At 54.0% G+C, this 68,770-nt stretch overlaps 1 protein-coding gene and 2 long non-coding RNA genes across 4 annotated transcripts in view; 1 reads left to right on the top strand and 2 right to left on the bottom strand.

Annotated features, from left to right (window-relative positions):
* TMEM179 (transmembrane protein 179) overlaps positions 1 to 2,239 on the bottom strand; it is a 10,528-nt gene extending 8,289 nt beyond the window's left edge. Inside the window, exon 1 of the mRNA XM_015250073.3 lies at positions 1,935 to 2,239. Within this exon, the coding sequence (XP_015105559.2) occupies positions 1,935 to 2,239 (305 nt within the window). The remainder of the gene's footprint in view (positions 1 to 1,934) is intronic.
* A 45,242-nt stretch (positions 2,240 to 47,481) lies between these two features.
* Positions 47,482 to 56,579, bottom strand: LOC116281047 (uncharacterized). 2 transcript variants are annotated; one of them, XR_012073858.1, is made up of 3 exons: positions 56,221 to 56,560; positions 49,861 to 51,906; positions 47,482 to 48,855 (listed from the first exon to the last, which is right to left on the bottom strand). It is a non-coding gene; the product is annotated as an uncharacterized lncRNA (long non-coding RNA). The 2 variants fall into 2 exon arrangements; XR_012073857.1 differs by having other exon boundaries at positions 47,482 to 51,906; positions 56,221 to 56,579.
* LOC140697026 (uncharacterized) lies at positions 50,917 to 55,385 on the top strand. Its single transcript, XR_012073859.1, has 2 exons — positions 50,917 to 51,042; positions 51,870 to 55,385. It is a non-coding gene; the product is annotated as an uncharacterized lncRNA (long non-coding RNA).
* Positions 56,580 to 68,770: the final 12,191 nt, after the last annotated feature.

Raw genomic sequence — 68,770 nt, forward strand, 5'->3', positions numbered from 1 at the left:
CTTGTCTTGTAGGAACAAACTGGCATGGTGGACATGAGCTGATGGCCAAACCATGGCCCCCACAAGGCCTGTGCCCACCCCCCTCAGCTTCCCAGACTGCAGGGCTGTCATCCCACCCCACCTGCTGGCTGTCCCTCCTCTCCCTCAGACCCTGCCTGGTAATCAGAGATGCTTCTCCAGGCTGGTCTGTGCTGCAGACACTGCCTGGGTAACGCCTGTTCTTGGCAATATGGGTGCCGATGACGGTCCCGCAGGACACCAGCCATCAGGCTCACCCCGGGCAGACCTTCTGCTCCATAGCACCTGAGGCCTCCCTGGGCTGACACGTGGCTTCTGCAGACCCCCAGTCTGGAACCTCAGTGCAGTGGGTTGAATGGCACCCACCAAGTCTTCACCCCCATTCTCACACTAACCTGGGAATGAGAACTTACTTGGAATAGGGTCTTTGCAGGTGTCATTAAGCTACAGATCTCAGGACGAGGTCACCCAGGATTTAGGGTGAGCCCGAAATCTAGTGACTGGTGTCCTTATGAGAAGAAAAGGAAGGACAGAGGAGAGGCCACGTGAAGACAGAGACAGAGATCGGAGTGATAAAGGCCCCAGCCGAGGAGCAAGGGCTGCAGGCAGCCTCTGGAGGTTAGGAAGATGCCTGGAAGGGATTCTCCCTCCAGAGAGAACCAGTCCTGCCCACACCTTGACTTTGGATTTCTGGCCTCAGAACTGCGAGAGAATACATTGCTTTAAGCCGCCAGCTTGCAGCGCTGTGTTACAGGAGACCAAGAAGCCTGTTCGTGTGGGTTGCTGGGGCTTCGCCCCTCCTCGCGGGGTCTGCCCCAGGCCCCCAACCCCGCACAGCCTTGGCTGTGCCTCTCCTCTTCAGTCTGCAGCTCCCTTCCTCTCTCCAGACCCTCTTTCCACTGGGCCAGAGCCAAGCTGAGAGCTCTCAGGAGGCCCTGCCTCCCCACACCCTCGGAGCCCTCCTGCCTCCCTGAGAGGAGGGGAAAGCCACTAAAGACTGCCAATAGCTGATGGATGGGGGTGAGAGTGGGGCTGAGTCTGGGAGAAGGCCTGGACTTCCCATGTGGATGTGAGGGCAGGTGACAGGCAAGAATAGCCTCCCAGGACCTCTGCAGGAGCCTTGGCTGCCACAGGATACAGCGATCCACTGCCCGGGCATGCGTGGGGCCACAGAGGGTCCCACGGGGGTGGAAGCCCATGGAGCACTACTGGCTGAGGACCCCGCCTCAGGGAACCACATCCCACTCTCTCACGAACTAGCGCCAGGCGAGGAAAATGGAGGCCAGGAGGAAGGGAGGCTTGTGAGGAAAGGACAGGACAGGACTTCACACACCTGCTGCTCCCTGTCCCGCATCCCCCACAGGCGTGAGAGCTAGAGGTGGGCCTCGAGGGGCTTCCCTCTGGCTTTCCTCCTCCGTCACCCTTCCCAGGACGATGGGGATGAGGGGAGGATTCCCAGGAAGCGTGGTCAGCCACCTGCCTGCCTGGTCCCTCCCTATCCAGCGCAGGTGGGAGTAGGCCCCGACCCGGGTGGGAGCTGTCCGCGGTGCTGACGGGCGCGGGCCCGGCGGAGTCAGCCAGGTAGGTCCGAGTGGGCTCCGGGGTGACGGGGCAACATTTGCACCGGAGGCGTGTATGGTGATGCGCACTTGGGGAGGGAAGCACTGGCCCTGCACGGAGAACGGGTGATCGTCATTGTCCCTGGGTTCTGCATGTAGACAAAGGGCAGTTTGCGTGAAAGTGGTGAGGGTCCAAAGTTGCTATTTTCAGGCCTCTGAGAACCCGGGAAGGTGGAAGGACTCACACTCCTCCTTGGGGGAGGAGAGTCTGGGGGCGCTGTGGGCACAGAATGGGCGCCGTGCCAGAGGCGAGGGCTGCGTCTGTCGGAGCAGGGCGGCCGCGAGGCCCCCACTTACCCCTCGTGTCCTTTGCAGAGGAAGAAGAGCGTGCGCCAGGCGTGCGCGGCGGCGAGCAGCAGCGAGAGGAGGCTGGCGAGCAGGCTGAAGCGGCAGGCGGCCGGCGGGCCCCACTCCTGCACCGTGAAGCGCTCGCGCTCCTGCACCGTCAGGTTGGCGCTCAGCCACATGCCCTCGGTGAAGAGCAGGCAGCGGCCGCGGAAGTCGTGGCCGTTCTCGGACAGCGGCACCACCACCACGAAGCTGAACAGGAAGGCCAAGAAATAGCAGATGCACTGAGCGAAGAGGAAATTGTTGAGCGCCATGGCCGGGACAAGCGGGCCGAGGATGCAGCCGGAGGAGGCCGCAGGGCCAATCTGGCGACACGGGGCGAGAGGCGCGGCCCGGGAGCAGAGGCCGCGGGTGTCTCCCCGCGCCGCGCGCAGGCCAGGCCGGAGCCGCGCGGGAGGCTGCGCAGTGGCGGCGCCGGCGGGTCCTGCGCACCCCGCCCGGGACGCGTGCGCATCGGCCGAGCGCGGGCGGCCCCTGGGGTCAGCACCACGGACAGCTACCGGCGGGCGGGGAAGGGGGCAAAGGACAGTGGGTGGGGCGGGCCACGCCAGAGACAGGGTGCGCCGTGCAGAAGCGGAATTTCCGGAAACCAAGAGAGGGACGGGGAATATTGCTACATCAGCTCATCCAGCCTCGATTCTGTGCCATTAACGGTACCAGTGTCGGCCTCGCGTACGATGGTTCCCGTGTCCCCGGGTCTCCCAATAGCGCTAAGGAAAGGAGGCTAGGAGAGAGATGTCCAGAGGGACGTCTCCAAGATGCCCATAGTGAGGGGTGGAAGTGAGGTCTGCAGTCCAGGCTGGAACGATTCTTTCTCGGGGTTCCCGGAGGGTGTGAAGTATGAGGGGAAAGGGACAAAGAGGTGAGGAGTGCGAGTGGATGAAAATGGCACAGAGGTCATCCACAGGGAGATGGGGGTGGTGAACTGGGTGCCTGGAGGAGGGAGTGGGTCTGGGAGGTATCTGTGCTTCTCCAGCACAGCGTCCTGAAAAAGGGTCTCTGTTACAATGCCTGACACGACCAGGGCCCTGAGCTGATATTTGTAAGATGAACAGTGGTGCCCCGGGCACCTCATTAAGACAGCCTTTGCTGAGGTGGAATCTACCGATGCATTAATTAATAGAATGAATGCCTTTTCTAGTTCCCTTTAAGGCTAAGCCACGTTTAGTCCAATTCCCAGAATGAGGAAGCCTCCTTCTCAAATAAACTGCCGAGCGGTGTAAAAATTACATCAGCATCTTTGTTGCAAGCACTAAAAAGTCTTTCTGTTTTATTGCCAAAGTAATATATGCTCATTCTTTTAAAGTCAAGTCATACAAATCGCATAAAATAAAAGGACAACTCCTTCCCATTCCCCCTTTCTGCTGAGCATGTGAGCACACACACCCCAACGTACACAAACGCTTCACCCTGTGCATACCATTCTGCAGGCTGGCTCTTTGTCTCAGCAATACATCACAGACATTACTCCCCGCCTGCACACGGAGACCCACTTCATTCTTCTTAGTAACTGCAGAACACTCCATAACAATGACGAGTCCACAATTTGCATAACTACCCCTCTTTGGGTGGCTGATTAATGTCTTCCATTTTTGCTATTTCAAATACTGTTGAGAGCTGCCTGGCACATATGTGCTTGTGCACTTGGACAAGTATTTCTTAGAAGAGGAATTGCTGGGTCATGAGGTATGCACATTTTAAGGGTTGGCAAAAATTGCCAAACTGGCCTCTTGAAATGTACAAATTTATCTTCATAGCCATGTTTCAGACACCCTCTCCAAAGCTGAGAAAATCGATTGTCTTAAAAGTCTATCCATCTTACATGGTACACATTGATGTGTAAACTTGGGTTTCTCTTACCGTTTTTTCCTATGCTAGTTACCATTTGTGATTTGTCGTCTGTGAATTGCACGTTCATTTTGCATTCACTTTAAAGCATACACTGAAGGCCAGTCATAGGTCTGTGACAGCAAGCCTTCTCTTGCAGAATACATGTAGGCTTTTGCCACTGTTGAGTTCCCCAATTCAACCAAAAGGAGCCTGCTCAGGAAGTTCAGTGCCTCTCAATTTGAACAAGAGTGGAAATCTCACCCATCCATTATCCAGTGAACTGACTAATTTGAACACATCTGGGGGTCTTACACTTTCAGGGTTTGACCAAAACAAAAGAGACTATGACAACTGAGAGGCAAGTGACCCAAATTTGGAAAGGTTATTAAATGTCTAGCAATTTTAAAAGCACAAAACTCCAGCATTTTTAGAGATGAGTTCTATTTAACTTTCAAAAGTCATGGAATTCCCTTGTTATTAAAATAATTTCAATCTATAGAAGATATGGAAAACTCCAAAATTCATTTTTTAAAAGTCAGCATTACACTAACGTTAAAACCCTTTTAGAATAATGAAGGAAAGAAACAACAAGAAATTTCGTTTACAAGTATTGACATAAAATTTTCAAAGAAAATACTGACATACTGAATACAGCCCAATGTAATAAGAAAATATGAACAAACAGAATTTATTAGAAATAGAAGAACAGCTTAGCTCTAAGAAATCTGTCAGTAATTTATTACATCAACAGATAAAGGAGAAAAAAACAAAATTTTTGTCAAGAGATACCTAAAAGACATTCAAACATGGAATATGCATTCCTTTTTTTAAGTCTATGTAGAATAAGAAGAAAACTACCTAAATATGATTTTCTAAATTGCTTTCCTTAAAATAACATTAAAAACCTGCACTTGCTCAAATCAGAAGCAAGGTGGGGAGCCTCACTCCCACGACTGCTATTCACAGTCTGTCTGGCAGTTCTGTCTAATGAGACAAGTCAAGAAAACAAAGTAAGCAGCATATCCTGGAAACAAAGAGGCAAAATTACACTTATTGGAGGATGATTACATACCCAGAATACTCAAGAGACTCTATTTAAGAACTACTAGAATTCACAAGAGGATTTTGTAAGATGACTGGACACAAGACAAGTATACAAAATGCAACAGCCGCTCTCTAAACCAGCGTGGTGGGTCCAAGTCCCTGGGAAACAGTCTCTGGGGCGCTGGAACTTACGTGTGGCAGCGCCCGTAGAGGAGCAAGGCTGCAGAAGTGAGCAGGGGCGGCTGGATTGGATGCAGCTCCAAGGGGGGCTCAGCCAGTCTCAAGCTCTGAGGTCGGATGCTCCCAGGGAGATGCCCCAAGCTGAGACACCATCACACCTTGACTCGCTCAGACCCACGTGCTGCATATAGACCCAGAGCTTCCTTAAAGCTCTGCGCATCGGAGAATTTTCCCCTCACCCCGCCTCCAGGGCAGACTTGGAGGTGATTCTCTAATCTGGCCCACAAACCGTCCTCTTATAAGTGTTCCCAGGTGGAAGCCAACAGACCTGCCCAAGCACTCACCTGTGACTTTCACTGTGACTGTTCCTGATTTAGAGGCACCGTTTCCACGCTCGGTGGGCTGCCGCTGGGGGGGCGTGACTTTATTATGTCGTGGATCAGATAGAATCCAGGTCATGCTGGTCAGTCCCGCCTGTGTGGTCAATTGATGCCCCATGGTTAGCCCTCTGTCTCCACCAGGGCCCAGTAGCAAGTCCGGGGCTGCTGCATGAACGGTATTGATGCTTCTGCTGGTGGCCAGCCCTCGCTCCAGAACCTTAGGGTCTATGCCGGGATGATCCTGTTGGGGCTTGTAACGCCACACGGCTTCTTTTCCCACCATAAATACTTCTAACACCATTGACGTAAGACCTGCCTGTTTGCAAGGCCCAAGCCCAAGGGCTGCCTCTTCCCCAACTGAGAATGTCTGCAGGGCCTTTCCTGCTCTGGACCCAATCAGAGCTGGCAGCCTCCCACGTCACTCAGCAAATGAGTCCAAGCAGGACCCCCAGATGTGGAATATGTGATCTTCAGAACCCGAAGAGGCCTCCACGTGATGTCCTCCCTCCCTCTGAGTGGTGGCTCTTTGCCTCATGGAGGATGCCCCCACGTGCTGCAGACCACTAGACCCTTAAAAGGGTGCTGATGTGGAGGGCTCCTGAGTCTTGCCGGCTCAGGCATCTTCATGAGGCCTCCAACATCCTTGCCATTCCTTGTTCCTTCAGGCCAGACACAGTAGACCATGCGGGACTGTGACATCTGTCAGAAGGTCCAGTCCCTTTGCACAAAATCACAGAAGACAGGAGAGAACACAGCCCTGGGGCAGGACGGTACATGAAGACGGCAGACCCTCCCACGGGAATGCAAATGGTCTCGGGGCGGGGGGGATGGAAAGGAACATAGTCCCAGACCGGCGGCCGGGTGCCTTGTGCTGGGGGGTACGTTATCCTGCTCTGGCAGAGACAGCACATCCAAACAGGGGCTCTGGTTACTGGTCCCATCAGTAGTGGGGGGGGCCCTCCCCAGAGGGCAGGCATTCTTTTGGAAGGCAGGGACCCCCGCATCATCAAGCAAGGTGTTAGGGGTTGAACCCAAAAAAGATAGCAGGGGGCCCAACCCCCAGGAGCCCAGAATGTGACCTTATTTGGAGATGGAATCTTTACAGAGGTCATCAGGGTAAAGCGAGGTCATTAGAGTGGGTCCTCATCCACTAGGACTGTGTCTTTGTTAATAGGGGACTTTTGGAGACAGACATGCACACGGAGGGGGGCCACGTGCAGACTGAGGCACAGGCTGCTGATGCGTCTGCGAGTCAAGAACGCCGCGGATTGCCGACACCCCCAGAACTGGGAAGAGGCCCAGGACAGCTTCCTCCCCGCGGTCTGGGAGGGACCAGCCCTGAAGGCACCCTGACCTCCGGCTCCTGCCTCCAGAATCCTGAGAGAACACACTTCTGCTGTTGAGCCGCCTGGTCCGTGAGGCTTTGCTTCCCGGCCCCAGGACGCTGGCTGCAGGGGAAGCCCCTGCTGCGAGCTGGGGGCTGGCCACGTCCGCTGAGTCCTGGGGCCTCCGTCCCCGGGCGGGTGGACCAGTCACACGGCGCCGGCCCCAACGGGGCGTGGCCTCCTCGCAGGGAAACTGGGAAGAGGGCAGCTGGAGAGATGAGTCCTCCCTCCTGGAACTGGCTCCACCAGGCAACCTGGCCGCTGGGGGGCAGACCTGCCAAAGTTGAGAACCCTGTCTCCCCAGAATCAAGTTGTGGGCCTGGTCCCCTGCTGTTCACGCCCCCCCACCCCACCCCCGATCATAGACTCTCACACTCGGCCTTGAACTGGAGGTCAGTCATGCTCAGCCTTCAAGCCCATTTCCAGTCCCAGCCCCAGCCCCTGGTCCCGTGCTGCTCGGTCACTACGCCCCCTCCCCCGTCAAGCTCCCGGATGGGGGGCCAGCCAGTGCACTGCCTTCCCCAAGCACCGCGGTGGCAGCGCGCACGACACGGCAGGGACCATCACCTCTCCACCGGCTCCAGCAACGGGGGCCACAGCCAACTCATCTGTCAGTGGCTGGCCCGGCCCCTAACCCAGCATTAGCGTCTGCTTCCGGGGACCACCCAGGTCAAGTTTCTGGGAAAACTGGGCTTTGAGGTTTTGTGGGCAGGAGGATTTGAGGGACAGGGGAGGGTCTTCTCAGGAACAACCCCTGTGAGGGACCAAGAGCAGCAGGACGGGGCTGGGGAGAAGTTGCTCAGCAACAGGGAGGCCACAGAGAACTAGCCACTTCCACCGTGACTGCCCTCCAGAAGTGCCCAGGCTGGGGCCGGGGCTGGACTTTTGTGCCCCACATTGGCCAGTCGCTGGGTGTGCGCTCCTCCCCAGGGGGCACCGAAACCTTGGAGGAGGCAGCCAGGGGCCACCAGCAGGTGAGGGAGCAACACCTCGGTCCAGTGGGACCCCCATGCAGCCTGTTACAGCACCCCAGAACCCCAGCTGTAGAAGGAGCCCCACTCGCACTGGCTGCAAAATCCCTGAACCGAGAAGGCTCGACTCAGCGGAGAGCACCGTGGCCTGGACGCGGGGACACCCACTCCACTGAAGGACAGAAAACAAGACACAATGAGCAGAGGGCAATGCCACGTTTCTGGGTGAGACAAAGGCCAGTCCTTCCCAGAGGCGTCAGCGGAGGTGTCGGCACTGCACCCACCTCCCACTGTTTCACTGTGAAGTTTTCTTGTAAAGAATGAATATGCATGATCGGCAGAACTTGCTGCAAGTGTTAAGCTTCACCATGAAGCCAAGCTAACCTAGCACACGAATAGCTGGCGTCCAGGACAGAGCCAGCGGAGCGGACTAGAGGGGCCAGAAACCAGCCGAGGTGTGTGCGGGGAGCTGGTGGAGGAAAACGTGGACTGTCCGTTCAAGAGGGAGGAAGGGCTCGCTTCGCAACGGCGTGGGCACACAGACATCGGACAGAAAATTCACTTAACCCTTACCACGTGCCGATACAAAACCAAACTCAATATGCTTTAAAGGACCAGAATGCAAAACAAAACAAAACAAAAATCTAACAGAAAAAGATCTAAGACTCTATCTGCATAACTTTAGGTGAGGGCAACACTTCAAGCAAGACAGGAACAATAAAGGGAGATTAGTTCAACCACATAAAATTTAAACCTGCTGTGGCGACATAAAATATAGCAGTGCTTTGCTTCCCCCTTTCTCCTGAACAAGCGTTACCATATTTAAATCACCGTAAGAACCCATGAGAGGGGCAGGACGGGTGTCGCTGGGAAAGCCACTTTAAAGATGGGGCAGGAAACAAGGGCCTGCTGCACAGCACAGGGAACCACAGTCAGTACCTTGTAATAACCTATAATACAACAGAATCTGAAAGAGAATATGTATTTATATATGTAACTGAACCACTTTGCTGTACACCTGAAGCTAACACAACGCTGTAAATCAACTCTACTTCGATTAAAAAGAAAAGAGACAGACTTGGAAGCTGAAGTGACCTGTCCAGGGCACTCTAGTAGCCAGCAGGTGAGCCTGACTCCACGGCGATGTTCTGCCACCACACTCAGCATGCAGGACAGCCTTCCGCGGCCTCGCCTCCAAGGGCCTGTAGGACGCACCCCACGTCCTTTCTCCCCTTCCCTCCCTCTGCCTTGGGCCCTTTCTCTTGCGGAGGAGCCCCTACTGTCCACTAGCCACTAAGTGGGTGCAATTTACCTCCTAACATTCACCAGGGCCTTGCCACCCAGCCCCAGACTCAGCGGGGGACAGAGAAAGGGGCCCTGAGCACTGATGGAGTAGCAGGACTGGGACGGCCGGGACTGGGAGCAGGCTTCAGTGTGAGGGCGGGGGAAGGGCCGCGCTCACAGCAGAGGCCAAGGCTACCAGGGGGCAGGAAGGTACAGAGAAGGAAATATAGTAGTATTTTAATGTTAGATTAGTATATTAAATATGGAAATATTTTCTTAGTGGGGGCAAGAGTATAGCTCAATGGTAGAGTGCATACCTAGCACGTCTGAGGTCCTGGGTTCAATCCCTATTCCCTCCATTTAAAAAAAATGAATAAACCTAACTATCCCCTCAAAAAAAGAAGAAAAAATAAGTAAAAATTAAAAATAAACTAAAAATTTTTAAATCTGTTATTAGTATACTAAATATATATTAGTGTTGAGTCAAAAAACAAACATCTTTGACTTGCAGTTTTCTTTCCAATTGCAGCCCCTGCAAACAGGCAGTTTCATTTCCCAGGCGTAGAAACAGCTTGGCAAAGTGAAGAGACAGAGGACAGAGAGTTCACATAGTGGGAACGTAAACGTGGGTGGAAAGAGACGCTCTCCAATAGTGATCGATGCAGATCAAAACAAAAGTCAAACAGTGAAGCCATAAAAGGCCAGTCATGCAGGCCGAGGACGTGCCCACACGGCCTGCGGGGCTGGGAGAGCGCTGCTTCTCGGGGGTAAATCTGGGAAGCCGCCTTCCGAGTCGGCCTCTCCCAGCTCTGCCGCTTCTCAGAGGCTGTGGTTCAACAGAAAGGCTTCCTTTTGTAAAGACATATGCGCATGAATGTTTATTACCACACTTCGTGCTGGCCAAACACAGAAACAAGCAGAATGTTTATAAAACCAAGGGGAGGCTGAATACGTTCCTGTGCCTGCTTGTGAGGGAAAATTACGCTCTAGTAAACAGAAGAATTCGGGTCTGCAGGCTTTGGCTTGAAGGATGAACTGTCACAGAGTTAAATTTAAAAAGCAAATTGCAAAGGAATGTGCACAGTGTTATGCATGCTTGTACATAAAAGGTCTGGCTGTTTGCTGGATACTCGTGTGAGATATGTGAGCCTCCTCGGCTGCCTGCCTGTGTCCCCATCCATCGGTCCCACGTCGGCCCACAGGCACCTTATGCTGCCGGGGTTTGAAAGAACACTCCGGAGGGTGAAGGCAGCCGCCTGCATTAGCTCGTCAACAGCAGCAGCTACTTCCAGGTGCCGACAACGGTGACCACTCCCACCTGCGTCCTCGGGACAGCTGATGCATTGCATCTGGACCACAAGAGGGGTGCGATGCAGAGGAAAACCTGAAGCGGGCCCCATCCTGGCCTGCGGGAGACTTTGCTGCTTCCTCTGCAAACTGGGATAATGTCTCCCCACACCTGGCAGGTGTGCCGGGGGCAGGGCTGCTACCCAGAGCTGTTCTCAGGATGACATCCACGTAGGGTCCCTCCATCCCCTCGTGGACCGTTCCCGGACACCTGCTCCGTTACTGGCCCTGAGCCAAGCACTACCGTGCCCCCCCCCTCCGGGGCTCCCAAACCTGGGGATGCAGGACCGACTTCTAAGTAAATCGGGCCATAGACGCCGGGCCATAGACGCCATAGGTGCTAGACGCCAAGCGACAGGCTGGGCTGGGATGAAGGAAGTGGTGATCTGTCTGGGTCTGGAAGGGGCCGGGAGAGAGTCAAGAAATACACAGGGGGTCTAGGCACACCTGAGAGCTTTCCAAAGCCGGAGGCTCATAAACAGAAGACTCTAGAAGGAACACCCCCGACCACCCCACCACCTCCGGCCTGGGGCACTGGCGGGCAGCCAGGTGGGCGAGCGGCGGCTGAGGGGTGGCGGCGTGCAGGATGTGTGAACAGAGAGCCCTGCCTGCAGGGGGCGCCCGCGAGACCTGCAGCCAATGGGGGACAACCCACAGGAGGGGAGGCCGGCGCTGACAGGAGAGGTCAGAGGAGACTCGGAAAGTCTCTCTGTTTCATGCCATTTTCTCGGTTCTTATTGGGGAAGGACGTAACAAAGGATTGTGTAATAAAGAAATCTGCTTTCCTTCTAAAAGACTGCCGAGGACACACTGCTTATCCATCATCTCACTCATTGTGTTCCACCTGAGCACTCATGACACAGTCCTCTCGGAGAGCAGGGAGAGCAACGGGTGTGTCCCTCCGGAAGGACTGTCACAGGAAGGGAGGGCTGCCGGGAGGGCCGATGGACGGAGGGTGGCTGAGTGCATGGGGGTAAGTGAATCAATGAACTGATATGTCAGTAGGGTGGTTTGACGAATAGGTCAAAGGGTGAATGGGTGGGTCAGTGGATGATGGATGGATGGATGGGTGGGTGGATGGATGGATGGGTGGGTGGATGGATGGGTGGATGAATGGATAAGGGGGTGAATGGATGGATAATTGGTTGCATAGTTGAGTGGATAGTTGGATGGATGGGTGGATGGATAGATGGATGCATGGTTGGATGGATGGTTGGTTGGATGGGTGGATGAATGGATAAAGGGGTGGATGGATGGATAATTGGTTGCATAGTTGAGTGGATAGTTGGATGGATGGGTGGATGGTTAGATGGATGGATGGTTGGATAGATGGTTGGATGGATGGTGGGATGGGTGGGTGGGTGGATGAATGTATAATTTGTTGGATGGATGGATAATTGGTTGGATGGGTGGATGGAGGGGGTGGGTGGATGAATGGGAAGGTTGATGGGAGAGTGGCAGGGAGGATAAAGGATGAATAATGCATTGAGAGAGCAGTGGGGGTAAACAGGTTGATGGATGTGTAAATAGGCAGGTAGTCAGGTGGGAAGGTCAGGGTGAAGAATGATGAACCAACCCCTGCAGCAACACTTTGGTCTAGCGAGCTCTCACAGGGTGGCACTATGGTCTCGTTCAGTTTGCTATTTGGGGGTGTGACCTTCAGCACTGCAGTCTCAGAAGCACACACTTATGGGTCCACCAAGAGGGGACCCAGTAACTACACTCTCGCCAGGTTCAGGTGGCTGACGTGTAACCCAGAATGTCAGATACTGATCTGCCCGGGACTACAGCACCAGGCATCCATGTGTGAAGTGTGTTTGCTACCTGTCAGCAGGCCTGCTTGGGACGGCATCCTCAGAAGCCACCTTGGAGAGCATGGTATCACATGGGGAGTGAGGTCATGTGCATGATAATGAGCTCAGGCTAATGGGGCAGGTGTCTGCATCTCCTAACAGCACCTACCTGCCGAAGTGACTGGAAGCACCTGAGGCTCCACAGTGCCGGGGTGGCACGGCCAGCCCTAGTCTTGAGCCTCTCCTTCTGTGACTCTGTTCCTGCCCTTATGGTTAACACATTATTTCTGTGAGGTTATTTTGTTCTTTTTCTACCTTCTGCAGGTGAAAATCTTATCTCTCGATTTTTAATTTTAATAAATGAATATACACTTTCCTCTTGGTAACACTTTGGCCACATCCTGTAGGTTTTGACATGAAATGGTCTCATAGTTATTCACTTACAAGTAGTTTACAGTTTCCATGTTTATTTTCTCTTTAACACCTGCTAAAAAGCTCACACTGTGGTTCCAGCTGCACACATTTTAAGGTACTTTCTTTTTGCTCTTGATTTCTAATTTTATCACATTGCAATTACTGAACTTGGCCCGTACAATATTATTTTTAATTTGTTGAAATTCCCTTTGTCACCTACTACATAGTTTTTTTTAAGTTGTGAGAATTTTAAATGTATTAAAAATATATATATGTTCTATTGGTTGATTATGTATTTCTATGTGTCTATTAGATAAAGCTTAAATTGTGTGACTCAAATCTTACATAGACAATTTAGAGTCTACTAGATTCTTCGATTTCTGGGGCAGAACTCCCGCCGTGATTATGGATCCATAAACTCCCTTTTGCTTTGTGTACTTTTCGTTATATTTCAGTTTATGGCTCTCATGCATTCTTTATGAGCTTTCCTATTTGCCAATTAGAAATATTTCCTTTGCCCCTTTAAAATATTTTTCCCTGAATTTTATTTTGTATGAGTAAATAGTGCTAGGAGTACTTACTTTTTGTTGGCATTTTTGATAATTTTTTCAGCCTTTTTTGCTAATTGTTCTTATTTAATCTGAGAGTCTCCATCTTTTAACACATTTATTCCAACCATTGACATTTATTGTGATTTGTGATAAAATAAAATCTTACTTTATATTTTTTGTATCTGTTTGTTTTTTCCCCTTCCTCGTCTTATTTTAAAGAAAAAGTCTCTCTCCTTCCATTTTTCCCCCACTGACTTTGAAATATTCACATTCTATTTCCAGTCTTCTCTTGGTTGCCTATGGATTTGCACTTACATTCTTCTGACACTGTCAAGAATTGGTCCAGGCCTAGATGCCTTCGGAACCAGACAAGGCCCGTGGCACGATTTTACTTCTCGCCACTCCCCAGCCCTCCCCCATGCTGATCCCACGTGGAACGTTAGTTCCAGATTGCTAGCATTTTATGTAGCCCATGCCAACTTGACCTTCACAATGCGCTAACATTTTTGTCCCTCCATCCTCACCTGTGCAACACGAAGAGTAGCACTTGACCCACGGCAGTGCCATGAGGGTCAGATTAGATAATCCCTGTCCAGCCCTTCGCAGAGCAGCCACGCAACAGCAGTAATAACAACTGTCGCCAGCAGTGCCTGGTCCCCTCGGCTTCTTGCTAGAACGTCTTCCAGCAATTCTTTCAGAGACTGGTGGACTGTGGGAGCTACCTGCCTTTTTTATTCACACACAAATGACAGATTATCCAAAGATTGCACATCAGAACTGGGAAGATTTTGCTGTCTTGGAGCTTTCAACATTGAGAAGACAAGTGTCAGTCTGACCCCTGCTCCTTTTCAATAATCTGGGGGTCCCCCTCCCCCACCCAACTTTGGAAGCCTTTAGGCTTTTCTCTGTATCATCAGTCATCCTCATTGCACTCTGATGTGTCCAGAAGCAAACTTGGGGGTCCTTGCTTGGCATTGGGCGATCTCTTGGTGAGGTCAGTTTACCTCTGGAAAAGCCCCTCCCCTCCCTGCTCGCCCTCCCCTTACTGTCTCTGGAATCCTGGCAGATGGACACGGGGCCTTCCACGCCTCCCCTCCACGTCTCTGTGTGTCCCTGTGCTTCCTGACCCTGCTCCCTGGGCGCCCCCTCCCAGCTCACTGCCCCTCCCACCGCACATCCTTTCTCCACTCAGCCCATCTACAGACACATCTTTGGTTTGTTCCTAATGATTTTTTAAATCCCAGACCTCACACTGTTTCTCTGAAACACCCAACTGTCTGTCTTGTTCCTCAGGATCCAAATCATACCTGCTTTAGGTCCTCCCTGCTGACTCCATCAGTTCTCTTCCCTGTGTCCTTGTGGACGTTCTCATCTCTCAGAAACAGTGAGGTAGCCTGGCGGCGAGCTCACCTGCACAGTGGGGCCTCCCCACAAGGCACCTGCTGTATTGTTCGCCACAACCCTTAGGGGTGACAAGGACCCCTCGTGACCAAACTTCAGTCTCCTCTGAGCTCTCTATGCAAATAAGCCTTGTCCTTGGCCTGCTGAGTCCAGTTTACTAGAACCCCCACCCCTGACACCTCCTCACGTCCCCCTTGGTAATTTTCCATCTGCTCCCTCCCCAACTGGATGGCTACAAACGCTCACCTGTCCCTGTGTGTTCAGTGTTGAGCCCAATCTCTCTCTCCGACTGCAAGTCTTGAATAAAGCCTTCCTTGTCATTTTTTAGAAGTATCCAGTGCAATGTATTTTCTTTTACAAAGAGAAGGCTAAAGCTTCGGCTGAGACTCAACTTCAATCTTCAGTGGGAGTGGGGAGGGCAAGCCACGCCTGGTTGGAGCTATTTGGTACAGACAAGGCATGGGTCATCCATACTCCTCCCGGGGTCACAGGACACCAGGACATGCCCTGTCTCATTCAACCAAGATTCCATAGCCACTGGTCCTGGTTTGGGCAGACCCTGGGTCACTGAGCCTGACCCAAGGTGGAGGGTGTGGCCAACCACTGCCCAGGTGAGAAAACTTACATATACGCATCAATTTTTTAAGAGGTCAAGAACCGGTTTGTACAGGGTGGAGGAGAGCCCTCAGGGACCTGAGGTAACTTTCTGTGCCCTGACCCAACCTTGTTTGAGGCCTGGGGTGCCCCACACCCAGGGATGGCTCTCTCTCCCACCCGTGGGCCAGACGCCCCCACTCACTATTGATAGAAGTCTGCGGCTGCAGACAGAATGTGGAACCCGTCTCCAGCTGGAGAGCATCGGATGGGGGAGGGTGGTAAAGGAGGGACGAGTGCAGGGAGGGCAAGTTTGGAGAATCTCTGCTCTTATTTTGGCACTTCCTCTTTTAAAAGAAAAATATTACAGCTCAGGAAACCAAGAGAAGAACCAAAAATTTAAAACCTCTGCCATGCCCACTGTCAAAGGCCAACTACGGCGCATCAAATTTGTGCACACGGGCAAAGAAATTGTTCCTGAAAAAAAAGTGCAAATTGCTACTTCGCTGCATGTAAATGAACCGCTAATTGGTTTTTGCAAGCAAAATTTATGCAAATGGTCCCCCACTCTGCAAAGCTGCACAGATAATGCACTCACATCCACACTGGTCACCACCCTCGTCTCCGCTCCTCCCCCTTGGCAGGCGGCACCCCTAGCAGGCAGGACCCCCACCACACACTTTCCTGGTTTCTTCCCCTGCGCCCCCGGGGTCCGCGTCTGCTCCCCCTCCCCCTCCCTCCCCAGCACCTCTGCTCCAGGCTGCCTTCCACACACACACATCCTGTTCTCAAAGCTCCCGTCCCCAGGCCTACCGGCTGGCCCTGCACTCAAGCTGACGGCGTCGCTCCAGCAAAGTCAGCAAAATCGAGGAACGTGGGGAAAGCTTTTGCAGCTTTCCTACCAGGTAGACTTCGCGAAACGTCAACAACAGGAAGGACCACAACTTGGCAGAAGAACGTTTTCAAGCGAGATGAATCATTACAGAAAATAGGTCAACTGGTTCCCAAACACGGGGACGAGCGCTTCCCCTCACCCACGCCGAGCAGCGAGCGCTGAAGCAGCCGAGGAGGCCGGGGGGCGGCGGAGGGGCGCGCGCCGCGGGGTCTGCGCCCCCCACCCCGAGCCCCCGGAGCCAGCGCGGGGTCCGAGCGCGCAGAGCCGCGCGGAAGGCGGGCGTCAGCTCAGCCCGCGACAGGCAGCGCCCCGGCGCCGAGAGGCCCTGAGTGCGGACGGACGGGCGGGCGGGCGGGCCAGCAGGCGCCCCCAGCTGGCAGTGGCCGCGACGGGGGCGCAGTCGGGGCAGGACGGCGCCCCGCGTGGAAGCGCTGGAGGCCGGCGCCCGCTCAGCGCGGCCGAAAGCGCTGCATTTGAAGCAGCTGCTCTGAAAGGAGAAGCAGAAGCAAAGGGGGAGATGCGCCCCTTCGGAACCCGCGACGGCGGCACAAAGGAGCAAAAGCGGAAGCCTCGGGCTCTGTTAAAAAGAAGGAACAGAAACTTCAGAGGAAATTCAACCTGCCCCACCCCCACCCCCACCGAAAAATAAATCCATTAAGGACCCTGGACTTTGCTACACTGATGGGAGAGGAGCCAGTGAACCAGGAATCCGGTAACCACCCCAAATCCACAAAATGGACACATTAAAAATACGTCTATTTTAAGTCTCTACAAAAAATCAGAGCATGAACAGTAACACATCTTGGCTGATTAAAGAAAAAAAAAAGACCCTTCTTGGAAAAAAAAAAGCAGCATTAAAATACTGCGAGGCAACCCTCCAAGCTGAATTAAATATACTCACAAAAGCATTGGAGGATATGGAAATCCATCCTGAGTCAGAAATTCAAAATCTAAGAGCACAAATGGACAAAAGCAAGAAGAAATGAAAAGGTTGGTGGAAATCAGAAAAGAAAAGGAAGAAACAGGCAAAACCACCTTGGAGGTAAAGACTAAATTCAAGCTGCCCAGTGGTCTGCCTCTAACCCAGACATCTCATGCTCTGCCTCTAACCCAGACATCTCATGCTTACTCTCAGGATGAAATAAATAACTTCAGACACAAAACATGTTCATATCCAGTGCAGGTGTCCTTCAAGTATCAAGGCCACAGAAAAGAGCTTCAAACATACAAGACTTTGAGAAATTCTGAACCAAGAGCCTTTTGTAAGGAATCTTCTAGAGATTAACTTCATCCAGCCCAAAAGACTGGGAGAACTTCAGCAAAAGGATTGATGCTGGGGAGGAGTATGGAAAACTAATTCATTAATATTATGTCTTGTGACACAATGGGAAATAATGCTACTTTGAGAAGTAGGAGGAAAGAGAAAAAAGAAGAGAGAAAGAGAGAATGAACTCATTAGTGTTGCATACACAATAGGGGAAGTGAGTTACCACCAAAAATTGACAAACCGACAGTGAGAGTTTAAATAAGAAAACAGGAAACTAAGGGTACTTAAGAAGCACAAGTACAGAGGTATTCATAAAATTAAAAATCCAAACCCTTACAAAAACAGCAACAAAACAAAGAGCAAAGAACACACACCACATAGCAAGCATTCCAATATACAAATAATGATAAAATAGAACAGCCAAGGCCAAACAGGTAAGTCATGTTAATAAATGTCAATGGTTTTGAGGCATCTATTAAAAGAAAAAATTCTATTCAGCTCACAAGCAACATCCTACCATATGCCCTATAGGAGGGGCCTGAAAAGGTGTAGAAGATACAGTGAAGCCTTAAGGAAAGAGGTAGACAAAGTGGACATCAGGGCAAAGAGCATGACAAAGAAGGACTTTTAATGCAAAAAGACACAATCCCCAACAAAAAGAAAATAGTTATGCGGCAAAGAACACAGCAGACACCTGTGGGAAGGAACGGCTCAGGAATTCAGGGGGTTGTAGAAGCACAGGGGAGACAGAAGACCTCGCTGCATCACTTTCAGGACCAGAAGGACCAGGGTGACAGGGAAGGAGGAAGTCCCGGGTCAAGGTGTCTCGAGCATGGGTTCTCCTGAGGCCCCTTTCCTTGGCTTGATGGTGCTGCCTTCTTGCCAGGACCCCACACGTGAACACACACATCCCTGGTATCTCTTCCTTTTCTTATAAGGACATGGGACGTGTTAGATTGGGGTCCCACCCTAACAGGCTCATTTTAACTTAATCACTTCTCTACAGACCTTAGCTCCAAACACAGTTGCATCCTGAGGTGCTGGGGATTGGGACTTCAGTATATGAACAGAGGGGCACACAATTCGGCTCATAGCAGTGGACAACCCGCAGCAAAACTACAACCAAACTGACAGCATAACTCCTCCACAGCAGCAGCGGGAGCCGAAGGAAAGTGGAAGGCTTTTGACAACGCTAAGAGACGCTATTGGCTGACTTGGAGTTTTATACCCAGCTAAACTACCAGTCATATATGGGAACCATACAGCAAAACCTCTCAACAAACACCAAAGATTTAGCATTCGCATTCCTTTAATGAAAAAATTACTAAAGGATATTCTTCAGAGAGAAAAAGAATTGAAACCAGAGGAGGGAGTGAGATTCAAGAAACAATGGTAGGGTAAAATGATAAAATATGTAAACAAATCCAAAAAAGAGTAAGTATCATTAAACAATAATGGTGACCAATTTTGTGATATAAAAATAAGATGAAACTAAAATATTTCAGAATAACATGCAAAACAGAATGGTAAAATAGGAGTTAAAACATTCTAAGGTCCTTTTAACGTTCCAGAGGATTGCAGAAATTTGGATTAAATTTAACTTTGTTAGGCCAGGTGTACATGGTTTTTAAATCTTCAGAGTAACTACTAAGAGAATAGAAATAGAATCTAAATAGAATCTAAAAAATCCGCATTATGCCCACACCCAGGAAGGAAAAAGAAAAAAGCAAAATTAACCCCAGAGAAAGCAGAAAAAGAGAGAAAAAGAACAAAGAAAAATCACAGATGAGTGGAAATCAAATACAAATAAAATTATAGAAATAAATCCAAATATGACAGCAAATGTAAATAAACTGAATTTGCAAGTTAAAATGGAGATGCGACAAAATGAAATCCAGCTAGATACTTTTATAAGAGACATAAAATATAAGAACACAGAAAGTTTTCACTATGAAAGGAAGAAAAAAATAAATTAAGCAACTGCTACTTCATTTCCTTAACATTTATAAAACTACGGTAACCTCAGACCAAATAGATTTTAAAGAAAAAAATCAGTAATGATTAAAAGAATTACCAGAGAATGGTGAACACAGACTGAAATACCCATAAATCAAAAATTTGCAGGTGCACAATGAAAACTTGACAACCAGAGTGAGAGATTTGAATATAACTCAGAAACTAAAAACCATAAAAAGTAGCAGGAAGAGGAAAGAAGTGAAAAGCACAATCATGCAGCAGAGTCTAATGAGGGAGGTGCAGCCAAAGCGACAACCAAGGGCAAATTCATAACCTAAAACTGGAAAACTATGACAGAATAAATAACTCAGATTCATGAGTTAGGAATCCAACTCAAGAAGGAGAAAAAATAATAAAATAAATTGAAAAATGTAGAAGGAAAGAAAGCACAAAGTCGTGAGCAGAATCAGTGGATGCAGAGCAAAGAACGAGCCAAAAGCTGGATTCACACAAAGACTGGCAAAACCTATGGCCTCTCCGTAAGTAGTTACTGTTTAGATCTAAACATGTCCTCATTTCCTTGGTGTCTCCTCTTCAAAGCTGGATTATTTAGAAGTGGCTTTTTTTTTTCACTTCAAAATGAGTATCTTTTGCTATTGATTTCGAAGTTGACTATCATTTGAGCAGAGAAAGTGGCTGCGGGGCCCACTTGCTGGTTTTTTGAAATGGGACCAGTTTTACACGTCATCCATGGGCGCTTACGGAAGATGACCTCTGGCTGAGCGCAGTCATCCACGTGTCCATGCGACTGAACTGTGGAGCTGTGTTTTTACATGTTTCCTGTCATTGTTCATCTTCTGATTATCAGCTCATGTGACTGGTGAGGCTTTGAAATACCACCAACTGGTCTGAGAAGCTGGATTTTAAATTCTATTGAATGTCAATTCATTTTATTTAAATAGTACATGCTGCCATGCAGAGCGGGTACAAAGGTCGGTTTGCTTGATGGATGGCCCTGGGGACTTGGGTTTTCTACGTGGAAAACATTCAATTCAGTGTCTGTCCTGAATTCCAGGTGGGGTAAAATCCGCCCGAAGTGTGAACAGCCAAACCATAAAACTTTCAGAAGAAAACACAAAGAGGACACTTACCATCCCGGTGTGGCAAACGATTTCTTAAACGAGGCACAAAACAAACGATCAGGGAACACTGACACTTTTCTCCGGCTCATCTGTGAGCCCCTGACTGCCAAGAGCATCCCGCAGCCGGCAACGCGAATGCAGACTTGAAGAAGAATGTTGCCGTGCCCGCGACCAGCGAATTACATATAAACAACTCCTAGAAAAAGCAGTTTAAGAGGGGAGGGGAGAGCTCAGGGGCAGAGTGTGTGCTTAGCATCCCCAAGGTCCTGGGTTCAATCCCCATTCCCTCTGATAAAAAATAAATAAAATAAATAAACCTACCCCCCAAGAAAACAAAAACAAATAAATTTTAAAAAGCAACTTAAAATAGAAAAGAGACATGCAACCAAGTTGAAAAAGGGGGCCGAGGATATGGCCAAGGGACCGCAGGCTGTCTGCCATCATTTACTTGTACATGTGGCCTCCTGCGCGGGTGGGGACGCCCGCGTCACTGGAGCCCCTCCTCGGCCGTCACCCCATTTGCGTGGCCAGCCGTCACCCACTGTCCCTTGCTGGGCACAGAAGTCCTCGCCTGGTTCTTAACAAGCCACCTCCCTGCAGCCTGGCAGAGGCATTGATCAGTTGCCTGTAGCAGAGGACATCCATGTGCCCTCAGGTGAAAACTCATTGCTGTGGGTTGTCCCGTCAGGCTCTGGGTCACAGGGTGGTCACAGACCTGGCTGACTGTCTGCCCGGCCAAGACCCCCAGCCCCAGGCCACCCCTGGCCCCAGGTCTCCACAGCAGGCCAGGAGGTGGAGACAGATGAATAGGGCCAGCCCTGAAACCACCCAGGGAGGAACAGGACGACGTCCACCGAGGGCCACACCAAGGCCAGCAGCCTCACACAGTCTCGCAGATCCTGGCCAGGACTGGGTCCACCCAGTTTTCTCCAGCCACCCCCACCCCAGACCTGGACTGAGCCACTGACTGGGGCTGTGAGTGGACCAAGGCAACATCCTTAGAACCTGCTTTAACCTAATTACTTTCTGTCTCCAAATTACAGCCACACTGGAAGTTGGGCTGCAAATAGGAACTTGGGGGGACGCAGTTCAGTCCAGAGCTCAGTCCCAGCTGTCTCTCTCCCACTGCGTCTGTGTGGCCCCCAGCCTGGCCCCAGAGGTGGCGCTGGGCCGCCCAGGCCCCGCTGGCAGGGAAGCAGGGCCGAGCACACCCTGGGAGAGAGCAGACCCCACCAGGGACAGCCCACGTCCCTGACGGGACACACCGTCTAAACAGCAGTGCAGGATTCTGGCTGGACTTCGGCTGAGGGGAGTGGGGCCAGATGGGAGGGTCAGCCAGATGCTTCTGGGCCGGGCTCCTCCCCCGGGGCACTGACGGCCGAGGCAGCAGGTTGCGGGTCCAAATGGGTGGGTGGGGAGGGGATAAGGCCACCAGTGAGGCTCAAGCCTCTGCTGGGGACCCCACCTCCGGGTCCCCTCCCCCACCCCCGGGTCCCCTCCCCCACCCCGGCCTGACCAGGACGCCAATTCTTCACACAGTGCTTTGAATTTAATGGTTCACACAGCTCCTCTCATGGGCTACTGCCTTCCAATTTATGGCTAAATTAATATTATATACACAGAAGCACATTTAAGACATCCCCAGAGGAGCGGGAGAGACGGCTGTGTGGGAAAGTGCACATTTTTATGCGCACGCATCTCGGGCCACACACCCATCCGTCTCCCCACTGACCTTTTTCCCCGGCCCGGTGCCCGGGGCTCCCGGCCTGAAGCTCTCGGAATCGCGGCTGCTGGAGGCTTTACGGCCCACTAATCTGCTCGTGTTCAGGATAAATTGGGCTTCGTAACTTTTATATGCAAATCTATAAAAAGCCTTTGCTGATCTCATTTAAATCATTGAATAATTAACCGGGCTGGGCCCACCCCCAATTCTCAGCAAACTCTGGGAGTGAGGGGTGGCGCTAGAGGTCAGCTCTGGGCCTGAGAGAGGGGGCCCCCAGAGCACCGAGCCGAGCCGGCGGCGTCATCCACTGCTGGCCGTGTGGCCTGTTCCTGCCCCACCTCACCGCCCCCCTAGGAGTGGGCAGCAGCTCTGCTGGGCCCCAAGGCCTGGGAACCTGACCAGCTGGTGGTCCAGGGGATTCTGCCTCCTGGTCCAGCAACCTGCCATCCGGGGCCACCCTCGTCTGGGATGTACTCTGAGCAATGACCCCAGCCAGCCCCGATACAACTCCCGACCTTGACCACAGAATGCCCCTCCCTCCATCTCAGAGAGAGCAGCACCACAGGTGACAGGTCCTGGGAAAGGAGGGAGGACAGGAAGCCTGTCCATTGAGGCAAGGACACAGAAAGGCCCATTGGAGCGTCACTCCCTCCACCCTCCTGGCTCCACCCCCTGACTCCACCCTCCTGGCTCCACCCCCTGACTCCACCCTCCACCATCCTGTCTCCACCCCCTGACTCCACCCTCCACCCTCCTGACTCCACCCCCAGACTCCAGCCTCCACTGTCCACCCCTCCCTCCCCATACTGCTCTAGCCCTCCACCCTCCCATCCCCCACCCTCCCTCAGTCCCTCCGTTCACTCATCCAGCTGCCCCCTGGCGCCTGCCAAGTACTGGGCCCCTGGCAGAGCACAGGGACACCCAGACAGCAGTGGCCCCAGATGAGGGCGGGCGGCCGACGCCGCCTGCATGTACCTCCACCCGGCACTTCTGCCGCCCTGAACCAGGGTTTCAGGGAGGTGCGCCAGGCGCCAACCCCGGCATGCAGAGGGCTCTCTCGCCATGTCTGATCCCAGATGGCCTCAAGAGGAACAGCAGAGCCCTTCCTAGCCCTTCCAGGACTTTCCACATTCTCTCCTCTCCCATACTGGGCAGAGGGTCTAGGATTTTCCTGCTTTGCAGGTGCGACTTTACGACCTTGCAGGTAGAAGCTGGCAGCCACCCGCAGGAGGTCTCCAGGCTCAGAGCCCAAAGCGTACTCTGCCCAGGAGCCTGCGAAGGAGGAGGCTGGGGTGAGGGCTGTGTCTGGTGTCCTGGAGGTGACCTGGGCCCCCAGGCAGAGGGACAGCAGAAGCATCAGCAGAGGTGTGGGAGTTCCTGACCCGTCCCACGTGTGACACAGGTGCCAGGTCCCTGGAGGCTGATCCAGAGTGTTGGGGGGTGGGGGAGAGGAGGATGGAGAGGGACCAGGGACCAGAAGAAGGGCCTGTCTCAGCTCAGGCGGCCAGAACAAGACACCACAGACGGGGCTGAAACAGACATTTGTGCCTCATAGTCTTGGAGGCTGGGTGCCCAAGGTCAAAGTGCCAGCAGGTCTGCCTCCTCCTCTTGTCAGGGCACCAACCCTATCATGAGGGCCCCTCACTTCCTCCTAATCACCCCCCAAAGGCCTGCCTCTAAGCCTCATCACACCAGGGTTAGGGCCTCAACATCTGAGTTTGGGGGACACAGCCCACAACAGGCCTTGAAGGCAGGTCTAAGGCATCACCCCCCCGCCTCCCCGAGGGAGCCAGCTTCCCGCCACAGAGACAGGTTCAATTTCCCCTTCAGAAGCTCTCTCCAGACGAGGGGGTACAGTGTGCTCTGGTCAAGCCCCTCAGACCACTCACCACCCCTCCTGCTGCCTCCACAAGGTGACCAGACTCGGACACAGCCTGGCAGCCTAACTGGGCAGAGGCAGCACCCCCACCTCCCACCCCACTTCTCCGTGGTGCACAGGGCTGGGGGGCTCGCCGAGGGTCAGGTGTGTGAACCCACGAGCCTGTGGGGTGCCCTGGCCACACAGAGGGTGGATAGGGCAGGAAGGCCTGCAGGGCAGCCAACCCAACGGCCCTGGGCCGCCGCCAGCCCTACCGCACTCCCCTCCCCCGACCCCTCCATCCTCACTGCCGCCCCCATACCCCACCAAGACCACGCCCGGAACCCCGGCTTTCCGTGCTCACTCTAAGAGGCCGGTGCACGCTGTCCACAACCAAAGAACAGGAAAGACAGTGATTCGCTCACTCACCTCTGAACAGAGGCGGGCAGGACGCTGAAGAGAGCGATGTCTCCGGAATCCAGCGCCTCCCGCACGTCCCTTCCCTCAGACCTGCAGGATTTCACACTCACCCCCCGAGGCTGGGCTGTGCACAGTCCAAGAGGCTTCATCCCCAGAAGCCCCGCATGGCAGAGGCGTTCAATGTTCTGGAGACCCTGGGGACCACACCTGAGTTTACGCTAATGAGTGGCTCCAGGTGGGGCCAGACACCAGACAGGCCACCTGCAGCGGGGAGGGCTGCGCCTGGACCAGACTCTGCGGAGGGGAGCAGGTGGAGCTGCAGCTGAGCAGCGTGGCCAGGACCCACTCGGTCATGCCGAGTAACAGCCCCCGTGGGAGTAGACTGGGCTCCAGTGCGCTTCCCGATGGGAACACAGGGACGTGCTGGGCAGGGATGTCCTGAGCCCACAGGGAGCCGGCCTGGAAGCTCAGGCCAAGTCTGTGTTTCTCCTAGTTTGACTGATCCTGGTCTGAGTCCTTTATAATAAAACCACCGTCATGAGCACAGAACATTCCTGGGATCTGCAGATCAGACTAGTGAATTATGGAGCCTGAGGGGCCGTGGGAACCGCAGGCATGTGGCCAGCTGGTCAAAAGTGCAGTGGCCCAGAGGCCCCTTCACCGCCAGCGACCTTCTGAGGCGGGGACCGTGTTACTGGGGTTGCCCCCTCACCTGCGTGGCCTGTGCACCTGCAGGGTCATCGGTGCAGAACGAAGCTCAGGGCCTGGGTGGGTGGGTCAGGACCCAGGACAGCCTGTGTCCCCCGCGGGGGGTTTCCCAGCCTGGCAAGTGGCAGCTGTGTGTGGTGGCCATGGCGACCAGCGCAGCCTCGCGGTCTGCCAACAAAGCACAGAGGGTCATTTGAGGAACAAGTGTGAGTCCAGTGGCTGTCGGACCGCCTTCCCCGACAGGAAGGGCACGGAAGCACCAGCTTCACACCCAAGACGCCGTCACAGCCGGAAGGAAAGCCCAGGCTTGACGGGGGCGCAGCTTCTCAGAAGCACAGCGTCACCCGCCCGTCCCCGCCACGGGGACCGCTCCACGCGGGGAGCGGGAACGCCGAGCACAGAGTGAGAGCGCCCCGAGCACGTGGGCATCCAGGCCTCCTGGACTCGTCGTTTGAACTCTCACTCTCCCTTGCGCGGATGCAGAAGCGCGCGTGAAACGAGACCCCGCGACTAGAGCGTCTGTGAGAGCCCCTGGCTGGGCGCAGGGCAGGGCCGCCACGTGCTGAGGCGCGGGGCCGTGGCTTCACAGGCCGCCTTTGCCCTTTCCTGGAGGGACGTAAAATAACATGCCCCTTCTGATCTATGCCGTTCCACAAGATGTGGTTTAAGTTATATGAACACCTGGTCCCAGAGTGTGTCCACGGGGCCGGGACAGCTCACCTGAGATCAGCCTGACAGCCCAGCTGGCCGGGTCCCCTCCACGGAGCAAAGGACAAGAAAGCAACATGCTTTACCTCAGCAGACACAGAGGAGGTCTGCTCAAAGTTCAACACCTATTTATAATTTTTGAAAAACTTCCCGAAGGCTTCAAATACATCCTTACCTTGAGGGTGAAATCTGTGTTCCAAAAGCCCTCCGGAAACATCAGACTTAAAAGAGAACTCTAAGACTCGGCCTCCTCAAGATCAGACAGAAATCAAGGCTGTCCCTTGTCACCACTCTGTTTAACAGAATCTGGGAAGTCCCAGGAAATTTGCAAGACCAAAAAATGAAGTCAGAGGGCTGACGACTGGAAAGGGAGGGCTTAGACAGTCCTGACACGGGAACAACGTGACCGTCTTCGTGGAAAGTGCAACCAGATCAACACCAGAACCACTGGACCTCATAACCGCCACCCACCAGGCTGGCAAATGGAAAGCTGGAGATGCCCGGGGTAGGGGGTAGGGGGTCAAAGACATGGGGAGGGGGCCACTTGCTTCACCATTTCAGAGAGCGCGTGCACGTGTGCCTGTGGCCCAGGGATCTCAGAATTCCCCAGCCGTGCGTACGGGCAGATGGGAGGGTCCTTATTCCCCGGATTTATAAAAGGCAGGGAGGTGCAGGGTCCCACAGCAGCAAGCAGAGTCTGGGGTCTGCCCTGTGGAGCCCCATGCAGAGAGCAGTCAGACGGCGTCTGTACACACTCCCTGCCGCCCACCCCAGCCTTGGTACAAGGGTCCCAACGTATCCAGTGATTCTCAGAGTAGGAGCTCTGGGAAGGTGGGCAGGAGCTGGGGCGAGGAGGAATGGTGAATGCACAGACTGATGGAGCAGCGGGCTGAGGACCACCAGTTACCAGCCCTGCTCATCAACACCCGGAACCCACAAAGGAGGAGAGCTCGCCACTGTCCCCTGAGGTCTGCAGGGGCCAGCTCCAGGGCATCACCAGGCTGGGCCTGACAGGCAGCCCTCCTGACCTCTTCCACCAGGCCCTCATTACCCTACTGCCAACTAAATCTCACTGAGGTGCGCATGACTGATAGATCCTGCTGGTAAAACATGGACTTGACGGCTGGACACAGGAGCCCTGACCACAGGGACCGTCCAGGTGTCAGTCAGCAGTCGGCAGGGGCCACCCCGCGGGACTTGTGTGGGGAGCAGGCGCTGCCAGGTGCCGACTGGGCCCAGACACAGAGGGGAGTCACTCCGCTGCCCACCCAGTGACTGCTTCCAGTTCCCCAGTCCCCCCTGGAGACCCCACTTCCCCCACGGCCACCACCAGCCCGCGCTTCAGACAGGTTCTTTGAGGGGGAGGAGAAACAATCGCCTTCTTATAAATATTTAATTGTGAATTAATATTTATGAAGCTCTTGAACGACGGGGCCGCGGGTTTAATAAATATTAACAAGGAATGCGTCTCTCCCCACCCCAAGCCCGGGGTTAATACCTGTTTGCGTAGCACCCATTATTCACCGCGAACCTCAACCCTAGTACCGGGGAGGAGGGTGGGACCTGCCCCCCAACTCCTGGGGCTCCTGGGAGGCAGGGCTTCCTCGCAGGACAGGGAGGGGGCGTGGCCTCGGGGCAGAGGAGTCCACAAGATGGAGCTCTGACCACAAGGCTGCCCGCCCGGGGCCGTCTCTCAGAAGCGCAGCACTACCTGCGGAAACCCACATCCCAGCCCCGACCCTGGCGTGGGGCTGCTGCCAGAGATGTCGCTTCCCCCAGGAAGCCCTCGGGGCTTGCACGAAAGGAGCAGCGCGCGACCTCCCTCCTCCTCCTCCTCCTCGCCCATCCAGGGCTGAGGGAGCCAGATCCTGCAAACCCCCTGCCACCGGCCCAGCGACGCCCGTCCCGGCCGCAGTGGGTGGGCTTCTCCCAACCCAGCCCGGCGCCTGGAGAGGGCTGGGTTTTCCACTCGGAAGCTGCGTGGGTCGGGGTCCGGGAGGCCACGCCCACCGCCCGCGCCCCTCCGGCCCCGGACCGTGGGTGGAGCTCGGGCGCCCTCGCGTGGCCAGTGCCGGCACGACCTCCAGCGAGGACCCACAGCCCTGCTAGGGCTGGCCACACCAGCACCCGGGTCTGCACACCCTCACCACCAGGCACTAACCGCCCGACCTGAGAGCCGCCCTTGCCCGGGCTTCCCTCCTTGACCCTAGCCCAGCTGTCCACTGACTGCCCTGCAGGGATTCGGGGTGCAGCCTAGAAGCTCTTCCCTCTTTGCCCACTGAGGTAGCCTCACCCTACCCTGGGAGCCTGGCATCCCAGGCCCCACGACCCCCACCCAGAAACGCCTCTGGGGTCACTGTGCCTGGGGGACCTGCTTCTATTCGTGGGGTGTCAGACCCTTCGGACTGTCACCAAGGGTGAGATTCCTGCAGCCTGGTCCTTGTGACCTGCAGTCCTCCCCACCCCCAGTGCAGAGGGGTCTGTGGATTTCCAGGGGAGGTGCAGGATGGAGCCCCCAGTGCCCCACCCACCTCTGGCTCCTGTGCTCCTATCCCTCCATCTGCCCCATTTCCCCTGGGCTCCACCAATGCCTGGGAGGAGGAGGAGGCAGGGCGTTCTGACCTGGGGTGCCAACAGACCCCCACACAGCCCTCCTCTCACAGGTGAGGGTTGGAAGCCAGCTCCCTCTGGGAGTCAGTACTGTGACCTGTGCTCTGCACAGCCCCCCGCTCACCCCACCCAGCCTGGCTCCCACTGCCACCTGCCTGGTCCACCCCATCCACCTCTCTCCCCAGATGCCCCATTCTATACCTGCCCCCTCCTGCTACATGGGTGTCAAGAGGGGCCTTCTTAAATGTCCATTTGATCCTGACACCATCCTGCTTAAAATCCAACTTCTTGCTCTCTGTAGAGAGACCTAACCCCCACTGACCCCTCCAGGCCTCTGGCAGCTCCTCAAGACAAGCTATTCTCTGGCCTCAGAGCATCCTGACTTGCTGTTCCCCACCTGGAATGCTCTTCCCTTCCCTTTACCTAGGTTTCACTTGTTTTGATTTTAGGGCTGAGTCTCTTCCTCCAACAAGATGCCCTTTAGGTCCCAGGTGAACCAGAGCCCCCTGTCCTCCCTGTCGTGTTCACTAGCTGAGTCCAACGAGACCGGGCTATTTGGCTACAGGGAACAGAAGGAGACCATGGACCAGCAGGCGCCGAGCACAGGCGAGCAAGCTCACCCCTTGGGTCCAGAGGCCACCTTGCTGTGCAAACGGTGACAGTACAGCCAACACAGCAAGTATCCACCAAGGGCCAGGTCACAATTCTGGAGAGACAGAAAAGGCTCCCTTAGCAGCCACACTCGTTACATGTCAGTTGTACTGTTAGTGACAAATTCTGATCAATCTAGTTCTTTATTTACAAATACAAGCTTAGAACTAATGACCCTGGATAACTGGAGGAAAGCAACAAAATGCAGGAAACGCACCAAGATTATAAACAGGTCAGCTCACGAGGAGACAGAGGTAGCGCAGGTCCTGCAGGAAGGCTGCTGAGGACCCTCGCACCGCACTGGCGTCCCCCACTTCCTGCCTTTAAACAAAGGGTTTGTGAACCCGGTGGCTGGAGCTCTGGCAGCCAACATGTGATCAAGTGGGAACAAGTCTGCATGCTGAGGACGGCAGAGCAGAAGGATACAAAAGCCTCAGTCCTAGCAGACATTGTCGCACCACTGAACCCACCCAGGGACCACCTTCCTGCAGCTTCTTGATAAGTAAGTGGTGAATGTCCATGAGGCAATATAGTGTATGTCCATGCGGTTTAAACTGCTTATACTCGGGGGCTTGTTATGTGTAGCCGAACAAACCTTTCTAGGGAAGGGTGAGGTAAAGTAAGAGAAAACCCAGAACCTGTAGAATGGATGCCCTAGGCAGATATAAAGAGGAGGAGGAGAAGGAGAAGAAACGGGGGGAAATATTTTTTAAAAAGATTTTCCTCGCAGGGTGAATCTAGAGCCAGCATACAGCACCGTGACTCAGTTCACTCTGCTGTGTTGAACGCTGGTTACCGGCGGAGAGTAGATTTCAGGTGCCCTCGTCACAAGGAAATACGGTAAACTTGTGTCTCAACCCCTCGTGTCATTCACCTTAAATAGATATAATATGTATTTTTAAAATAAAATGTTTTAAATAATCTTTTATGCACATGCTAGGGATTGAGCCCAGGACCTCGTGCATGCTATGCTCTACCACTGCGCTATTCCCTCCCCCCCAATTTTTTTTTCACTAAAAAAAAAAGTTCCTGATCTGAACAAAGGCTTGGGGTCTTGTTTTGCCAACTGAAGGCTTGGCCGTAATGGTCAGCTGACCACATGTAGGAATAACTTTTTTCTTGAAAGGACGCATATCCAGTACATGCAGGTGAAAATTCTGAACTCCAAGGTTGAAAAAGAAGAGCTGTCAATGTAAGTAAACAGACTGTGAGTAAACAGATTGTGCAGGCTGGGCATGCACATCTGGTGGGCATCCCATGGCCCCTTTGCAGTTGCCAATCAGCCCCCACTTTATGGCCAACAGAGGGGGAGGGCATGGCTCAGTGGCAGAGCACTTGCTTAGCATGTTCAAGGTCCGGGGTTCAATCCCCCGTACCCCTGTTAAATAAATAAATAAACCTAATTACCTCCCTCCCCAAAAGATAAATTAATAAATAAAATAAATAAATAAATAAAATAAAGGCCAACAAACAGTGAAGCCCAGGCTTCCAAAGGGAAGCATTCGTTCCCTAGAACTCTACACCCAGGCCAAGCATTCAAATGCAAAGGGGAAAGAATATTGTCAGATATGCAAAGACTAAGAAAGTAAACTCATATACCCTCTCCAGAAAAAAAAAAAAAAAGCTCATGTGAGTACGCCAGCAAAACAAAAAAGTAAATTCAAGACAGAGGGAAAAATTGAAATCAAGGAATGCTGATGAACAAAGGAACCATAAAACCTAGAATTATTCTTAATCATTTTCAGCCTGCAGTCATAAGGTATAATGTGATGGTTACCAAAGGATTCCTAAAATAGTCGATATTTGAGGTAAAAGGCATGCTAGCAGCTAGAAACTGAAATTCTGCAAGACGCCAACCAAACAAAAGAGATGAGGAGGAGAAAGGAGAAGACTAAGTGGGGCTGAACGGCGTGTCTTACCCAAAGGGAGGACATAGGTTTAGATTAATATGCAATGTGGGTGGGACACGCTTCGATGTTCTCACTGGTAAAATTTGAGGGTGTCCACTAGTAAAACGCAAATGCACGTAAAACTTCCAGACCGGCCTGGTGTCGTCCACCCTGCGGCCAGCGGGCTCTGTGATCTTGGGAAGTTGCTCATTTCTCCAAGCCTGGGAGTAACAGCCTTCACCTAAAGGACTGCTATGAGGACTGAGGTCCCCAGGGGGCGCTCTCTAAAGAGTGTCCGCAGAGGAGGGCGGGATGTACCACACTCGCAGGAGGGCAGGACCCAGGTCACGTGCAGTCGGCAAAATGCACGTCAACGTGGCAGGCTCTCCCCACAACACAGAGATTCTCAGCAGGTTGTTTTCAATACAGCTGTGTTGTTTACAGGAGATGCCCCCAAAACAAAACGATACAGGTTGAATGTAGAAGGATGGACAGAGATACACCAGGTGAGTTTTCTTAAAAAAAGAATGCAGAATCTGTGACAATACTCATATCAGACTAAGTCGATTTCAAGGTGAAAGTATTAAATAGAATAAAGAGGGATTTTATTTAGACCCTATTAGCAAGCTCTGGAGGATGGGTTGGCCTCCAAGGAGAGGGTAAGCGCCCTGGGGTCCCCGAGTGGGCAGCAGTGCTCTGCGCACGCACACACACACACACACATCATCACCTGCCCAGCTTCGACAGCCACCTACTCCCCCCGCCCCGTGCCTCTGAAGAGGGCAGGGTCCACATGCAGCAAAGCCAGTCCAAGTATCTCAGAACATGAAGATAAGCTGAGAGCCTGGAGTCTAGAATACAGGCGGCATGTTAGTCTGGGTTCTCCAGAGAAGCAGATCCAATAACCAGTAGTGTGTGTGTGTGTGTGTGTGTGTGTGTGTGTGTGTGTGTGTGTCTATGTCTCTATCTATCTCTATATGTATCTGCAGAGAGAGAGAGAGACATTCATTACCAGAAACTGGCTCGTACAGTTATAAAGGCTGACAAAGCCCCAGACCTGCGGTTGGCAAGCTGGAAACCTGGGACAGCCGACGATGTAAGTTTCAGTCAGAGTCTGAGTCCAAAAGCAGGAGACCGATGTCCCAGCTGGAAGGCAGTCAGGCTGGAGAAGTTCCCTCTCACTCAGCCTTTCATGCTATGCAGGCCTTCAACTGATTGGGTGAGGCCCACCCCTACCAGGGAGGACAATCTGCTTAACTCAGTTCAGGGATCCAAATATCAATCACGTCTGTTATGCTGTATACCAGAAATTGACACATTGTAACTGAATATACTTCAATTTAAAAATATTAATCACGTCTGGAAATGCCCTTCTAGACATACTCAAAATACTATTAGACCAAATACTGGGGCCAGCTGTGGCCCAGTCAAAGGGATATATAAAATTAGCCATCACAGGTAGACACCCCTCCAGCCATACCTGGACACAGCTTGGGGTCAGTGTGCAGGCTCTAAGCTCCTGATGTCTTGGCCCTGGGCCTGTGGCCTCTCTGAGTGATGAGGAGGCAAAGCTGCTGGTTTGCTCCCCATCGTGATGTCAGGGCCACTGATGGCAAACACTACCCCGTCCGTGAGGCTCCCGAGGCCCAGCCCACAGCCAGCCCTCCCAGGGGTGTCCCCACAGCCGCCTATGCAGTCCCAGTGGGGACACATGCAACCTGAACTTGGCAGCAGCAAGTGCTGGAGTCAACAAATCAAAAGCCCCAGCTTCCGTGGGATTTGGGAACTGAGCCCAAGAAGAAGTCCTGGCCAGTTATTTATGAGACCTGAGCCTCTTCTCTCCCAGCCAAGCGGCCCCCAGGCAGGGCCGAGGGCAGCGGGTCTCAGAGTGAGAGGACCCCTCCCCCCACTCTGGCTCAGGCATCACTCGGTGCTTTATTGCTTTCTGGTCTTCAAACCTCTTTTTACTGGTTTAAGAGGCCGGGGTGGTTGTTCTGTTTTCTAAAACCCCACACAGTCTTGCAGGAAATTAAATTTAGAAACTAGATGCTAGGCTTGGCAGAGACCACGGCGGAGCCCCAACTGGGCCAGACTGACACATCCACCGAGACCACAGAACAGTTATTAACCTTTTGCTCCAAAACATATGGAGAAAAGCTGCTAGAAATGAGGGAGAACTTACCCAAATGACGGTCACGGTAGGACACCATCACACCTCGAGCAGCAATCGCTGGATCAAAAAAGGAATAAAGGAGGAAAGTCTATTCATAGAACAACTAACCACCATAAATTAATAGATATGCAGGCCTTTACAATTCAACGAAGAAGGAAAGTGCATTCCTTTCAAATGCCAAACAGAAAAAGAGCATCATGAGAACCCCCAGAAAATCTCAGTAAGCTCCTAAGATCTGAAATCACACAGGCAGTGCCCCCCAAACACGTGCAGTGAAACACAGAGGTGACATCAGATGATGTCCTTTAAGGTTCTAACCTCTTGTCAGCTTGGCAGAGCAGAGTACATCCAACCTGTCCTGCCAGTTACAGGCTGGATGCTTCTGCTTCTTCATCTGCAGAAGGAGGGCCACACTGCTGCCTGCACATTTTTGTGTTCTGAAGACTAAATCAGCCAGCACTTCTGTACGCAGCGCCCAGAGGGCACTCAGTAAATGCCAGCTGCCACCACCGGAGTGAGATGGGACACAGTCTCCTGAGTTAAAGAAGAAATGCAACTTTCGATTACAGACTCTTGATACATTTGATAGAGGGGGCACCACATGTCAAAAAACGTGCGTGCAGCCAAAACGGCTCCCTAAGGACAACGGATAACCTTAAGTAATTCTCATGGGAGGCAAGAGTAAACCTGTGCTTTCCTTTAAGAAGCTCTTATGCACAAGGCGTCTTCTACTTGACACAGTGTTTCTGAGATTCATCCATGATGTTGCATGTATCACCAGTTCACACTGACATTATGAATAAGTGTTGGGCTTGTCTTTTAAATATATTTAAAGATGTGATATATGTGTGTGTGTGTGTGTGTATACATACACACACACACACACACACACACACACACACACGATGGAATACTACTTGGCCATAAAAAAGAATAAAATAATGCCATTGGCAGCAACATGGATGGACCTGGAGACTGCCATTCTAAATTAAGTAAGTCAGAAAGAGAAAGAAAAATACCATATGATATCACTTATATGTGGAATCTTTAAAAAAAGGACACAAATGAACTTATCTATAAAACAGAAACAGACTCACAGACCTAGAGACCAAACTTATGGTTACCAGAGGGTAAAGGGGGTGGGAAGGGATAAATTGGGAATTTGAAATTTGCACCTCTTGGGGAGTTATGGAAACGTTAGCTATCTTGATTGTGGTGGTGATTTCATTGATATATACATCTATCAAAATCCATCGAATTGTACATCTGTGAAATATGTGTAGTTCACCGTACAGAAATCATACCATAACAAAGGTGTTAAAATGTATACATCTAACAAAAATCTAAATATCACAGTGATTTAAACTCCATCGTGATTATTCTTTTTCTTCAGGTTTTTTTGGAGTGGTGGTAATTAGGTTTTTTTCTTTTTTTAGAGGAGGTACTGGGGATTGAACCCAGGACCTCATGCATGCTAGGCATGCGCTCTACCACTTGAGCTGTACCCTCCCCCTAAAACTACCATCACTGATTGAAAAAAACAAACAAAAAAAGGACAATTCTTTACCAGGCATAAATTTGTTCTCGTTTACCTGTATTTTCATTCGACTTTGCCCCCTGAACTTTACCCTAGTGTAATATGTCTTGTGCTTGAAAGACTTTGGTTGATTGCCTATCACAGCTTCCGCAGTTACAACACACACACTGAAGACTCACTTTCTAGTCTTCCTAGGCTCTCAATTTCCTCTAAACTTTTCTGCCGGATTTAGTTATCATGACAATTATTAGTTCACAATTATCAAAAGCACAGATTTAGACATAATTATATATTTTGATTTAAATTTTTTTGACAGAAAAAAGTAAAATTTTAGTGGAAATGCATCTCTCGATGTAACGGATGGGACTTTTTCCCATTTAACTATTGCTTCCACAGATGACTACTATTGTTAAAAAGATACAGCGTTCAGCGTCAATTTTACTTCCACTTCCTGGGTTTAAAAGACATTAACAGTAAGTAGCTTTTTTCTCCTAAGTAGGTATGTAGAGACAAAAGGGATTTTGTTACAGCAATTACAAAAATCACCCAGAGATACATTATCAAAAGTGACTGTCGTGGTCAGCTGACTTGTAGAGCCATCTGCCACCGGGCGCTGGCGACACTCAAAGGGGCAAACCCGGGTCCGGACACCCTTGATTCGGAACCACCGTCAGCGAAGACAAGGAGGGTGACGCCGCTCTCGCCACCAGAGGGCGCGCCACACCCCAAAACGCAGGGCGTCCCCACACCTGAAGGGGCGCTGCGCGGGGCTGGCGGCCCGGCTTCTGCACACCCGCCCGGGGCGAGTGGGCTGGGAGCCCTGAGCCTCGGTCCTGGCTCAGCCCTGCGCCCCTCCACGCCCGCCCACGGAGGGCTCCCACCCTTGACGGGGTCCGAAGCTCGGGGACTCAGGGGGCCCCGCTGGAAGCGCTCCACCGCCTGCTGCGCTGCGCTGTGCGCCGTGTATGTTGCTGTGCCGCGCTGCGCTGCGCCGCGCCGCGCCGCGCCGTGTGTGCGGGAGCGCGCACGCATCTCTCCCCTGTCCTCAGCGGCCCCGGCCCTGCAGCGTCCCCGCGGCGTGGGGCGGGCGCCATCTGCCCGCACAGACCGCAGCTCCATTCGGAATGGGCGTTTTCCAGGATTTCCTTAGCTATTTTAAGGCCGTAGAGCCCCAGATGCTCCAAGTGGAAACCACCATGTGGGCGATTAGCAGGCGCATGCGTCTGACAGACCGGAGACCCTGACAGTCCAGAGTCCCAGCCCAGGGGAGGGGCCCCGGGGCCTCAGACTGGGGCGCCCCCTGCAGGTCACTCCAGCCTTTCACAGTGGGGTTAAGTGGGCCGGCAGGCCACAGAGCCGTCAGGGACAGCAGCTCCAGGACCAGAGGCCGGGGGGCGGGAGGGACAGGGGACCAAGGACAGACGCCCAGAGGGTCATGGCCTTCTTGTCCTGGTCCCCCCACCCCTGGCCCTGCTGACTGAGCCCAGTTATCCTGGAAATAAACAAAGGCCACAGCCCCAAGCTGAAGGGCGGCCACCACGTGCGGCCAAAGCGCAGGAAGGGGGTGGGCCAGCCCTTCCCGCTGGGCAGAGCCGGGGCCGTGACTGCAGGGACCCCTCTCCGAAGGAGGGCCCCTTCCCGGGAGCATTGTTTTCTTGTATTCTCCCAGCTGAGGGGCTCAGAAAACAGGGAGCTTGTGAGCCAGGCTGCCGCGCGCTCCTGGCAGGGTTGGTATGAACCCCGCCCGAGCCAAGAGCTGGGAGGGTTAAGAGCACCCTGCCAAGCCAGGCAGGGGGCGCCCGGGACCGGGCCCAGGCCCCAAGGTGCTCCCCGCACAGCAGCGCGGCCTGGTCCCCTTCCTGCTGCTCCAGGGCGCTGCTGGTTGGGTCCGGTTGGTCCTTCCTTCCCTCCTGCAAGAGGCCTGGCTGCTCCAGTGGGAAATTCCAGGACCACAGTCTGGGCACCAGGGATGCTCGCAGCCCCCTGGCTGGTCAGCATGTCTTGGTCTGCAGACAGTGACAGCAAGAGAAATGATTCTTCCTCACACGCGCAAAAGATCTCCATCCCTGGAGGGCTGCGCAGCCCAGCGCCCTCGGTGTCTGCCACCTCCACAGTCCTGGTCTTAGTGTAAACGTGTCTGTTCCAGGCGCTCCCTTCACCCAGGCGTCTGCCCACTCCTTCATTACTAACTGAGCAAGCCCTTCCTCGGGTGCAGGGCTGTTTGTCGTTAAAGTTTACTGAGCTATATTTGACATATATACTGAGAATAGAAGTGTCCACCCAGGGAGGTCTGGAGCGTCGCTGTGGCTTACACAGGAGTTAACTTGAATTTGATGCTAGAACAGCCTGTGTGTGGCCCAAGCACACATTGTCCATCTGCTTTAATTATTAAAGAAAAAAGGTGCAAACACAAGAGACCTCAATAGCCAAAGCAATCTTGAAAAAGAAGAATGGAGCTGGGGGAGTCACGCTCCCTGACTTCAGACTCTGCTACAGAGCTGCAATAACCGAAACAGTATGGGACGGGCACAAAAACAGACACGCAGATCAATGGCACAGGAAAGAAAGTCCAGAAGTAAACCCACGCATGTGTGGTCAATCAACCCATCACAAAGGAGGCAGGAGCACACAGTGGAGGAAGGACAGTCTCTTCCATAAGCGGTGCTGGGAAACTGGACAGCTGCCTGTAAAAGACTGAAATTAGAACATTCCCTACACCTTGTACAAACATAAACTCAAAATGGATTAAAGACCTAAACGTAAGACCAGATACCGTGAAACCCCTAGAGGGAAACGTAAGCAGACTATGACACCAACCACAGCAATATTTTTTTTGAACCAGCTCCTGAAGTAATGGAAATAAAAGCAACAATAAACAGATGAGATCTAATTAAACTTAAGAGCTTTTGCACAGCTAAGGACCATCATCAAAATGAAAAGCAACCTACCGAATGGGAGAAAATACTTGCAAAAGATGTGACTGACAGGAGACTGATTTCCAAAATATGCAAACAGCTCATACACCTCAATGTCAAAGAAACAAGCAACCCAGTCCAAAACTGGGCAGAAGACCTAAGCAAACAATTCTCCAAGGAAGACACACAAATGGCCCACAGGCACATGAAAAACTGTTCAGCATCGCTCATTGTCAGAGAAATGCAGGCCAAAACCACAGCAAGATACCACTTCACACCAGCCAGAATGGCCATCATGGAAAAGTCCATGAACGATAGATGCCGGAGAGGGTGTGGAGAAGAGGGAGCCCTCCCACACCGCTTGCTGGTGGGAGTGCAGACTGGCGCAGCCACTGTGGAGGACAGTATGGAGGTTCCTTAAAAAAGCGGAAGTAGATTTACCACATGATCCAGCAATCCCACTCCTGGGCATAAATCTGGAGAAAAATAAAATTCAAAAAGACACGTGCACCCCCGTGTTCACAGCAGCACTGCTTACAACAGCCAAGACGTGGGAGCAGCCCAGATGCCCGCCCACAGAGGGCTGGAGGAAGCAGAGGCGGTGCGTGTAGACAGCGGAACGCGGCTCGGCCGTAAGACAAGAGCAAAGTCACGCCGCTTGCAGCAACATGGCTGGGCCTGGAGATCGTCATTCTAAGTGAAGTGGGCGGAGAGAGAAAGAAAAACGCCGTATGGCATCACTTATACGGGGAATCTAAAAATTAATAACAGTAATAACACGGCCACAGATGGACTAATCTCATTCTGAGTTCTTGAATATGTGTGAGCACATCTGACTGTCCTTAATGACTGGGTTCCTGTTGATTCTTATCTTGTAGTCGGCTTTATTCCTTAAACTATGTAAGTTTAAGGGGCTACAGACCTGATTTATTCTTAGAAATAATAATTAGCACATATATGAAAGCTAAAAAAAGTAGTGCACTGTGTACGTGTACCTACGTGCAACATGTGTGTGTGCGGTCGAACTGTAATAACTCCACATAATAAAACTGAAAAAGGGAAAAAAAAATACTATCTGATTGAATTTTGGGTAAGTCATGAGAACCTCCTTGACAAGCAACCACAACTTGTGAGTTCGTTCCGCTGGCATCTTCTTCATCCGTTTAATGAGGCTCACACGCAAGCTTCAAGCTGCGTTCTCCTGGACGAGCTCCCCTGCCCGTCCCCTTCTCACCGCCTCAGGGTGATTTGGACGCTCGGTATGTCCTCACGCAGACCCTGTGCTTGCCGTGCTCAACTGCAAGCTTGTGGAAGCCAGAGCCAACCTTACCTGACACTATCCACAGGGCCTGGCACATGGCAGATAAAATGCCTGGATTAAAAACTATAAAATGATCTTTATAAAAAAGGCACATGTTGGTTATTTTTTATGATTATAATGTTAATGGAACTTGGTCTGATACAATACATCCAAATTAAATTGTGTAATAATTAAGTGACTGGTGTAGATTTGTGGTTTTGGGTTGAAATCAGTAGTAAGTTTGTGCTCATTGATGGCTGATCCAAGAAAAATTAGAGGTCACTCAAATTATAAATTTTTAAAAAATAATTTATAAAATAAAGAAAAAGGCGCACTGACCAGAAGCAGAGAACATTGACCAGAAGCCGAGAATGTCCGCGTTAAAAACGCTGATGGAACGCCTCCCGCCCTGGGGCGCCTGCGCTGGTCGCCCCTGGATGCTGAGACTCCCTTCCCGGGGGGCGGGGGGGGGCGTGCTCGCTCCCCGTGTTCCTGCTGGTCTGGTTTTCCTGGGACCTTGGAGGACGGCGTCCCTGACCTTGATGTTCTCTGCTGTGACAAGACTTACAGCCAAGCTGGAAACCCTGCTTCTCCCGAGAAGTTCCTCAGAGTCACCGGGAAGTGCGCTCCGGGCTCGCCCTCGGTTTGGCTCAAATAAAACTCTCTTCTATTCCTCTTATTGACCGTTTTTTGATTATTTTTGTCGCCAATACAAAAACCCTGCTCATGTTTAATGGAAACAGTTTGATGAGTTTGGAGCAAGAGCTCATTTTTACACCCTTCTACCTCTGTGTGAGGGCCCTACACTTCCCCTCTTGGGAGGTCATCCTGTAACACCTTTCTTGTAACTACTCACTGGCTTTAGCACCGCACGCAAAGCATCCTCAGAAGCAATGCAGGACCCCCACCGCTGCTGAGGGTGCGTGAGCTGCTTGACTTTACAGGAGGGTCCCCTCCTCCCCACGTGTCTCCATGACTGTCTGATGTGTCCGAGTTGCCAGAGCCTGGAGCCACCCCGCGCCATGGCTCAGCCCCGCGGCTAAACGTCCAGTTATGTTCCCATCTTCCAGCTGTCCCGTCGTCTGCTGTGTCCCTCAGTGGAAACCTCCGGAGCAGCCATGGGGGCGGTATCCTGAAATTCTCGCATGGGTAAGGCCGTCCGTCCGCAGCCACTGTGCGTGAAGGGCATTCCGTCGGGCACAGAAGCCCCCAGCTCGCCTGTTCCCCCTTCAAGGTCCTAAGCACGTCGCTGCGCTTCCGTTTTACACACACCATCGCTTTTGAAAAGTCGCAGGCGATTGGACTGTCTTCCCCTGAGAGACGACAGGTGTGTTGCCTGGCTGTCCACAGGATTTTTTTCTTTGCTATCCAATAATTTTACAAAAACTTGTCTCAGGATTGATCACTCTGGGTCAGGCTTCCCAAAAAGGGGATGTGTCCCTTCCATATGTGAGTTTCAGGCCTTTTTATTGCCAAGTGAGTTGTGCTGGATTTTAATTTTTAGTATCTGCCCTCTTCCAACCGAAAAATTTTGTTTTTGCTTGTTTCTCCTCAAACACGTAGTCGGCTCTTCTTCTTCATTTTGTAAACACCTTGATCGAGGTAAAATTTGCATACCAGAGAAGTCACCCATTTGATATGCACTGCTCAGTGGTGCTTCCTTGTGTCTGCAAAGCTGCACAACCGAGCCGCGACCATCGCCTAATCTCAGAGCAGCTTCGTCACCTGCACGGAACCCTCGCGCCCACAAGCAGCCCCAGCCTGAGGCAGCCGCTCATCTACGTTCTGTCCCTGCAGACGCCCCTGTTCTGACACCTTGTGCAAATGGAATCACGCAGGGCGTGGCCTCTGTGACTGGCCTCTTCCACTTGGAACAATTTTCAAGGTTCATCGTGTTGTGTCATCATCGGTCAGTACTTCATTCCTTTTTATAGCTCAGTAATAGTCCATGTTATCGGCGACCATACTTTATCAGTCGATGGACATTTGGGGTGTTTCCACCTCTTGGCTGTTATGAATAATGCTGCATGGACATTCAAGTACGAGTTTTTGGACTGACATAGATTCCAATTCTCTTTGGCTGATCATGTGGAAATTCTAACATTCTGAGGACCTGCCAGGGTGCCACAGGGGGTGCCATGGGGGCTGCCCGATTTCACATCTTTGCCGACATCTGTTTTGCCAGTCTTTTTAGGGAGGTGGTAATTAAGTTACTGTTCTTTAATGGAGGTCGTGGGGATCGAACCCAGGGCCAGGTGCACGCTACGCGTGGGCACTACCCCTGAGCTGTACCTGCCCGCATCTGCCGTTTTATCGTAACCGCCCCCGTGCGTGTGGAGCTGTATCTCACTGCAGTTTCGGTTTTGCACTCCTCTGTTGCTGAGCATGTCTCATGGGCTTCCTGGTCACTGACGTGGCCTTTTTCAGAGGAGTCTCCTTTGGACCTTCTTTGCCAGTGTTCTGTACTTGCTGTTTTCTCTCGAATCCTTTGATATGTCTTTATTTCTTCTCGTCTTTCTCAAATGTTTTCTTTTGTCTCCAGCCACTTGGTTTAATCTTAATTTCCAAAATAATTTTTTGGTTTGATCTTAACTTCCAAAATAACTTTCTTATTTATTCTTTATTTGCAAAATAATTTTCTGGTTTAATCTTAATTTGCAAAATAACTCTCTTTTTATGGCTGATTCTTCTCTAGGATCTGTCACCTCTTTTCCGAGTTTTCCTAACACTGGTTTTTTTCTCATATATTGCTTTTGTTTTTTTAAGCTTGTCTTGAAGTATTAGGTTGTACTTTTGTCTGTGTGGTACCAGCCTCCAAGACAGCTGGTTAACCCTTAGATCCTGGTATCCTGCCCATGTTCAGTTCCTCCCACATTAAAACCGGGCTGACAGGTGTGATCAGTCACATGGGGGGACGTTGCAGGGCTGACTCCTGGAGCTAGATCACAGAGGGAACACAGCCTCTGCCTTCGTTTCTTGGCCCGCTCACCCTGGCAGAGGGCAGCCCCGGCTGTGGAGACGCCCACACAGTGGACCCGACTTCCCCCAGGTCACCCTGGAGGGAGCTCTGGAGCCCCAGGCAAGCCTTTCGATGACCAAGAAAACCTCGACCACACCAGGAGCCCAAGCCCGTCCTCGGTGCCAGCCCACAGAGGGCAGGACAAGTGGTGGCAGTAGCTATTGGCGTAACCACAGTCTGTTGGGGTCACTTGTTACGTAGCAAAGGTAACCGATGCAGCCAACAGTGAGGGCATCCCTTCTGTGTCTGCCCCTGTCTGCAGGGGTGTTGTGGTACCTCTGGTCCCGTTTTCCCGGAGTATCTCTGTGCAGGGTCAGGTCAGACTACAAGCCATTCCTGTTGCTCACTTTTATATAAAACCGGATTCTCTGGGCTTTGGAACAGAGATGTGGTCCAGAGGGCACTGCCGGCTGGTGACCCAGAGCTCCCTCTGGTGTTGCTGTTGGGAAGTGCTCCCCCGGCGCCCTCCCAGTCCCTTCCTGCCCCTCCTCTGTCTGGATGACCACCGCCCTGCCCTTCCCAGGTTAGGTCTACTCCCAGCCCTCCCCCCTCTGAGAGCCCCTGGGCCGGCCTGACTTGGCTGGGCCTCAAACTCGCCCCACTGCCGGGCCAGCCCCTCCTGGGCTCCTGAGCACTTGAGGATGTTCTCTCCAGGTTTTGGTGTCCTCAGGCCCACACCAGATGCCCGGCTGCCTCCCTCGGCTTCCTCCTGCTCAGAGGTCACAAGCCTCCAAGCTGTGGCGGGGGCTTCCTGCCACCCACAGAGGGACGCGCTGCATCTGGCTTTTTGCAGATGGCGTCAGTGCACGTTTGGTTCTGCCGTCCTGGTGGACTGGAGGGTGGGGAGGCCCAGGTTCTATCCACGTCTCCCTCACCCTCCTCCCAGTCCAGGGTGTTCGAACGTTTCAGTGCCTCATTGTGCTCAGGACCTGTGAGCCAGGAACAAAGGCTACAGTGGTAACGGAGTGTTGTTTTGGCAAATAATAATAATAATAATAAGGAAATAAAATACTTATAAATGATGTTGACTTCTTATACTATATATATGTATAAAGTTGGTAGAAGCTAAAACTTTAAAAAAAACAGCTGTGTAGAACCCCACTGACTCTTTAATCTATGTAGGTGTATAAATTTGATAAAATCAAAACTTACATAATTACGTCTACCGACAGATGACTGGATAAAGAAGCTGTGGTATATTTATACAATGGAATAGTACTCAGCCTTAAAAAGGATAAAATTATGCCATTTGCAGCAACAGGGATGGACCTGGAGATGGTCATTCTGAGTGAAGTAAGCCAGAAAGAGAAAGAAAAATACCATATGTTGTCACTTCTATGTAGAATCTTAAAAAAAAAAGATACAAATGAACTTATTTACAAAACAGAGACAGGCTTACAGACATAGAAAACAAACATATGGTTACCAAGGGAGAATGGGGTGGGGAGGGAAAAATTGGGAGTTCAGGATTTGCAGATACTAACTACTAGATATAAAATAGATAAACAAGTGTCTACTATACATCTCAGGGAACTGTATTCAATATCTTACAATGGCCTATAATAAAAAATAATATGAATCCTATGCTGCACACCAGAAGCTAACCCAACATTGTAAATCAACTATACTCCAATTTTTTTAATTTTTTAAATAAAAGTTTTTTGAATTTATTTTAAAATTTTAAGCATAAAAAGATAAAGGAAATTTAAAACATGAGCCAGGTACATGAGACTAGCAAAAAGCATCAGACTTTTTAAATTGAAGTATAGTCAGGAACAACGTGTCCATTCTGATGCGCGCACAACCTCCCAGCCATGCATATATACATTCGTTCTCATATTCTCAGATTTTTTTCAAGACTTTCATAGATGTTTAAAATCCACATTGCCATTGGATCGTAAAACTTGGTTGACTGGTTAACAGCAGGTCTGGTGCCGCGGAAGAGGGAACGGTGAGCCTGAAGACAAGCAGGAGGAGGGCCCCAAGACGCAGCAGGGAGACAAGGCGGTGGAGTCCAAGGAGGCTAGGAAGGCGCGAGCACAGAGGTGCAGCCCCCCCGGCTGCTGCTCCAAAAGGCACACCTGGAGACAACAGTAGAGGCCACAGACGGGGGCTGGGGGCTGGGATCGCAGGAGGGACGGGCACGGGATCGATTCTGGCTCGTCTGGCTGTGCTTCCTCCCAGACCCGCACGGGTGAGCGGATGGCTGTGTTGAGAGCTCAGGAGAGGGATCCAGGGTGGACGGGGCCCCTGGGGCCAGCAGCATGCAGGCAGCATTTGCAGACGGGCAGGATGTGACACCAGGGAGGGTGTGCAGAGGGACAGAAAGGAGAAGCGGCCCAGGACCCCGCCCTGGGCACTGGGACATTCAGAGTCAGGAGAGGAGACGGCGCAGTCAGGCAGTAAGGGGTGTCCTGGGTTGAATTGTGTCCCCAAGTCCACATGTTGGAGCCCCATCCCCCACTGGGACTCCACTCAGAGCCAGCGTCTTTAGGAGGTAGTACAGGTCAAACGAGGGCCTAGAGGCTGGACCCTAAGCCAACAGGACAGCGGCCTCACAAGGAGAGGAAGACACGAGGGGCTGCAGGAGGGAGCGAGGCCCCAGCAGAAACCCCTGACCTCAGGCTCCAGCCGGTCTCTGCTGCTCTGTGGCTGCCGAGCAGGCTAACAAGTCAGAGGGAAGCCGAGACCACGTCGGGGCAGCCCACCGAGGACGGAGAGGGACCCGGCCGACAGCAAAGCCCTCAAGCGAGGCGGCGCGCAGCACTGAGGAGTGAGGCTGAGGACGAGGGAAGTGTGTGTGTGAACTCTCTGTGTTTTCTGCTCAATTCTGCTGTGAATCTGAAACTGCTCTAAAAAAATAAAGTCTATTAGTTTAAAAATAAAAAAAGGCACGCACACACAGCTCCAGAAATGGCTGGATTCAGGGAGGTGCAGCCGCAAATCCACGTTCAGGGGGAACCATCTCGACGCACGTAGGCAGGCACTGCTGAGACCCAGCTGCATCGCGGGGCGCTGTTGGGGAGACGCAGAGCCGTCCTGCATCCCTCAGGGGAAGATGCGCTTGCCAAGAGCGGCCCCGCAGTGTCTCTCATCCCACATGTCCTCCCAGCACCTTGTCCGGAGGGAGAGCCCACGCCCCCCCCCAGCCCTGGGCCGGCGGGGCGACGGCAGAAGGGGTGCTGGGTGACCTGGAAACCCAGGTTCTAACGATCCCACGCGTCTCCCGCTTTCTCCCTGCACGCCCGCTCGTGGACCCCAGCCGCTCCGGCCAGCGCCATGTGGACGGGTAGCCTGTGAGCTGCGTTGAAGTCTGCGAAGGCGACCACAGGCTGCTACACTCACAGGCGCCCTTTGCCCACAGCAGAGCCTGGGTTGCTCCGCGGAGGGCGGCCAGAGATGCCCGTCCTCCCTGTGGTCCTTGGCGCCGTCACTGGATGCCAAGTTTCTCTCTCAAAAGTGTCCTGGTTTGGAGGGTCAGTTGTGTGGTCACCCTGCCTGTGCCAGACCAGGGGGCCCACCGAGGCAGCTCCCAAAGCGGAGGGAGGGAGGCCTTCCCATGAGGGGCTCAGGACCCCACCATCAGCCGGACTGGGCGAGTTCACCTCCTGCCCCTGAAAGGGGAAATGAAGAAACTGAACTTGAAAATGTGCCATTTTATCAGTTTGGTTTCTGGAATCTTATTTTCTGGTTTATGCTTAATCAGAGGCCCTTCAGGGAGGGGTCAGTGGACTCCAGAAGAGGGGGCACCTCATGGAGGGCGGGGTGGGGCTCCACCCTTCCTGCCTCTGCGGTCAATGTTGGGACTCCCCCAGGAGGGTCTGCAGTGGGGTGTGGTGGCAAGGCAGCCCACACCTCCAGCACCCCGCACAGGTGGGTCCTGGATTCGGGCAGGGCCCCTGGGTTGTCCAGCACCCCCAGTACCCATGTCTCAGCCAGATCACTGGCTGCAGGGTGAGACGTGCTGTCCAGATCACTCTCCCAGGCCTGGGCCTGTCCTGGCAGCCAACTGGCAACGGGTCCTCCCTTCTTCCCCAAGCCCAGCCCTGCCCCCCAACAGATCCCGTCTGGGGTCCTCCAAACCGTGGGGTCAGACAGAGCATCCAGGTGACCGCACCTGTAGGGTACCCAGGCCATCAGTCCTTCTCCTTGAGGGGCAGGGTTCCTCCCCACTCACCAAATCTGAAACCTGGGAGCTCTTGAGCTGCCCTGAGGTCAAAGATCCCCCTTCAAGGCAGCCCACCAAGACTGCGGGCCCATGCCCACCTGCAGCATCCCGGGGACCTCCACAGCCACCAGCTGCCCCCCCACCAGTCCACCTTTCCTCTGTCTCTCGCCTCCTTGCCCCTTTCCTGGCAGCCGTGGACCCTCCCTCAACCCCCCTCCACCTCCGTCTGCTCAGGCCACAGCCAGCATCACACCGAATCCTCCTCCGACCTGGGAACAGGAAGGCTGGTCTCTGCACTGTAGAACGAGGTAAACTGGGGCACACGTCCTGGGGCACCAGGGCTCCCGGATTCCCACCTCGGACTCCAGCCTCCCTTGGCCAGGGCTTTGCCGTCCGCCCAACTTGCCACACCCCTCCCCCCCGGCCTCTGTTTCCCAGCAGAGCCCAAAGTGGGACCCGGGCTCCCACAGCCTGCCTTGCTGCATCCCTTTGGGGTCACCTGGGGCCCATACCTGACCTTGCCAGGGCCCCACGCAGACACTGAGCACATCCCGAGACCACAAGGGAGACCAGCAGGCCCCTCTGCCCTGAGCCAGGGGTCAGTGTGTCCCAAACCGCTGGCTTCCTCTGGGACAACACCGGACTTCTGCTTTTAAGGGCTGCAGCGGGAAAAGCTGGGTTGGTGGGGGGGGCTGGCCAGAGAGCTTCCTGGGCAATGTTTTTTTGTGGTTCTCTTGTCTTCTCTTTTCTGAAACACTTTGCCTAAGAAAGGAGGTAACTGTTCCTTTAAAGTGTGGTAGAATCCCCAGTAAGACCAGCTGGGCCTGAGGGGGATGGGGGGGTCTGACTGCCGTTTCCGGCTCCTCCCGACTGACTCGTCAGTTCTCCGGGTCTCCCTCCCCTGTGCCGCCCCGGCGTTCGTCCAGGCGCTCTCCCGCCCCATCTGCCTGTTCGGGCTTGCCGTCTGAAATGGCAGCACCGTGCACGGCCCTCCGCTAATGTGGAACCTATTGTGTTCATAAGATCCCTTCCGAGGACTGCACAGCTGGCCTTGCGAATCTTGGCACGTGCTGTGCCCATTATTTAATCCTAAGATTGTGTGGTTTCCTGCTCAGCCCAGTGGCCTGGAAGCAGCGGTAAGTGCTCCGCGTGTGGAGCCCTGACTGGGAGGCGGATGTGCGCGCCCAGCCCCAGCCCCCCGGCGAGTCTGTCCAGCGGGACCTCTGTTTTCCCTGTTCTACAGATGGGGATATGGAGGCACTCGCCCCCTGAGGGGAGGGCGCTCAACCTTCTCCTCGGCACCTCTGGGGAAGCCTGTATATTGCTGAAACTCGACCTCCAGACCCAGCTTACCAAATTGAGGCTTGAGGACAGACTTTTGGATGAAGTAGAAAAGGCAGCTTTATTTCTTTGCAGGCAAAGGAGGTCACAGTGGGCTAATGCCTCTAAGACCATGACCTGCTGGGGAGAGAAGGCGGGGGCTTTACAGTAAAAGTCAAGAGTTCCAGGGGCAGAGCTAATTTCCATAGAGATCACATACAGGGTAACAAATTGTTGCAAAGCTGTTCCTGGTTTTGCAGATGCAGGGGTCCCTTTCCCTCTGCTGGGCACAAAGTCCTCTGGCTTTGAGACTCAATATTCTTGTACCTAGAACAAACGGTGGGTGGGAAGAGGCTCTGTGGGAAAGTGCTCTAGAGAAAAATCTGTGCAGATTAAAGTCAAGTTGATAAATGAAACCTGGGAGCCTTTTAGCCTTTTGGGTTGAGGCTTTTAGCCTTTTGGGTTGAGGCTTGGGATCTCCTGCTGAAGGCTGGGGTCTGCAGCTCGAACAACAGGATACAAGGAAACCACAAGGAGTCAAGAGGAGGGCACTGGGGGCAAAAGCAGGGCACTCAGCATGATCCCTGTACCACAAGGGGGCTAGACAGGCCACCCAAGCCCCCTTCTCTCCACCCTAATCCCAGCCAGAAAGAGCATGAGAACAACCCCTTAAACCATTACACAGTTAAGCAGTTACAAACACTATTACATACGTCAGATGGTCACCGATGACAGTGGGGTCCTCATGTGTGGATCCCCATCCCCAAACACAGTTTGTAAGTGTGTAAAATAAAACACATCAAGCTGCAAAGGAAACCACTTACATTGAAATACAGTTACTAAAATAATTTTTTTTTAAGAATACTTTCTTACACCATAATAGATGAGCCTAGCTCTAGCAGCCGGTCTAATGACCATGAGAACTGAAGCATCAACAAAAGTCCTGCTGAGACCCTGCAGTGGCTGGACGGGATGGAGCGGTCGCAGGGCTTCCTGCTGCCAGCTCGGGTCCTCCTGCCTTCACAGGTGAGCACTCGGTTGAGGTGGGGGGTCAGTGAAAATAAAGACAGAACCTTTCCCGCCTGAGTTCACGGACGCCCTGAACTCTGTCCTCAGTGCATTCCAATTCAGGAGCCCGTTGTAGTTTACACCCCAGCAGCATGAACTGTCAAAGAAAATAATCAATGAACAATCAAGAAACTGGGTGTGGCTGAAGTGGCAGAGCGCACATTAGCACACACAGGGTCCTGGGTTCAATCCCCAGTACCTCCTCTAAAAATAGATAAATAAGCCTAGTTAACTCCCCCAAAAACAATCAAGAAGAACAAAAGAAAAGAGTTTTATTTGAACTGAACTGAGGACTAGCCCAGAAGCCCACTTCCCAGATGACGCTGCGAACCTGCTCCAGAGAAACGTGGTTTCCAGCAGCTTTTCGTCCTGTCAGAGCAAAGGAAGATTAGCAAGTCAAGGATACATTCCTTCAAGGTTTCCAAAACAAAAAACAAACAGACCAGCAGGAACGCAGGGGGTCAGCACAGGGTGGGCGTTTCCTTCATCAGAATACACGTCTCCTTTTCCTTTGGTCCTAAATGTTCTCAGACGCCCGGGATCTGCGCCAGGGCGCTGGCCCCCCTCCTTCACACTGCCTTGTGGGGCCACATCCTCCCTCCCAGATTCCTTGGTCCTCCGCCCCGGGTACTCCCCCAGTTTCACCCTGGGGGCCTTGCGGGCAGACGCCAGGGACGCCTCGTCCTGTCCTCGGGGCGTTTCCCTTGCCCCTGCACCCCCTGGTTTGACCAGACACGCACTCTGAGGTTCACGCACTTCCCTTCGACTCCGTAAATACTCGTAAAGATGAGTATTTCTCCTTCCCACGGCCAGTATTACTGTTAAGACACGAGGTACAAACCTGATTTTTGCCCTTTGATGGGGAAATCCTCTTCTTTTTTTGGAAACTTCTAGAATTGTCTTTTTGTCTCCAATATTTGGAAACAAAAACGTGCCTGCCTGCCCTCACCTCTCCCACTGGCATCTGAGCCCGTGAATTCTCCCCACACGGACTCTGAGAACATCCCTCCCTTACTTTTCCAGCGCTTCCCCTCCTCTCCTCTCCGGGACCCCTGTGGCCCAGGGTCACACCTCTGCTTGTGTCCCCTGTGCCCCTCAGCTGCTGGGGACATTTTCCATCTCGTCTCACCGTGGTTTCCTGCTGCCTCTCGGACGCTCTCTCACCTGTGCCCCTGCCCGGGCGCGCACTGCCCCGTCCCCTGCTCTGCTCGTCTGTCGTATGGTTTATTTCGACAGTCATGGTCATCAAACCTAACGTTTCCACCTGGTCCTTTCTTTCATCATTTTGTGTTTGCTTCTTGTTAGGATACTCCTCCTTTAGCTACTGAAATAGATCTACCCCGTTGGCTTCATTTTGCCTCATGCTTGTTTTACCTGCCTGGTCCGTCTCCTCCAACAGCAGTGCCTGACACGCTGGCTAGAGCTGGGCGGCTGCGTCCCTTCCTGGAGTTACCGAGTCCAGACTCGTTCTGCTCCCTGCGCGACAGGCCAGTAAATCGGGAGGCGAGGTGTCGAGGCAAAGGAATAGCGACTTTATGTGGAAAGCTGGCAGAGCGAGAAGATGGGAGACTCATGTCCCAGAGAACCATCTGCCCTGAGTTAGAAATCAGGCTCCTTTTATACTAAAAGGGGGAGGAGATGTGCTTGTTTATTGCAAACTTCTTGGTGTCTGAATCCTCTGTTCTTGGAACCCTTTGTTCTTGTAGCTGTCCACGTGGGTCAGGTCACGGTGTCCCTGCAAACCTCCAACAAAACAAATGTTACTTTCTCTTCTGCAACTTGCTGTCTTTATATGAATGGAAAGGGTTATACTCTTAGAAGTCAGAGCCTTGAGAATGGGCTGTCCGGTCTACTTCAGGCTCCAGGCAATATTCTTTCACAAGAGGTGCAAAACCAGTCTGACTGAGCACAGGAAGCAGAGCAGGGGGTTCGAGCCAAAGGAGCAGATCTAACGTGGAGGCAGGCTCATTCTTGCTGCTACACTGGGGCTGCGCCCCTGGGTGAGACCCATGTTCTGGTTCCGGGCTTGAAGGGGCGCACCTGCTGGCGGTTCTCCTCAGATCCTCCCCGGGAGACTGAGGCGTGTAAAAGGAAGACGTCTGTGTTCAGCCTTCACCCCACTGCTGGCACAAGGCTCCTACAGAGCCCTGGCGTTTCCCAGGTGGAGAGAGCGGGCACGGGGTCTTCTGTTCTGTGACTGACGCGACTTTTGGGAGCACCTAAGGGTGGGGGCTGGTGGCCAGGAGAACCAGCCCCATGGTTACATGGCTGGGACTTCCGTCCCCCTACCCCAGACCCTGGGGAGGGGAGAGGGGCTGGGGGTTGAGTCAGGCATCAAAGGCCAATGATTTAACTAACGGCACCTGCGTACTGAAACTCCCGTCAGAGCCGGAAAGGACGAGGTTCAGAGAGCTTCTGGGCTGGTGAGCCCGTGGAGATTCGGGGAGAGCGGTCCACGCACGGGGCGCTTGGAAGCGCCCCGCGCCTTCCCCGCACCTTGTCCCGTGTGTCCCTTCCATTCGGCTGTTCCTGAGTCTGTCCTGTTACAACACACAGGTAATTTAGCAAGTCAGCTGTCTCTGCGAGCTCCTTGAGCCGCTCTAGCAAGTCCATGGGACCCAAAGAGGGGGCCGTTGGAACCTCTGCCCTAGCCACTCAGTCAGAGGCACAAGTGGCAACTTGGACTTGCGACTGGGGTTGGGAGAGTGGGAAGAAGGCAGTCCCGTGGGGCTGAGCCCTTAACCTGTAGGGTCTGATGCTGCTTCCAGGTAGTAGCGGAACTGAGCTGAGCTGTGGGACAACAGCTGGCGTGGGAGAATTGCTTGGTGTGGGAAAGACACCCGCTGTGGCTGTACGTGGAGGTGGGGCTGTCAGCTGAAATGGTGCACGGCCTGTGAGCCGAGTTACTTTCACTCAGCGGGCTGTCTGAGGACTGGCGCCGGGAGGCAGCGGCTCAGACCACCCCCTCCGCCCCGAGAGACTGCTCTGCTGGGGGGACGGGAGGGCCAGGATGTTTAGGGGTTTTTGTCACAAAGACAGGTAGTCAGAACATCAAAGGATTACCGTTAATTAAAGAAAACCAGGTATTTCAAGTTAGGAAATTTAGCGCTTTTCTGTGTATGAGAAGGTGCAAAGGTCTGGGCTCACTGAAACAATTCCTCTGATGTGCACCTAGCGGTCCAGGGCCCGTGTCCTGTTCCTCCACATCCTGAGCTCCCTGGGGGCGAGGGGGCATGGCTGGGGGCTGCAGAGGCCGGGCTGCCTGCTTGTCCGCATTCTGAGCCCCCTCGGCTCGCTGCCGGGGGTGGCGGGAGCACCTGATGACTTGATGGCCGCAGCATCCTCTGTGTACTGATAAGGCATCAATGCTTTTCCACTTACAGGGCCTGTGAGGTCGTAAGGTTCCACAGGGCTGGTGTCCTTTTAAGAAGAGAAGCAGAAACCAGGCTCAGATTCTCTCTGCTGTGTACACAGTGAGAAGGCGGCCGCCTGCCACCCAAGGAGTCTTCCCACACAGGACCATGCCCACCCCTGGGTCTCGGGCTTCCAGCCTCAGGCTGTGCTGAGTCACACGGTCTGCGGTGTTTTGGGAGTGACAGTGACGCACCCCGGAGGTCGGTAGCGGGGGCCAGCACAGCGATCACCCCCAGACTGAGCTCTTCTCTCTGGCGCTGCAGCCTGAGTAGGCCCCACCCTCATCCACCACTGCCCTCGAGGCTGGTTAGAGGTGCCACCCGGAGGCCACTGCGGCCCCAGCTGGGTCCCGGGAGCTGGGTGACACTCCACCGGCAGCTCAGAAAGAAAGGCCTTGAGCCCAGTGCTCCCTCACCGGTAGGAATGCAGCCCTTCCCGCCTCCCACTCCTAATGCAGGACAGATGACACTCCTGGTACAATGAATGGCCTTCTGTCCCTCTGGCCAGGTGACCCAGAGCTGACCTGGGAGCTGGATGAAAGGTAGCCAGGGTGGGCGGGGCCAAGGCTGCCCCCACTGCTGCAGAGCCCCTCCCCGCCCAGGCCCGCCTGTGGGGCACCTGCAGTAGAGAGAGGACTGCGTCTTCCCTCCCCTCCGACCCCCGCTGCAGGGCCTCAGAGAGGAGCGTGGTGTGGGCACAGCCCCCTGAGAGCCCGGCTGCAAGCACCGCCTCTCCCTTCAGCCTCAGAGAGCCTCTCTGATTTCCTCGCGGTCCTCAGTTCGCTGCAGACCAGAGCGCGGCACGGGCACTCTGAGTGGCGGGAACATGCCTTGTCCTGGGTGGGGGTCACATGGCTCTATTTATCTGTCAAAACCCATCAACCTGCACACTTCGGGTCTATGCATTTTGCAGTTTGTAAATCATACCTCAAAACCACAGAGTCAAAAAAAACAGTCATTGTCTTAAAAATCAGAAATACAGACCACCAGAAGACACTGAATAATTGCCATTGGACCCGCAGTCAGTGGCTGTGAGCACAGGTGCTCTGGTCCCTCCAGACACCCCTCCCCACCGGCGACGTGCACACAAGGGTCTTCAGACCACACAGCTGCCCTGGATCCCGTGATCGTGCTTCCACTGAGTCTGCCACCATTTTTAATGACTGCACGACTTCATACTGCATGCAAGTTTTTCTCAAACGAATTACCTATTGTTCCAAGGGTTTTCTTTGAACATTCAAAATAGTACTGCCAGAAGCATCCTGGAAGCTTGCCCTCTGAGCACATTCTAAATCCTCGTCTCGAGATGAAGTCCCAGGATTGGCACTGCTGGGCAGAGGTGCTCACGTCTGAAAGGCTGGTTTGTCTGCTTACGTACCAGCTGGACAGAGGAGATTTCAGCAGGTCCTTTTTGCCTGGCCCCTCGTTTGATCTTTCCAACCTGAACCACTCCACTGCAGGACCGAGGCGGAGCGGTCAGGCCCAGACCAGAAGGAAGGGATACAAATGTGTGAGTTGCTACTGCACGTCTGCTTCTGAGGAGGAAAGGGTGGGTCCCACACGGAAGGCCATCAGCGCCAAAGACAGCGACTGAAAGAGGCCAAGCGCACTACAAAAAGCCCTACTACAGAGAGTCGGAGCTGGGGCGCCACAGGACTTAACGGGCCAAAGTCCCGGAGACGGGAGGACCGGCAGGATGGGCCGACGACTCACAGCCATCTTGACCCCTGGAGACCCTTGTCGGTCTAGGCCCCCGGCTGAGGACCAGGCTTGGACCCACCAGCCGAGGGGAAGAGGACTCAGCAGAGCTTTTTGCAGGCGCGGGAGCAGAGGTGATAAAACCAGAGACTTCACTCTCTCAGTCCAAAACATTTGTAAAATCCTGGTGCTGTATTGGGCAGGAGGCTAAGACCTATGGGCTCTCGCTTCAATCTCGGAAGACACCGGTCCCCAAACCAGACGAGCCAGAGCCAGACAAACCGCGCCCGTCCTGCCCCGGCTCGATCCCGGCCGGGCTGTGGGGTCTGCGCCCCTCCAGCCCCAGCTGCCCACAGGCTTCTCCAGTCATGGCCAAGTGGCTCCTACTGGACCAAACCTTGCACAGGTAGCAACTACAGTGGCTGGACACAGACAGCCGTCCCACAGCACTGGAGAGCATCCAGAAACAGAGACTGGAGGGGGCGGGTGCTGGGGAGAAGGGGACAGCTGGGCGGGCTCCTGCGGTCTGAGGGCAGGGCCGCTCTGTGCCCTGCCGGGCGGCTAAGCCTCAATGGAACACAGTCTTACAGGTGCGAAGAACCAGAGGATGGAGTTTGGGGTGACCACGAGGGAAATCCCAGAACAGAGAGAGCCACATAGAGGGAGCCACAGATACCCCGTGATAAGTCTGTCTCACACCTCTGGCGGGTCTGTGAGCCCTGTTTGCGCAGGACGGGGTCTCAGCCGCTGGGCCAGCAGCACAGAGATGGCACCGGCCACCCACCACGGGGGCCGGAGCGCAGTTTGCGTCCAGTCGAGTTAACCACTGAATGAAACAAACAGGCAAAAATTACTAATTTTAAAGAGAACCTAACAGAATGCTGAGTCCCGACAGCACGTCATTCACAGTACGTGAGGGAAACACACAGAACCAGCGCACACGCAGAGAGGCAGCAAGGTGTGACCGAGACTCAAGGACAAACACGGACGGAGGCCAGAAGACAAAAGAACAAATGTTGAAGTGCTGGAAGGAAACAGCAGTCCTCTTTGGAGAAATATCTATTCACGTCTTCTGCCCATTTATTGATTGGGCTGTTTGTCTTCTTCATACTGACTGTGTAGGCTGTTTATAGATTTTGCACCTTACTGCTTCGCCAGCCACATCCTTCGCAAATGTCTTTCCCGCTCTGCAGGTCGTCTTTGCGTTGCTGCGCATAAACTTCTAAGTTTCACTAGATTCCGTTTGTTTATTTTTGCTTTCATTTCTCTTACCTTCAGAGACAGACCTAAAAGTATTGCTACTACTTACATCAAAAAAATAATTAAAAAAATAAAAAATGACTATGGAAAACATGCAGCTCTTTGAAGAACCAGTCTCTTTGGTTGTAATAAAACATTTATCTGAAATTCAGCAGCTCCTCCCGTGGAAATCCAAATGAAGCCAAGTTTGATATTTTATTTGAGCAAAGCAGCAGCCCACCCTTCCTCTGTTGTCTCCAGCCCTCTTCCCTCTGCACGTTTGCAAAGCAAGCTGTTTGGAGCAGGCTGAGCGCCTCGACGCTGCTTGCCTCTTAGTGACGGGATTTCGAGTGACTGTCACAGCCTCTTTTTGTCATTTTTTGCATTCATGGATATTTTCATAACAAGCGCTTTTCAGGATGCTAAGCTGTTCTTTTGTGCCCCTCGCTCATCATCACTAGCTGGGTAAACTTGAGGAGGTTTCTTAACCTCTCTGAGCCTCAGTATTTGCAACTTTAACACGTAGATAAAACTTGCCAAGTTCATGGATTTTATTCTTCTTTTTCTTTTTCTACTGAAGTCTAGCCAGTTTGCAGTGCTGTGCCGGTTTCTGGCGCGCAGCGCCAGGTCTCGGCCACACGTGTAGACACGCGTCCCTTTCCACGCCCTTCTCCGTTGGAGGCCACTGCAAGGCGCTCGGTACAGCTCCGTGCGCTCTCCAGCGCGTACTTGCTGCTTGTCTGTTTCACACAGGGCGGGGCTACCGGCACATGCCAAACTCCCATTTTATCCCTTCCCACCCCCTTCCATTTTCTATGAAAACCCTTTTCATGGATTTTTGTAGGGATTATATTAGGCCAGCTTTCAAAGCTCCCCTGGAGGAGGAGGCCCTTGGTGCACGGGAGCTGCTCTCGTCGGGCGGGCGTGAACAGGAGATAAAACAGAAAGGCTCACCTTCCAGCGAGGAGGGTGGGGCCCAGCAGAAGGAGATGCGGCGACACCCGAGCGAGCCGGCCACAGCCTGCTTGCTGCTCTGGGAGCGGCCGCCAGGGGTGGAAGGCGGGGAGCAGGGCCGGGAGGGGCCAGAGAGGTGGCCGGGCCGAGGCACCGCAGGACCACACACTCGGTGGGATCTGGGTCAGAGTCCGGCCGGGGGGCATGGAGCCCTTATTGCTGGGCCCCAAGACCAGAAAGTCGGGAACTCCTGGTCCCCGAGTCTCCCGTCCTGAAGGAGAGGTGGGGGGACCAGGCAGCTGGACCGGGGGACCCGTCACAGGCCTGCCTGCAGGAGGGGGAAGGGCTGGAAGGCACTGACGTCCCCAGGGCTCACACTCCGGAAGTGGGTGCCCTTGACCTGTGCTTTGCTCCGGGGCCACAGACTCACCCGGTGCTGTGGGAAGCGAGTCTCCCGGGAGGAAGGTGCTGAAGCTGCAGCCGAGGTGCGCCAGGACTGATGGGCTGAGGCTTCCGAGAAGACAGAAGGTGTTCGGTACACCGGCGGGGCCCCTCCGCGAGGCCTGTCCCGACTGCCAGAGGCAGGAAGAGCTGCCCGGCCCTGGGTGCCCCCAGAGCCCGCCCACTGGGCATGCCAGCGCCCCTGCCACCTGCATCATTTTACCAGCCGCAGTGAGCACCGCGGGTGGGACTGCCAGACAAAATACAGAAAGTCCGGTTAGACCTGAATTTCAGATAAGCAGCAAATGAGCTTCAGTATAGCGACGCCCCATGCCGCACTTGGAGCACACCTGCCCGAAATGCTGCATAGGGCACACTTACACTGAAACAGTATTCCCTGTTTATCTGAAATCCAAATTTAACAGGATGCCTTGTATTTCTCTTCACCTCAGCTGGCAACTCTACCCAAGGGCCATGCTATGCTGCGCCTTTGCTTGCCTGCTATAAGCAGTGCTAACCCTGTGCCCAGCACATGGCAGGCTTTCAATAAATGTTAGATGGGTGGGTGGTTGGGTGGGCAGATGGATGAAGGGATGGATGGACAGATGACGGATGGATGGATGGACAGGTGAATGGATGGATGGATGGATGTTGGATTCTGTAAGGGTTTTAACACTAAGTAGCCTTAAGGGTCTCATGACAGAGCCAGGAAGTGCCTACTGATGGGAAGACCCACAGCTCTAACACATCTCACTGTCTCGGGGACCACCCTGCTCAGATTCCTCATGTGTAAAAGGGAATACTCTGTTGTGCCCCAAACAACAGGAAGCCAGTGCGCTGGGGCACAGACTACACGTCCCTGCCATGGGAAGGGGTAACATGACTTTCCCACAGGCTTCACACCCCTGCTGGTGTCCCTGGCTTCTCAGCTTCCACCTTCACACAAGCGGTCATCTCGCAACTCCCAGGACCAAGGAGCTGATCCCAGACAGCTGACCGCCCCGTGGCCATGCCCAAGCTTGCAGTCAGTGTCTCCCGGCAGCTCTGCAGAGGCCTCCTCAGACCTGGTGTCCAGTCGGATACACCACTCCCACCCGGGGATCAGGGGCCACGGGAACTGCGCTTTTGCAGAGAGACCCACCTCCACGTGCAGGGAAGGGCCTCGTGCCAGGTACATCTTGCTGACCAGCTCCAGCCTCCCCTCTCTTAGAGAGCTGCCCCCACCCGCCGTTGAACCAAGGCATTGAAGAAAAGGTGTTCCGTTCTCAGCACCTCACTCTCCCCTCTCCCCTCCCTCCCACACAGGCTGCCCAGGGTGGGCGTGGGACCCAGACCATCCAGGAGACTCTTCCTGGGGGTGGGGCCTCTCATCATCAATGCAGCCCTTCCTCTGAGGGCCCCAGGCAAGGGACAGCCAGCGGGAGGCACCAGACAGGGCACCAGCCTTGGGGAGGGACATCGCTGACAGGGCAAAGCTGAGCTGAGACCAGACAGCCATCCTGACCCGCACGCCTCTCCTTGAGACATCGGTCAGTGAATTCCTCTTTCTCTCCTCGCCTCCGTCAGGTTGGGTGTCTGACCCTGGCAACCACTTTGAGACAGGAAGGAAGGGGACAGGGCACAGCCATTCAAGGAATGACAGCAATTAACACCAAAATGGTGGGAGACTGAACTCCCGGTAGGCCTTGAGGATTGGGATGGTATTAGGTTTGACTTCTAGTAGCCCTTGAGCTCCATTATACGCTCATTGTAATATGGTGAATAACACACCCACAGGCGCCATGGCAGTCCCAAGGCTGGCCACAAAAGGTCAGAGTGGGAAATGGCCAGCCTCCTGGGAACCCCGGCCCCTTCCCCAGGCCACTCGGACTGGCCCTTCCACTTACTAGCATATGGAGCCACAGAGCCCATAAAAACCAGCAACACGGCGCCTCGCGGCCGCCCCCCCACACACACTCTGTCTGTGGAAAGTGCACCTACTTTTAATCTGAACACCCAGCCCCCACACCTCGTGGCCTTTCTCTTGCCTTTCAATGTATCTCTGAATAAATCTACCTTCACTCAACTGTGGCTCGCTCCTGAATTCTTTCCTGTGCGGAGCCAAGAACCCACGCCTGGCGGGGCATGTCCCAGGGGTTCAGCTGAGGCCTGGGACCCGGCCCTCCTCACGCCCCACACCCGTTTCCCTGCATCACGTCTCTGGCACCCTACACGGGGCATTTACGTAAAGAAACGGGCTCAAAGGGCGTAATCTCAACCCACCTATTGGGCTACGGCTCCCCTCTCTTCGGAGGGTGGCGGGGGGCTTCTCCCGCGCTGTGCGGATTCACATAGCCCTTGGGTGGCGCTGCCCGCAGGGTCTGGCAGAGAGCAGCTCTCCAGCCGCGAAGGAGCCCCGAGCCCAAGGCTGTTCTCCTCGGTCTTTTCTCACTCTCCCCTCTACCGCTCTATCTCTGGACTTGAGAAGATCCACCAAGGAGACCCCTCAGACACCCAAACCAAGACCACGTGGCAAGTAACTGGCGAGATTCCTCTCCATGGTTCCTTGAGCCCAATTCCCTTTCCCTACACAGTCTTGGTCCAGTTGTGGGATGCTGGAACTGCGAAAGGGGCCCAAACTGTGGGAACTCTGGGAGTTCCCCTTTAAACATTTGCAGCCCAGCCCTGCCCGAGTGCCCTCGGGGCTCACGTTGCACCCGTAGGCGGGACTGTCGGGCAGGCACTCCCCTTGCGGATCTATCAGACCCCTTGGCGGGGTCACAGGTTTCAGTGCCTCTGAGAGGGAGTGGCGGGCGGGCACTCCCTCGGTGGGCCTAAGGATCTCTAGTGTAGGAAGCACTGTGGCTGCAGCTTTCCCGTTTTGTCCTGGATTTTTACCTTTTGGAGCTATTTTGTCTCCCCTTTTGCAAAAGGTAATCGGCTTGGTTGCCTCAGGACCTAGGTCTCCTTCCCTCTAAAGGGCTTGGACCCTGGGACTCTAGCCACCTTCTCCCGTTGGCCCTTGCTCCTTCCCTTAACCAGGACAGCCTAACCGAGATGCGGACAACTACAAGCGCCCAAAGGGGCCCGTTAGGGTGCGTATTAGTAAACCGGAAAAAGCTTAAACGGGGTAGTTGAAAGAAAAAGGAGTTAATTTTCCTTTGCAGTACTGCATGGCCCCTATGCAAACCAGGGGACCAAGAGGTCTGGCCAAACAATGGGTCATTAAATTACAATGCCGTCTTATAGCTGGACCTGCCTTGTAAGAGGAGGTAAATGGGGAAGTCCCATGTGTCCGAAGGTCCCTGAGCCCACCCCAAGACCCAGCTGTAGGGACCCCCTGCCGGGTGTGCCTGGCTCCCGTGCCCGTCAAAGCGTCTCCCCCCCAGGAGCTCGATGTCTTAGGCGACTCCTTATGGGGCCACCTCCCCGAGGTCCACAGCCAGGAGCTTCGACCTCCCTCGACTCTGAGGGGCGTAGTCCTCCCAATCATCTACCCCTGAGCCCCTTCTGGGCAGCTGGGGACCCCAGACCCCCATGAATCAGCTCGTGGAGCTGGCGTTTAAAGTATTCAACAGTGGAGACAGGGCTGAAGAGGCAAAAAGGATCCAAGGACAACAGCGAAAGACATTCCTAGCGGCAGCCTTAACCCCTGCGCTACCTCAGTGCCGCCCTCCACAAAGACCCATGGCGAGCACAGGTGCCAGGTTGCCTGGGTCAGAGCCACTGCCTTGCCAAAAAGGGACCTGTTTTAGGTGCGGCCAGGAGGGCCACTGGAAAAATGAATGCCCCATGTATGGGACAGTCCGTTGGGACCCTGCCCTACATGCAAACAAAAAGGCCACTGGAAGCGGGGCTGCCCCCAGTCCCGAAGGGGGCTTGGGGCTCCCAAACCAATGATGGCTGAGATGACTGAAGACTGACAGGGCCAAGGCCCTCCCAGGCTCCCACAGGACACGGGTCATTCCTCCGGCGGAGCCTCGGGGAACCTTGACGAGGCAGGCAGGAGAGCTGTCATCTTACAGATACGGGAGCCGCCGACTCTGTGCTGACCGATTTCCCTGGACCCTCGTCCTCCCGTCCTGCGAAGTAACGGGGGTTGACAGAAAGCCCCAAACCAAGCGATTTTCAGCCCCCTTAGCGGCCTGCTAGAAGGCTTTACCTTTGCACATCAGTTTCTGCTCATATCGAGTGCCCCCTTCCCTTGTTGGGAAGGGATTTACTCACCACATTCCAGGCAGTAATACCACTTGGAGACCCTCATGAAGAAGGCGCCCACCAAGAAAAAAGACTCCGTTTGGCGCCCAGGGAGGCTGGCAGTCTTATACAGCAGCTGTCAGATTCCGTGTCCTGGGGAACCCACCTCAGCACTAAATCAGGGGAGATCTCCCTTCCACCCCGCATTGTTTCGCAAGTAAACCCTGCGGTCTGGGAAACTGAGGTCCCTGGCAAGGCCACTAACATGCCCCCAGTTCAGATCTCGTTAGAGCCAAATGCTGATTGCCCATGGAGGAGACAGTATCCCTTGAGGCCTGAGACCCAGCGAGGTGTCCAGCCTTTGATAACCAAGTTCTTAAAGCACAGGCGGTTACGACCCTGCCAGTCTCCGTGTAACACTCCTGTGCTGCCCATAAAAGAGCAAAATGGAGAATACTGGTTTGCTCAGGGCCCGCGGGCAGTTAATGAGGCAGTGGTCCCAGTTCACCCTACAGTCCCTAATCCATGCACCTTATTGACCAGGTCCCAGAAAACGCGGCCTGGCTCTCAGTGCTAGACTTAAAGGATGCTTCCTTTTGCATTCCTCTGCATCCAGACTCCCCTCACTCACCCCTGTGTGCACTCCTGCGTGGGGACTGCTGAGCAGCTCACTCCTGCCGGCCGGCTCTCAGGGGCGAGCCCCTGTCCGGTCCGGATGCAGGATGGTTTACCGGTGGAAGCAGCTTTATACACAACGGAACAAGGAGGGCTGGTTACGCTACAGTAAAGCTACAAACAGCCGTTGGGTCTGGAGCTCTTCAGCCCAGACTTCGGCCCAAAAGCCTGAACTTAGGGCTTTAGTCAGAGCACTCCAGTTAGGAAAAGCTTTAAGAATCAACATCTATACTGACGCTAAGCATGGCTTCCTGGTGTGACATGCCCACGCTGCCGTATGGAGAGAGGGGACTGCTGACAGCCAGGGGCCCCCGATCAAACACCAGGCAGAAACTCTAGAACCCCTAGAAGCAGTCTCGCTTCCTAAAGAGGCTGCGGTCACACACTGCAGGGGACGCCCGAAGGGCGATTCCGCCCTGATAACGGAAACGCCGGCGGCGCAGACAAGGCGCCGAGGCTGCGGCCAGAGCACAGCCGGGCTCACGCTGCAGGTCTCCCACCTGACGGCCAGCCTCTCCCAACCGCGCCGTCCCCTACACCTGAAGCGGGCGGGTGTGCAAAACACAGGGGGCTAGAAAAGACCGTCTCGGGGTGGCTGAGAAAAGGTAATAAGCTCCTCATTCCTGGGGACAAGCAGTGGAAAATAATCAAGCATCTCCACGAGTCCACCCACCTAGGCGGGACTCCACACTCAGACTAATTTCTCAAGTGTTCCCAGGCCAGGGACGGTCTCAAACGGCTAAGGAAGTCCCGAGGTCCCGTGAACTCTAGCCCGCAGTGACCCAGGGAGCCGCCCTCTCCCCCCACCCCTGCTCCGGCCCACACAACATCGGGGAACTTATCCAGGGGAAGACTGGCACGTGGGCTGTACTCAGACGCCCCCTTGTGAGGGATGGAAGTACCTGCTGGGATTCACAGGCACCTTTGCAGGGTGAGTAGGAGCTTTCCCCACCAGAACGGACAAAGCAATAGACGTGTCAACATCTCTGCTCAAAGAAATAATCCCGGGATCTGGGCTACCAAAAAGCTTACCGAGTGATTGATAGTGGACCCTCCTTCACTGCCACGGTGGCTCAACAGGTCTCCTCCACTCTGGGTATGAACCATCGCCTCCACTCTTCCTGGAGGCCCCAGTCCTCAGGCAAGGTGGAAAAAGCCAATCGTGTTCTAAGGAGAACACTTGCTGAGCTGTGTCAGGAGACTTCAGAAACCTGGGTCTCCCTCCTGCCTGTAGCCCTTCTAAGAATAAGGTCGGCCGCTAAGGGAATGTTAAAACTTGGCCCATTTGAAAAGATGTGTGGAGGCCCTTTAAACTGCAGATTTCCTGCTTGGTGGGGAAGCTCATAGATTAGCTTCCCACATTGTTAGCTTCAGTCAAGGTCAAAGGCTCTCCAAGAACGTGGAAACAAAGCGTTGCCCTCTCCCGCAGAGGAAAAGGCGGACGTCCCTGTCCAATCAGCAGCCTCTGTTTTACTAAAAACTTGGAAGGAGGGTCCCCTGAAGACCAGCTGCAGCCAAAACGGAAGGGACCACGTGAGGTAGCACCGAGCACCCCAGCTGCCGCTGAGCTGCGAGGGGCTGCCAGCTGGGTCCATGTGTCCAGAATAAAGCCTGTAACTTACAAGCCCCAGCGGGAGCCAGGAGACGCCTGCACTTGCGAGGCAATACACGCCTCAGGTACCTGTTTCAGAAAACAAATAATATCGTGTAGTGGTGATCGCAAGTGTTTAACCATGCCTTTTAAGTCTTTTTGTCATTACAGACTGTCAAACTGCTGTTACAAAGGTGCTTCATCTTCAGGAAAATTCATCAGAAGTCCATGGAAACCGCGGGTCACAGCAGCCCCACATCAGACGATGGCTGTGCGAGGATCCCAGCCCACACCCTCAGCCCTCGGACGCAAAAACAAGAGGCTGCCCTGCCCCTGGGGCCCCTAGATTAGACATTCAGAGATTTTTACTCCCTGATAGGCAAGGTCAACACCCCTACTCAGCCTGGAAGCAGTTTCAGAAGATGGACCTTCACCCCTCTGCAACCCCGTAAGATTATGGGAGTAAAATCTGTGAGGGAGGAACGAGACAGGATGGAGGGGGGCAGGGCACAGCCGTTCAAGGAATGCTACAGCAATTAACACCAAGGCGGTGAAAGATTCAGCCCCCAGTAGGCCTTGAGGCTCAGGATGGTGGGAGATTTAACTGCTAGTAGATCTTGAGCTTCATTACACGCCCATTGTAATATGTTAACATGGTGAATAACACACCCACAGGCACCACGGCAGCCCCAAGGCTGGCCACAGAATGTCAAAGAATGGGAAATGGCCAACTTCCTGGGAATCCCAGCCCCTTCCCCAGGCCACTTAGACTGGTCCTTCCACTTATTAGCATTTGAAGCCACCAAGCCCATGAAAACCAGCAACTCGGCGCCTCGCGGCCGCCCCTCTCTCTCCCTCTACGGAGACGGCCCGCACTCTGTCCATGGAGTGTGTACCTACTTTTAATCTGAGCACCCAACCCTCACACCTCATGGCCTTTCTCTTGCCTTTCAATGTATCTCTCTGAATAAATCTACCTTCACTCAACTGCGGCTCGCTCTTGAATTCTTTACTGCGCGAAGCCAAGGACCCACACTTTGCGGGGCACGTCCCAGGGGCTCAGCCGAAACCTGCGACACGGCCCTCCTCACGCCCCACATCCGTTTTTCCTGCATCCGTGCCTTCTGCACGTAACATGACACGGAGGATCTGTCATAACTCCAGGGCGGGAAGGCAGTGCAGCCCAGGAGGTGCCCCGCCAGAAAGGGTGTTGCCTCCACCACCACCCCGCCCCTCGGGGGGAGCAGCCGACAGGGCAGAGGAGGGGCCGGAACGCCACCAGAGCCCACGCAGAGTCACCCTCTCACGCCCAGCCCCCAGCTCCTGCAGGGTGGTCGTCTCAGGGATGTGTTGAATGGGAGGCTCAGGGCTGCTCGAAGTGCTCGGAGCCAAGATTCCCACAACCAGGGACAGCAGGTTTCAGGTCCTGGACACACCAGGGGCCGGGGCGGGTCGCCTGGTGCCCTGCAGTGTGCGGGCTCTGGGGCCCCTGAACGGGGGTGGGGGGGTCCCTGTGAAGCCCCCTTGCTGGAGCCCCCGGGGTGGCCTGGGTTTGCTATTGTGAGCACCGGACACCCCTTCCTGTGGACTTCTGGGGTCCCACTGGGGTCTGGGTGGAAAGAGCCTCCACCCCCACCCCAGGCAGCCCAAGGACCCTCAGAGAGGACAGGCCTGAGGTGTGGGACCCCCGCAGCCCTGCCCCCCGCCTCTCCTCTCCCCGTACCCTTCCCAAGGAGACAGATGGTGGTGGAAGCGCTTCCTTCATTTTCCGGAACGTGACTCAGATGCAGCTGCCCTCTCAGCCCCAGCAGCAGCCTGCAGCCGGCAGGGGGCCAGGGGCTCCCAGAGCCCTCCCCAGAAAACCCCACCTGGAAAATGCAGGGCGGAGGGGCTGGACACTCCCTGCCAGAACCCCCCTACCCAGGCCACTCACGCCTCCCTGCCTGCTGCTGGCACGAGCACCCTACCCCCAAGTGGTAGGGGGAAGCGTGTCCCGGGCCCCCCAGGGGTCTGGGCTGCCGGGTGGGGGGTGGGGGCTGGGCCCCCCACGGGCTGCGGGGGGGAGTGGGGGCTGGGCCCCCTCGGGGTCCAGGCTGCGGGGAGGAGTGGGGACTGGGCCGGTGGAGACACCTGCACCGGTGCCTGGCTGAGCTCTGCTTCTCAGGGACGCAGCCCTGGCCCAGCGGAGGGCTGGGGGGTGGGGCGAGGGCTAGCAGGGCATCCTGAGAGAGGAGGACTAGAGAAGTTTCCAGATGCAGGAGGTCCCGCCAGCAGCGGTCAGTGTGGAATGTTGCAGGAAGTAGGCAGACCGGCCTCCTCCCAGGAGAATGTGAGCCAGAGGCTGAGCAGGGCAGACGTCACCCAGGAATACCCCCGCCAAGGGACACTAACTGCTCTGAGCTCAGGAGGCCACTCCACCTCCCCCCACAAGGATTCCCCCTGGAAGTCCCCAAAGATACTCTAGGGTGGGACCTGGGGAACCTCCGCTGGGCGGGGCACTGCTGGAACTGCCACCAGCTTCTCCCTGCCAGCCCACCCCCTCTCTCTGCCTCTCCTGTCTCGAGCTGTTTCCCAGGACTCAGATACACACAGGCACACACAGGCACATACCTGTCTAACCTGGCAGGATGCTGAAAACAGAATTCTCTTCCCAGAGAGCCACCATGGCCCCCACCCCACCCTCTCATCCCACCACCCTCCCCCACCCCCAGGCCCAGGTATCAGCTGCAGAAACTGAGGCCCAAGGAGGTTAACACCCTTTCCAGGGCCAGTCTAGGACCCTAGACCCCAGACTCTAGCCTGCAGTTCCCTCCGTGGGGACATCCCCTCATTTCGGCCTGGGCAGATCCCTAGGAGCTAGGATGGGCCTGCATGAGGGACACCAATGCTGACAGGTCCTGGGAGGCCCCTGGGCCCTCCCACACCCCCCAGGGGCCCCTGACAGCTTCACCCAGATACCTGCAGAATCCAGCACCATCCTGGGGTTCCTCTCAGGCCTCCTTGACTGGGCTGCTCCCCACATGAGCCTCAGTTTCTTCATCTGTAGGTTGGGGATGTCAAGATCCCCCACTCAGGTCCCAACCTGCCCTCCAGGAGGAAAGGGGTGGGTGTGGAGGTGAAGGAGCTGAGGGGGTGGTGCTGGGGGTTTGTTTTCTCTAAGGTGGGAGATGCTGACTTCAAACTGGAGCTAGTTCCAGAGGGAGACATGGGACGTGGGCTCCAAGCACCTGCCTTCCGTGTGGCCGAGAGCAAGCCCTTAGCGTCATGGACCCCGGGTTTGCCCATCTGCCTACGGGTGACACCTGCAAGGCAGAGCTGTATGAGGGTTGAAGGAGCTGGGTCTCAGCAGGTGCCCTGCGTCCCAGGCTGAGTGCCTGCTGTGTGCGTGCATCGCCCTCGGAGCCCTTCTAGGGCAGGGCTGGGCCTCCTCGTCTCTTTGTCCCCCTGGCTGCCTGCTGCACGTTCTGAGGCCGTGGGCACTGCCCACATCCATCAATGAGGCAAACCACAAAGCCGGGCTGCACTGAGCCACCCAGGGAGGACCACAGCAAAACCCAAGCTCCCAGGTCCCGGCCGCTGGGTCTGCCGCTCTGGCGGTTTTAGCGCAGGGCTGTGGGGAAGGGGGTTCTGGGCTTTCTCTGGATAGTCATAAGCTGCGTGGGGACTGTGGCCTCAGAGGAAGGCAGCACAGTGGTGGAGACAGGGGTCCCCAACCTTTGTAAATTGCCAGCTGTCCCCAGAGGCCTAAGCTTACTCATTCTTAGCCCAGACTGGGCGTCCTGGCCGCCTTCACCATCCGGCACCCGCGACTCCCACCATCTTCCCAACAGCCAGGCGGTGGCCTCCTCCCCTTGCAGGAACCAAAAGCTGGCTCCCCAACAAACTCCCACATGTGCACCCTACTGTCTAACTCCCACCAGGCCCTGCCAGCCCAGCCCTCATGTCACAGCCTCCCCTGGCCCTGCCGCCCCTCTCTCCCCGCTCCAGAGGGATCTGTGACATCACAAGTCAGGGTCCCCACCCTCATCCTTGCTTAAACCGCAGTTCCTTCCCCCTGCTCTCAGAGTAAAACCTACTTTCCTTAAACAGTATGGAAATTCCTTAACAAACTAAAAATAGAGCTACCATATGATCCAGCAATCCCACTCCTGGGCATATATCCTGAGAAAATTGTAATTCGAAAAGATACATGCACTCCAGTGTTCACAGCAGCACTATTTACAACAGCCAAGACATGGAAGCAACCTAAGTGTCCATCCACAGATGACTGGATAAAGAAGATGTGGTACATTTATACAATGGAATACTAGTCAGCCATAAAAAAGAATAAAATAATGCCAATTGCAGCAACATGGATGGACCCAGAGATGATCATATTAAGTGAAGTAAGTCAGAAAGACAAATATCATAAGATACCACTTATCTATGGAATCTGAAAAAAATGAGACAAATGGAGTTATTTGCAAAATAGAAACAGACTCACAGACAGAAAACAAAGTTCCAGCTACCAAAGGGGAAAGGGGGGAGGGATAGACTGGGAGTTCGGGACGACCGTACATATACACTATTGCATATAAAATAGACAAACAGCAAGGACCTACTCTATAGCACAGGGACCTGTATTCGACATCTTATGATGACCCATAATGAAAAAGAATCTGGAGAAGAATACGTATATGTAACTGTATCGCTTCGCTGCACACCTGCAACTAACACAACACTGTACATCAATCAAACAAATCAATAAAGTCAGAATCATACTCTCCTTGTCCTGGGTGACCTTCTCCAATGATTCTTGCCCCTCCCTCCCCTTGGTGTGTCCAAAGGAACTTTCCCTGCCCCCAACAAAGCGGCCCAGTCACCACCAAACCTGGACTTCAGCCAGGTCATTGGTAAGCTGCTGGCAGCTGGGCCTCACCTCCTGCTGGGCCTTGGACATGGAGCTCATTTTTGCAGGCGGCAGGGGAGTTGCTCAGAAGACTTCATCCAATCCTCCCCCAGTCCTAGGCAGGAAGGTCACGGGTATCCTCACTTTGGGGGGGGGGCGTGGGGGGGAGCGGGGAGGTAGTGGGGAGCCCCAGCTCTGAGCAGCCAAAGCCAGGCAGCTTATAAGCAGCAGAGCCAGGATCTGGGTTGGGCCACTGGACCATAGTGCCCACTGTCCACAGGGACGTAAGTGGCCTCCAGCAGGGCCCTCCCCAGGCAGGCCAGGACAAGCCCAGAGCTCTGGAATTCAGTACCATGGGAGGTACTCCCTGTCTGCACAGGGCCCTTCTGGGCGGTGGTCAGGCCACACCCATCTCTCAGGGCCTCTGCACACCCCCAGCACAGCACACACACAGCCCGCCCATCGCCCCTCTCTCTGCTCCCCCTCAGCTGCCGGTGGGTGGTGACTCACGCCTGAGTCAGCAGCTTCAGGAGAGGACATGGCCACATCTTTGCCAACACAAGCGGCGGGGGATCCAGAAAGGCCCTGTGAGCTGGGATCAGCAGGGACCCCCGGATAGGAATGAACCAGTCACACCCAGTGCAGTCTCGCCCCGCAGCCCTGGAGCCCTCTCCTGGGAAAAATTGATTCACACACAAAGCCCACCCTGGCGGTAGGCTGGGGGATGCGGGGGGGATGCGGGGGGGGGGGGAGGGGCGAGGCCAAGGACAGCCCAGCCGGTGGAAGAGGAACCGGATACAGTGAGGGGGGGGTCTCCCCAGGAGGAGCCTTCTGGGCTCACTCAAACTGCAGGCCCCCACACGCTCCCCACTGGATACCTGCCCACTCACACCCCCACCAAACATTGCCCAGCACCCTCCGAGCCAGGGCCGGAGCTGGGCGCAGATGAGAAAATAGGGCGGTGCCTTGGTGGGTGCAGGCATGGGGGGCAAGGTGATGGGGGATCCTCAGACTAGATGGCGGGAAGAAACGGGGAGGAGAGGCGAAGGGGTCCCAAGCAGCTAAAGCAGGGAAGGGGCATCTCGCTGACCCCCTCCCCACCGTGCAGCTGTGGGTCTGCTCTTAAGAAGGTATTCAGTGTTCAATAGACAAATGATCCAATGTAAAATGCGGAAAAGACAAAACGAACGTCCGTGAGAGCCATCTAGA

This window comes from Vicugna pacos, chromosome 6 (assembly GCF_048564905.1).
Source record: "Vicugna pacos chromosome 6, VicPac4, whole genome shotgun sequence".
Classification (NCBI taxonomy): Eukaryota; Metazoa; Chordata; class Mammalia; order Artiodactyla; family Camelidae; genus Vicugna; species Vicugna pacos.